General features: G+C 37.0%; 1 protein-coding gene across 1 annotated transcript; it reads right to left on the bottom strand.

Annotated features, from left to right (window-relative positions):
• Positions 1-12235: 12235 nt before the first annotated feature.
• On the bottom strand, positions 12236-68152 carry ROCK2 (Rho associated coiled-coil containing protein kinase 2). Its single transcript, XM_054383688.1, has 33 exons — positions 68099-68152; positions 57635-57735; positions 51147-51284; positions 48390-48650; positions 42428-42572; positions 39809-39947; positions 38064-38155; positions 37141-37300; positions 36476-36539; positions 35470-35549; positions 34959-35007; positions 34081-34216; positions 33873-33964; positions 33382-33628; positions 32706-32812; positions 31956-32115; positions 30756-30916; positions 30152-30336; positions 28951-29020; positions 27532-27635; positions 27206-27392; positions 26762-26855; positions 26565-26659; positions 25755-25934; positions 25367-25535; positions 24394-24570; positions 21557-21627; positions 20536-20624; positions 19757-19835; positions 19283-19544; positions 18119-18332; positions 13502-13611; positions 12236-12258 (listed from the first exon to the last, which is right to left on the bottom strand). Exons 2-32 carry the CDS (start codon positions 57698-57700, stop codon positions 13515-13517), a joined length of 4170 nt encoding a protein of 1389 aa, XP_054239663.1. The 5' UTR covers positions 57701-57735; positions 68099-68152; the 3' UTR covers positions 12236-12258; positions 13502-13514.
• Positions 68153-72089: the final 3937 nt, after the last annotated feature.

Here is a 72089-nt window from a genome sequence, read left to right as displayed (position 1 = left end):
CCTCAAAGGAGTTACCTGTTCTCGGAAGAACAAACCATGAACCTGGTAGCACAGTGAGGGAAGGAGTTACTGCTAAAAAAAAATAGCACAGGGTTACAAATCACTCAAATACCTGAAGAAAACAAACCCACATCTGCTTATGCTTATCACATGGTGACAAAAGGTCCAAAATATGTTTGTTTGTTTTTTTCAGAAGGCAAAAGCACTAGAAAAATATTTATGACAATAGCAGAATAAAGCATTTAAAACCTTTAAATACATAAATAAATACATTTAGTAAAATAGATCTTCAAAATTCTGGAATAATCAAGTAATAGATTTTCACTATTGTGCTTCCTTCTGTAATAATAGAGTGATAGATTTTCACTGTTGTGTTTCCTCATATTATTGTGGAGTTTGTGCATTAAAAAAATTATTCTAGAAAACTAAAGTTCAGCTTATTGTATGAGTAGTTTTTAATCAAAGCATTCAGAAAGTTTATGGCAGGCTGGAAATTAAATGGTAGGCTGGTAAGAAACTCACAAAAACCTGGCTTCAAATATATAATTTCAAGCTGATTTCCTTATAAAGCTATTTAACACCTTCTTACCATCCTGACAAAACTGAAGGAAATAAGGAATTTAGTAGATTATAAATAGTTCAACATCAAGACAGTAAACACAGTAACAAAATCACATTGTACTATATTTGGTGGTTCCTTGTTTTAGTTCAAAACTGGTATTTCATCAGAAACATCAGATGAATTGATTTTATTTCCTTTAAGGAGTCCTCTGCAGCACAGTTAAGGCTTTGGTTTTACAGCAGTTCAAATCATTCTTACAAGAAAAGGAAGTCCCCTTTTCAGGCACTTTTCATGCTTGCTGCTTTTTCTTTGCCAGAGTAAGAATTAACTGGATCACCTAAAGAACTGGCATAATGCACACATGGATCTCGTCCAGGTCAGTTCACCCACAGCTACACATTTATGCTGAGAAGAAAGAAAGGCATATTGAGAGGGGGGAAAAAAGGAAAAAAGCCACTATGAAAGTCAAAACCTGGCTGTGATTAAAGCTGCTCTTTAAAATACAGCACAGTACAGTTCAGAACATGAAAGAGGTAGCAGCAAATATTGATACTGTGCTGCTTTAATGGAAAATGTTCACAATTAACTTCTAGCACTGAAACTTTGGTGTGTTCATCTTGGTTTCATGCACATGCATGAAACTGTCCAATGCCACGTTTCTGAAACAAGTTGTCTGTATGTTTCTGTGAATGTTCTGTGAATATTCCAGTTATCAACTGGCATATTAGATACATACATGCTTCAAATTGTGGTCTCACAGGTAGAGATACTATACTTATTTTGGATTCTAAGCTATCTGAAAGTTAATCAAGATGCTAAAAAACTGGTTTTGTTGGGGGTTTTTTCTCAGTTGTCCGATTTCCCCTCGTTAAAATCTGACAGATACAAGCATTTCCTGTCTCCCTGAAGTCTAAACTTAACAGATGGCAGCAGAGAATAATCCTTTTATTATAAACATCACATGCAACTATAAAGGACATGCAAGCTGTGGCTCCAGAGTTTAATTTTAGGTGTAAATATGAATTTATGTGAAGCTACTGGTTTTGTCACACAGGAATTAAAGTGCAGTGCATTATTTTCCAAACATCATTTGCAGCAGCTAAATGCTCTTTCCTGCTATACTTAGCTTGAGAATTTCTGGGTTGTTGAGCATAGTAATTTAAACTAATTCATAGAATCAGTCAGGGTTGGAAGGGACCACAAGGATCATCTAGTTCCAACCCCCCTGCCATGGGCAGGGACACCTCACACTACATCAGGCTGGCCAGAGCCTCATCCAGCCTGGCCTAATTGACTGAAAAGAGTTGCAAAATGGGAACCAGGCTGTTTGTACACTACTGAAGGTTTACAAAACAATGTGTCTTCTGAAAATGACAGCAGTTGATTCTTTTGGATTTATGCTTAAAGTCTTTTTCCCCCCTTTCAGTTCTCTTCCTCTTCGTAACCGTGCTCATTCTCACTATTTGGGTCACAGCCACAACCCTGCACTACAGGAAAACAAACCAGGACTGATTAGAAGACACTCAACAGCACATAACATAGATGCCATCAAAAAAACTCCTGATGCAGTTCAACTTAACGGAACAAAGATTGAGGAAGCTCTCTCCCCCTCTCTCACAAAAGTAATATTTATTAGTACAGTCATGCTTAATTTCTCTTAGAAATAATTCTGATAAGATAATTAATGTAAGCAGCATATTTTTATTGGTCATTTAAAGACATGTTTCACTGATATCACATTTTCTCTGGACTTTTTAAACTAAATGAACAAGGTATTTAGTATTTAGATGTTCATATATTGTTGTATCACTTCAGTACTTTCTGGTTACATAGAGGTGATTTTCTTGAGTTACACAAGAGCAGTTTTGCACCAGCAGATCAACTTAACTTTCTGTACCTGCTGCAAGTCTAAAAAAAAAAAAACAAACAACAAGAGATGTTTGTCTTCTCGCAGGCAACTTAATTAGTTAGACATTAACTCTGTATTTTAAGATGAAGAAAATCTGTGTCAAGGCCCAATCCAAAATAAGGTTCTAAATGTGTTTTACTAAGTCACGAATCCAGTTGGGATTGTAGCCCTTACATGCAACACTTAAATAGTACAATTTATACAGCTGATACAGGATACCCTTGGTCACTTTCTTCAATATACCCAGTTTTTATTAGTTGAGACTAAAAACCTCAACTATGGATTCTTCTTTTTCAACCTGAGCTCTCATTCACTGAATATACTGTTTTGGAAACAGCAGAGACTGCAAAGTATAGGTGAAGATTTCATTAATTCCAACAGTTAAAAATTATGTTAGAATTTTGAATCAATACCCAGAATCTCCAAACGCAATCTGTGTGACAGTGACCTGTTTACATGTACAGCTTGAGGCATGTCAGCAGACCAATCTCCAGTAGTTTTAATATTTTGATGATACTGCCTTGTTAGCTTTTAGCCTGTCTGTGCTAAGTGTGCTTCAGAACATAAAGAGTTCACTTAGATTTTCTTTTGAGTCTTTAATGAATTTGCAGTAATATATTAAGAAAAGGAAAAGGATATTCTTGAGAAATACGGATGGGGAGTTTTGCTTTTGGAAGTATTGCCTGTCCAACCAGAAGTTCCAGAAGCAATCCTACAGCTTGCCTTCAATTCTCATTGCGTTCTCCAAAATGAAAAAGATAGGCCTTTTCAAAAGACTTCTGAGTCTTACTGTTAAATCCAAGGCACCCTTGGTCCTCACACCATTGAAAACTATGGGAAGACTGCACTGACTACATTTGAGGCAGGTTTTCCTTGCAACATGCTAAACCATTGGACTCACTGGAAGGGCAGGATCTGCAAAAACAGATGTTGCCACCATTGTACACTTGGCAGTAAGACTGAGACTTTCACCATCAGAAAATATAGCTGCTTTGTAAACTCGACTTTTAGAGTGGAAACGGGTGGGAATAGATGTGTCTGTGGATGCACAATTTAATGTTATCTCACACTACTGAGAGTGAGTTCAAAGATCAGGTTTTTTACTGCTCCAATAAAATGTTAAATATTCCTATGTAGGTGCAGAGATTAAGCGTCCTGTTACTAGCTTTGCTAAAGCTGTGGTGGTCTAAATGGTGGCAGGTGGCATGCGATACATTTTCCAGGTCTCATTAATAAATGCTATTTTTCATGACTGATTAATATCATTCTTACAGTTAACTTTCATTACATTCATGTTTTTATTCTATTTCCACATATGGAAAGAAAATGAAATATTCATTTCAGGTCATTAATGGGCAGCATTCACCTTAATATTTCAAGTGTGAGTCTATGTATTAACCTGTAAAATGCTAAAGAGCTCCACCACCTTAAAAGGAAAAACCCCACAATTCTCATTTTTTAAAATGAAAATGTTTTCTTGACAGAGAAAGATTTTGTATAGAGTCAGATCCCTTTCTCTTATTGACATCTTTCATGGTCCTGAGTGATGATGTATCAGAACGAAAACATGCCATGTGTGAGGACCACGACTTCAGGCTGGGTTTTTTTCATCATAAAATGCTGAAAATGCATTTGAGAAAAGTTCTTTATGGGTTACTTAACATATTTTTAATAAATCATCTTAGAAACCTGTTAAAAAGAAGATACTGAGAAGAAGAAACAAAACTGGGTAATTCCCAAGCTTAAGGTAATTTTATGGGCTTGTACAGCTGGACCGTAAATTCTCATTCAAACTGCAAGAGATACGAAACAAATCAGAGTGTAAATAGTTGTCTCACACTTTCTTTCCACCACCCCACTTTTCTGCCAGAGAGTAACTTCTTCCACTTTCATAGGGTAGACATATACTCAAGTCCTGGGCAAGGCCCACAGAAGTGTGCAGGTTTAACCTGTGGTTTTCCAGTACATAAACCATAATCTTCTCAGTAGCAGGATTAAAGGCAATAGCTTTAGGTAAGATACACAAGGAGGACCAATCTTGTTAAACTTATCATTCAACAGTATCTGGGTGGACACAAGTAAGTTGTTTGCTGCAGCATTGGACAGGCAGGGAAAGCATCTTGGATTTATTGCAGTGTGTGTAAGCCAGCAGCTTCTATCCACAGGGCTGTAAAGCAATAGGTCTCCATTCACAGAAGCTGTAGAAGTGCTGAATTACACACTTGGTGTCCAATTGCACCAGTTCACAACATGCTCACAAGGTTACATGACCCTTCCTGTCCTGGCTGGTAATGTGTTGCTCCTGTCAGGATTTACAAAAAGAAAATTTTTACCTGCAAAACGACAGGATCTGAACTCTAGTACAGTCCACAACTCCAGCTATCTCCAGCTACCTATACACTTAGCCACAAAGCTCAGTTTGGTAGTATGGAAGAGAAAACGTTTATCATGAGATTTACTATCCATAGGAAAAACAAGGACACAACTGCAGAGAGAGCAGGTTGCAGGTCTGAAAGGGAGGATGCAGACAGTGTAAAGACTGTACAGTTCACTTTTCTCAAAAGCCTATTTCTGAACAATCCTGTGAACAGGAATGTTGTCCACAAATGAGAACTCATCATTTGCCCCACTCTACAGGCCTCCATAATGCTCAGCATTCCATGCAGAGTTAAAATACACAGACACAGATGTGTTCCTTTGTGTTACTCTAATCCAGCAAATGATGGACTGCTCAGAAGTCTCTGCCTCTGTCTGACCTCTGTGCCTTTCCTTCTGGCTTACATTGTGCACATAGCTGCTCCCTAATCTTGTTCTGCCCATCTGATTATTGCAACAGGAGAGAGAAGTGGGGTGGAGAGGTGGACACACATCTCACTCATTGGAATTTAGAAGCAGGATTTCAGAGCAGTTTGATTCTTTAGGGAAAGTCATTCACAATTACTCAAAAAGTGCCAAAGAGCTTACAACTTGTATAAAGCCTTAATTCACTCTGTTAAATGAGGTAAAATTACTCTTCCGCCACCAAACAATCATTAAGAACATATGTAATAGGGAAAAAAAATAAAAGGAAGCAACAACTCAGAGCCCACAGGAAGAGCTATTATAACTGAAAAGCTACACAGATGTGGAGATCAGCTCAAATGAGGTAGTTTCCTAGCCATGTATTTTCTGTGATGATAAATAATTGCTTCCCTGCTGATTCTGTGCAGGCTTGTTTCTTCCATTCCCTTTCAGATTCTTCAGTACTTGAGATTTGTATTTATGTATAAAGCAGAACATGGAATGTTACTCTCATCACTAATAATGGTCTAAAGATCTCCCAGTTTAGAATATGAGCCAGCTGGAAAAAAAAGCTTAAAATAGGATGCTAATAAATTTGATTTGTTTGATTTTTGAGTTAGAATTCTCCAACACAATGAACAATTCTTGGAGAAGATGGCTGTTGGTGTCAAATAGGTGTCTGTGAGCCACAATAAACACCACATTAAGAACCTGACCGCTCATGACTTGTGCTGGATCCAATTGCAAGACCTTGGCAGTCTCACAGACCTAAATCCTGATAGACTTCAGGTGTTTCCTGCCTGATAGCAAGATTGGGTCAATGATGTTGACTATTTCATGCTACCTTGGAAGTAGCTTGGGGAAAAGACCAGTCTTTGGACCAGGGAGAAGAATAAGGCAGTTTTTCTGCTATGTGATATTCTTGAGGAAATTTAATCTGGGATATCTAAAGGAGATTTTAAACAATTGTAATAATTTTCTTCATGCTCTGTTTCATCTCCTAAGTCTTAAATTGTCAGCAGCCTAAACAAGTACTGTGTGTTATGTGGCATCACTGACTTGCAGGAACAGAGGCTTACAAGTGCAGTCATCTTGTTTACCTGTCAGGTATTCTGGAAACTACAGGACAGAACTTGAAGTAGTCTAAAATGTGACAATAGTGCTAATAATGATTATGATTCAAATTGAATAGTAACATGGTTCCATGTGGAAAGTAAATTCTACTTACCACCTGATTGCAATTGGGAGTCACCTGTGCCTGTTAGGGGATGTGCAAGATTGCTGCTTTTGAATGGGGAGGCTTTGGCCAGTACCTCCAAGAGGCTGACCTGTCTCAGACTGTAAGAAAAGTGTAAGTGGAAGAACATACCTCTGTGCCTCAGTGGCCCCTCTTCATGTAAATCAGGACTCTAATGAAGCATAGATTGAACTCGTGTAAAACATTTTAAGTTACCAACAAGTTACTGTAAAGGAATTCTTTCACCTCTGAGCAATTTACATACAGATCACACTGAGCTGACTTCCAAGACAGTGCCTTGAGAGATTTTAAATTGTTTTCCCTGAAATTCACCATCAGCTTGACTTACAGTCCTCATGGTCTCTCTGAGCTCATGGATATTTTCTTTAGTGTTGATGTTTGTCTTAAGCTTGCACCTATGCCCACCTTCCCAGTAATAAAACATGTAGGAGAGCTTCCTTACTATATCCAGCCCTTCCACCACTCCAGAATGCACAAGTGGCTACGCAGTTCCTACTGAATTTCAGCTGGCCCCCAGTACGTGGGGGTCATAATATGCTGGACACCACCACACAGACGTGTGAGACCATGGGATGCAGCAAGTAGATGTAAGTCCCGAAGCTGCAGCTAGATCTTCACCTCGCTACAAGACCAGCTACGAGAGCCTATCTGGCTGGCATGCTTGCCAACCAGTGTAACAGTATCCTGGGCAAAAAAAGTATCCTGAAGAACTAGCAAGGGTGATGACGAGAACTGGATGATCTAAGAGGCATGCTGGGTCATGACAACATAAGGCTACACCTACAAGGAGGCTCCTATCTCTGAAAAGATGTTGAAGGCCTAAGACCTCAAAATGGATGATACAACTGAAGCACCACAAAGTTGCCTTGGCTGTGAAAGCATTTCTATATAGCTCATCTAGGCAACCTAGAAAGGGCTGCTGGGACATGTAATTGCTGCACTCTGCTTTTTCAGATTTCTCTGAGGTGGGTAGGACTGTATACACTTAAAACTTTGTACTTTTGCTACCTTTCACTGTGAATTTAATTTTGAAAGATCCTTTTAATCCTGGAGCAAAAGCAGCTGTTGTCAAATCCAGCTTCACACTTGCTATAGCAATTTTCAAGTAGTAACTTGACTTTCTTACCCTTTTTGCTTCCTGCCTACAAAGGGGGGCAAAGATTCAAAACTCATATCTTCATAACAAGGCCTGGTAACTAGCATCCTTGTATTAATAAATTACAGCCCCTCTGAGTTCCCACTTCTTAGAGCTATGGCTTCACCATCAGCTTTCCCACTCATTGTAGTAATTTCTGGGGAGAACTAGATTCAATGTGTTTAGACCCTGTGTTCTTTTCTGCCATCTACATCTCAGTAGGCTCATCTCATTTTTCAGATAAGCACATCTGAGTACATCACTGTCCACGTTCAACAAAGAACATGAATTAGATTCAGAACCACTCCAGCAACACCTTTTACAGTGACCCAAAACTCCCTCCCACTCTCATGAAGGATACATCAAAGCAGCAGGCAAAAGCCCATTATTTCTGTGTGCTTTATAGGATTGTATTAAGAAGTAACAAATGATGTTTTCATTTTAAAGGTTAGGATGTGCAGAGATGATAGTCCATAAAATATTCTGAAGATCATCTGTAATGCACTAAAAAGGTACCAAGCCTGTCAGAGCTCAAGAAGCAGCCGAATGATGCTCTTAGTCACATGCTTTAGTTATAGGCAGTCCTGTGAGTTGGATTCAGTGATCCTATGAAAAGTAAATGAATCACTATTTTAATACAGATGCTGAGGCAAAGTATCCAGGAATGTGAAGAAGACTGAAATACTTCAGCTTCCTGAACTAGACCATGGACTGTTACATTCTCCTGCATTAGAATAAGGAGGTGGTAAAGGTTTGTCAGAGTGACGCAGATTAAGTTTATTTTCATACAAATTCCCCCTTTTCAAAGCAGCAGCTGAAATACAACCTCACAAGCACAGGCTGGGTGAAGGCACTTGAGATCCAAATATATAAATCCTCTTCCAAGGATGACTCTCATAAAGTTAGACAGGAAACTAATACATTGTAAGATTATAAACACAAATGGCCAAATTTCTAATGATCATCTGGCACTGTCTGAGAAACTAAAGAGAAAGCATCTAATTTCTATCAGCAGCTTTCCTGGCCTTGGGTGACTTCAGAGAGCCTGTCAAAAATGTAGGAGGTTCAGTGTCTTCAACAGAGGTAGAGACTTAAATGCTTGGAGTGAAACTTCAGCAATGTTTTAAATTTGGTCACTGTCACTGACTGCTAAGATGCTTGATCCTCTTGCGTGTTTTGACGTTCCTACATGGTACTATGGTCTACATCATGTTTTGGTTAGGGCATCTACCATGCTAAGAAGCACAAACCCCACAAAATTTCCTTCAGTATGAAGACTTGGTACTGGATTGCTGGCAGTGTGGTGAGGGGCTGAACCCTGGCAGGGACCACTACAAGTAGGAAATTGCAGTACGCAACTGGAACAGAAGTGGAAACCTCCTTGAAGAACGCTCTTTGTGATAACTGCCACGTTAACTCCGATGAGGTCTTCCTGTCCAGCTTCTCTGCTGGTGGGCTCTTGGATGGGTACCAAAGAGCAACTTCCCTACAAGTGTCTTGAACTTCCGTCTCCAAGTTTGACCCCTGACTTTTCCAGAAGGTTAATTTGCAGCTTGGCTATGCTATTTGATTACTCTTGTGAAACAAAAGATAAATAAGATAAAGGCATGCAGGCCATAAAAATGTCCTGTTTGCTGGGGCAGACCTGGTACAAAAGGGAAGTGTTTAAACATCAGTGACACTAAGACAAATGCACCTTAGTTTGGGAATATGCTCTTCTCTCACAAATTTTAAAAGGTTACCAGTAGACAATAAGGAAACAAGCCAATCTCCAGGAACTAATGTTTAAGAGTTTTTTGAATTCCATAGATCAGCAGATGGAAATTCTGTCTCAAGCAGAAGAAGTAGTGAGAACAGAAGAGTAGCTTTGCCTTCTGTGTCCTGGGTACAAAACAAGGTTCATGCACATCATACCATTGGCCAAATAATCCCCACATTACAGCTCAACATAGCCCATGCTATTCCTTTGTTTTGGGACAAACTGAGTGAAGGAGAACTGAGGAGTGCTATGATACTTTCATCCCTAGAGGCACTGAAAACTCAAAAGCTTGGAAGAACCTATATTAAGTTAGCCCTGCTTTGAGGACCTCCAGTGCTTCCTATCAGTCCATATGGTACCACAATACCATCTCAGTACAGCCTGCTCTGTATATTGCTCCTAACTATTTGTATGAGTGTAGAATATAGAAGCTGTGGCTAGCAAATACAATCACACAGTACATTTCCTAAAATGTCAGGCTTAACAGGGCCCCAGGACAAGCCAGGGAGAGAATTCTAGTGCAACAGATCCAGCCCCAGCACCTGATGGCCTACTAAAACATCTCCCCTGGAACTTCCTCCACACAGAGCCTTTCCTTGGCTTACTTTTGAGCAACTCTTGCCTTTCCTGTGTCTGCTGTGGTAGTTGCCTCTATATTTAAATATTTCAATATTTCAATTAATTACCAGCTTCTCAAGGTCAGGAACTATTTTACCTTACTCAAATAGTTTATTTAAAAATATATATATATATATATACTATTCTCCAATCCAGAAAAGGATAGAACTTCCCACAGTGTAACATTTTTTTTATATATATATATAAAATATTTATGCATTCAGTGAATGGAAACAGTTTTACTGTATACATTTTTAATGTTGTACTCTATGCAAATCTGCATTACCTAAAAATATACCGTACTTTTGTAAATCAAAACAAGCAGGGAAAAAATACTGTAGCTGTGTGCTGGGTTATAATAGCTAACAGAAATGATATGAAAGTTTTAGTTTTGAATTTAAGAACTCACAAATGATATTTTACTTTGCGAGTACATAAATAGAAGACTGAGTACATTCTGGCTCTGTTAAGCTGAACTGTAGTAAAGGTTACAAAATGTAAATATATTTATTAATTTTCAGTATTTCAGTGTTTCCAAGTTCACCTTTCATGACAGTTTTAAATAAATCATGGTCCTATCCTTCCAAACGTTTTAACACTCTTAAAAAAAAACAAAAACAAACAAAATTTTAAAGTGAAATGTCCTCCTTCATTGAAGTGTTAGATATTTTAAATTACTGCACTCCCACACAATATTATATATATATATTTTTTAAATATATATATATTTATATATATAAAGAGACCAAATAGGAGACTACACTTTTTACTTTCGTTATGTTTAACATCGCATACTGTAGTTGCATAAGACATGCATTTTCTGGGATAGTTATGAACACATCATGAATGAGCCCACAGAAATTATATTTTTTGTACAACTCCTAAGTTTAAAAAAAAAAAAAAGAAAAAAGAAATCAGATTAAGTGCCTCTGAGGCCCTTTATTCCCAGCTGTCAGTTCTCAAAACACACTACTAAAATATTTATCTATGCCTACAGCTATGTGCTAGAGAACCAGATTTAAAAATTTAAAATACATCTACAGTATGTTTTATTTTTCCTAAAGTTTCTGACGGTCCTTGGATATTGTGTTGTGAAATGTAAAAATAGTCACAGATTCTTTTTTTTTCCTCTTTTTTTTTCTTTTTTCCCCAGAAATAAAAAACACATCTAGGAGAGTATGTAAAAACAAGGCAAAATGAAGTTTCATAGCACTTAATGAGGGTTAATATACGTCAATAACTAATATTGAGGTTTGTAAAAAGGGCTGGATGAGCAGTTACATGGATAAGCAAATGGTCTAGTAATTCCAATGATATCAGACATTTTTTCTGTAACCAACACTTCTCCACCCTTAAAACCAGTTAATATACATTCAAAATAGGCTGACATTGATATACTTACTAGGTGTAAAAATAGTGCACTATTTTTTTCTGCCACAAAGCAAAATTGCATCCTAAGAGCTGGTAAACCTTCTTTTTCCTTAAATAGAAAACGGGCAAAAAACTTGAAAGAAAAATTAAATTAAGGCAATTAGACAGGTAAAACAGGACTGCCCATGATGATGTAGCTGAAACTATACTTCAAAAATGATACAAGCTGCTGAACACTGACATGCAGCTTTTGATAGACGTATATGAATGATATAAACTTCAACGTTATGGCTTTATACAAGTGCATAGTTGCAACTGCAATAAGTAACGGTATCTGATTAATAAGCATAAAAAAATAAAGTGGAAAGATTTTTAAAACCCTCTTGCAGTATTACAGTACAATATATATACACAGTATAATGGTCACTTCTTACAGATGCAGTCTATATCACTATGGTGGAGCTTCTTCCTGTTCTTCATGCAGACATGCTGGTGGCATCTTTATGAAAGCTGAAAAGTCAGTTTCTTCCATCTTAATATTCATTCCTCTTGATCCTTTTATGAAACGTAGTGTATGTATCTTGCCAAGAAAGCTTTTGTGGAACAGAGTTTAAAAGGTTACCTAACACATCCTTTTATTATCTACCAACCATTCCTCATTTGATCAGTCACTCAGGAAAATACGGGAAAACCCTCAGAGATTAGTAATTTATATTGCAGCAAAAATGTAAACCTCTGATATATATAGCACAATCTCTCAGGAAAATATATATTTTTAATATATTTTGGGATATGTTTCAGTCTTGCTGTAATGGGAAGAAAATCATCACCTTGAATTGTGTCTGCATTCACGGAAAGCAGTTAGCTGAAAAAGAAGCAGGAAGTTTGGTCAGTAAATGCAATGAATGTTAATGTGACAAAAATACACTTCCTCAAAGTCTTCATTTAAGATGGGCTCATCAGCATACTTGGGAGAAATATAATTTCTCTGCATTCAGCAGCATTGTTACTTAGGCACAGTACATCCTTCCTCGTTACGATCCCAAACCAATTAAACCCCCTTGTAATATATGAGGGTAATGTGCACAATGTAAAAGACTAGTGATTTGTGAGCTTTTAATACATAAAGATGCAGTATATTTAATTGCAATGATGCTTGTTACTGTAAACACTAAGCTAGTTAAATTCTACAAGAGCTGGTGTCACAGCTGAGGTACAGCCCTGATGCTGCTGTCATTGCCCGTCCTGATAAGACTGAGATACACTTTGCTATTTAAAACAATTCTTAGGAATTGGACATTTGGGTTTGTTTTTGTTTGTTTGGGTTTTTTTTCTGTGTAAACAGATCACTGCATCAGCTTGTAAAATGATTAAACACTGAGAACTATAACATAGTTACCACGAGTTCCAGTACATTCACATTGCATAATTAAATAAGCCATGGGACAAATTAGGTCCATAAAACAGCTGGATCCTTTAGAAAACTAAAGCAGTCAAGGAAACCGCATCACAGAAGCTGCAAAGCCCATTTCTTTACGTAGTTTTAAAATGCATGGTTAGGTACCCAGAAAGCACAGCACTGCAAAGGAAAGCCAAGTCAAATTCACTTCATAACACATGTAAAAAAGCAAAATGCAGAACTCCAGTGATTTCATGTCTGCTAGCCAAGACTAGTCAGTTTATGTTAAAAGCTTAACAATGAAAAGGATTTGTAAATGCCAATTCTATTTCAGCTAAACATCTAGCTGCCATGATCTCTCTTTTAGCCTTCAAAAATTATCTACAGAAGTTAGCAGTGATGGCACTACAGATGACAACTACTCTGACAACAGCATATTTTTTTTTAACTTTTTTTTTTTGGCAGGCAGACATGAATTTTCAAAAAAAATTCTAAAATTAGAAAAATAGAATGACTGATAGAGACTACAACTTCATTTTAATGAAAATGACTCCTCTAAATTTTCATTGACATCACCAATAGAATCTCATTTTTACTGTTTAAAATATCAAAATGAGATCTTGTGTTTTCTCTGCTTTGAGAAACAAAATCCAACATAGCATGCTGAAATCAAAGGCAAACAAATCCATTCCTCTCTACATAGATTTACCCCTTATACTTCTTCAGAAATCAAAAACATCGTCATCATCATCATCACCATCAATATCATCAACATCATCAAATGACCAATCCCAGTCCTTAAATGCCAGATCAAGTAATCTGCAACGGGAGGGTTTGATGTTTAATGTGTGTCATGCTTTTATAAGAGACTTCAAAATTCCATTTTTTATCACTAAAACTTTTTAAGTACATACTGGGTTAAAATAGGTGGGTTACTTCCTTCACCTATCATAGAATATGTAGATTCAGTTGTAAGCCAGGAATATTGTATTCATTGGAAATTTATCTCACAAATCATTCTGTAACACTTGCCATACTGATGTTTTCCCAAACCCCCACATTTCAGTAGAAAAAACCAACATATACGTTTCATAAAATTAGCTGCTTTCTGTTTTGCTGGTGTACTTGTTGACTGAAATGCAGTTTTATGCTCTCCTACTCTCCTTTTCCCAGACAATAACACAAGGCTAACAAATTTTCCAATAAAATCAAATAATATTGAATGCTGAACAGAACATGAAATAAAATAGCACCACCTGAATTTACAAACAAATACAGTAGGATTGTACTATATTCCAAATACCATGGGATGATACCACACGGTCATCCTGTAGCTCATTGTTTAAAGCTAAACAATGCCAAAAAAGAGGATATTGCAACTTGTTCCCTAGGCATAACTGCCTGTGTTCCTTCTATGGTCACTACAGAACAAAGAAAGCAAGTGAGGGAAACAATGTCAGCAAATGAGTCATTTTACCAATTTTAGTCACTTATTTTGGGATGGGATGAATCATTGTCTCGAAGCATTAATCTCTTTCTGTTGTTATTGAAGGATCTCAGCCAAGTATCTTAAGTACAAACTTCTCAACTGCTATAGCTACAAGAAACGAAATGCAGTCTCATCTCTCCAGTGAGCTCAATGGATCTTAAATCAGGATTATATGTCAACCATAGGAGGCAGGGATAGAAACCTTACCCAAGCAGAACATTAATTGTTTTTTAACTAAAACATGCTACAGTGTTTAATATCATTAATCACATGCTTTAAACAAAATGGGCTTCCAGGATTTTTTTAGGGTTTCAGGTTTTTAAGTTTTTACACTTTAAAATGTGATAAATCCCTGAAAATGCTCAGTATTAGTTTATTACATGAATTACAGCTATTTTAATTCCTAAAACACTTAAAGAACGTATGAGGCATTAAAATACGTATTTTCAATTGGGAATCATCCTTTTACCATAATCAGCTGAATGGATAAGCATACATTTGATGGTCTGTATAAAAAAAATGGTTTGCCCTTTTTAAAATCATCATGAAGAGCGAGCAAGAGACATGAAAACTTTGGAGAAAAAAAAACAAATCACTGGGCAAAATTCCTAGCAGGGAAGTGTAGAGGACCATGCAGGTTGGAAAGAACCTCAGGAGGTCTCTAGCTCAACCTGCTCAAAATGGGGCTAGCTCTAAGGCCAGCTCAGGCTACTCAAGGCTTTGTCCTGTCAGATCTTGGCAGCCTCCAGGAATGGATTCTCTCCATCTATCTTACCAGCCTACCTCCCCACCCAGAGCCTATGTTGGCTTTTCCTTCTATTCAGCTGGAATGTCTCTAAGGTTCAGTGGAGTCCGTTATCTCTCATTCACCCACCATGCAGCACTGAAGAGCCTGGCTCTGTCTCCTGTATACCCTCACTACAGGCAGGGATAAGTTGCTGTGATAGTGCTCTGAGGACTTCATCCTGGTTGAACAAGCCCAGCTCCCTCAAGTCTCTGCTCTGATCACCCAGGTGGCCTCCACTGGACTTTCACCAGTTTACCAATATCTGGCTTGAATTTGGGGGCACAGATGTGGAGGCAGTATCTCACTGCAGACTAAGGAGTAAACAGAAGAACACAGTCTCTTCCCTCAATCATTTGGCTGTACTCCTCTTGGTGCAGTTTCAAGCAATCCAGCCTTGCTGTCAGGGCCCAGGGCTGGCTCATGTCCAGCTTATCCCCAGCCACTCAGGCTTCAGATTTAAGTGGCAACTACATCTTCATTCTTAATAAAGTTTGGAACAGAGAAATCATTATTCCATATGGTAAACCCCTGCACAAAAGCCTCAAAGAAGAACCAATCAGATATAAATTTGTCATAGCAATTACACTAACTTACAAGAATGTGGTTTCTAATTAGAATTATTTTAAAACCATACAAATTTCCACTAGGTTGAGAGACCTGTGTTAGTAAGGTGATAGGTGACATGACCTCACAGAACTGTGCTTTTCCATCTGTTAGGTACATTTGTAAAGCTAACTTGGAAATTTTAACTGCAAAAATGAAATGGTTTACAGAAAAATATTCATCCTCATTATTCTCCCACAACTACAAAATATATAGAGAGAAAAGTGCACAGAGAGAAAAAAAAACACATTCAAGATTGATTCACAGTGGAGAAGGACTACAACTAAGAAGAATCATTGAATTGTTTTGGTTGGAAAGGATCTCCAAGATCAGTGAGTCCAACTGTTGACCACCATGGCCATTAAACCATGTCCTGAAATGTCACGTCTACACATTTTTAGAATACCTCCAGTGATGGTGACTCCACCACCTCCCTGGGAAGCTTGCTGCAATGCCTGATCACTCTTTCAGTAAAGAGTTTTTTCCCAATACCCCATCTAAATCTCCTCTGGCACAATTTGAGGTCATTTCTTCTCATTATATCACTTGATAATAGGGAGAAGAGACTTAAACCCACCACAATACAACCTGCTTTCAGGTAGTGGTAGAGAGTAATAAGGTCTCCCCTCAGCCTCCTCTTCTCCAGACTAATTAACACCAGTTTCCTCAGCTGCTCCTTATAAGACTTGTTCTCTAGTCCCTTCATCTGCTTTGTTGCCTGTGTTCCAGCAACTTGATGTCCTTGTAGTGTACTGACCGCAGTATTCAAGGTGTGGTATCCTCAGTGCTCAGTACAGGGGCATGATCATTCTTACTCCTCCTGATTACAGTATTGCTCATCCAAGCCAGGATGCTGCTAGCCTTCCTGGCCACCTGAGCACACTGCTGGCTCCTGTTCAGCTGGCTGTCAACCAGCCTTATTAAACATAAAACTGACCTGGGCTCATCAATCCAACAGATCAGCACTCCTGCCAGTATTTTTTAAGATCTACCTCTTGTAGCACAAGGCTGTTTTGTGATAACAACAGCATCACAGTAAAAGCACACTTACACAGCATTCCCCCCTCTAACCCTGGCAACTCGCCCAACTAACCCAATCCAGTTTTCAATCAGCTGCCTTAGATACTGGTGGCAGTATGGTCACTGAAACCAGGAGAGCAATACTGTCTAGCCACTGCCAAATTATCTCTAGGGTAAAATGTTAAGCCTTTGCTGAACTCTCCATTACTGCTAGAATACTGCAACAAACAATACAAGACAGACAAAAACTTTTCACAGGCTGTCAACAACTGGGGAGCGATATAGCCTGGCATTAGCTTGTACTCTGGGTTGTGAAAAAAGCAAATTGAAGACCCTCAGGAATTCTGTACTGTGCAGATACATAAGCACTATCAGCAGAATGTTATCTCTTTCTAATGTAGGATATGATTTTGCTCCTTTAAATTAATCCAGTAATAGATTGTGGTTGTATGGGCTTTTTTCTCAAATCAGAAGAACTTGATAAGACTATTCTTTTAGGAATCCTAAGACATGAGGATGTGTCCTTCCGGGCTGAGTAAGGAATCGATACCAATTCTCCCATCCTTTGGCAAGTGCTCCAATTACTTGACTACATGTTGACACCTCATCTCTCATCTTCCTGGTTCTCTTTCAAAAAGCACAAGTGATGCTCAGACAGGTGCCTACCACTTCTGCAATGGGCTCTGCTCTGTGTAACTTGCGGAGACGCAAGTGAGATTCACGTAAATTAGCTTTTCACAGTAGATGTCCAAGAATGTGCTTGTGTGCTCCTTTTCTACAGTAGGAGTAGTAGACATGAGTCCTGAAAACTACTCTTTCTAAACATCAACTGTAAATGGAGTCAGAGAGAGAGATATTTGGTTAGATGAAACACACTTTAACATACAAACTCACAATCATATGACTAACCTTAGAGCAGGCCAAGAAATTCAGACACATGCCTCAAAAAACAAGCAAAAAGAAACAAAAACAGGTAGTCTTTTGCTACTCTTAAGGCCTTCTAGACAACCTTCTGAATGCACTTAATTCTCTCCAAGGTCCATTAGCACCTAATTTTATTGCTCTGCTTCAAATCGGGTACAGTAGCAGCCCTATTGAAAACTGTTACATGTTTTTTGTTTTCTATTTTTAATTCTTCACACTCCTCTCACTGACTCCTTGGCTGGTTAAACACCATTTTCCCTACCAGCTGCCAGTTCACAAGAGTTATTAGGCTACAGATGATACAAGTCCTGCCTATTACACACAAGGGTCATAGGATACACTATCAGTATGGTAGGGTTAACCAACAAGTAATGTAAGACAATTTAAAGAAGAAAACAAACATAGTGTCTCTTCTTTGTGATCACTTATCCTTAACAACACATACCACATTAGCTGCAGTAAAATGTTTAAAGGAATAAATTATATAGCAGCTCTTGTGTCACCTTGGTTTGTTTGGAGGAAGCTGTCGACTTGGTCGTCTCATGGACTGGTTTGGCTGTACCTTCATGGAAGTTCTGGGAGAAGATCGAGCAAAGGGGTCTGGTGCTGGAGGCTTCTTGGGTATTTTTTTCACCAGTCGGCTCACCCATTTTTGCTGTTCTTCTGTAGAATTGGCTAACAGTAGTAGATTCTTTGCCGTTGAAATATCATAGTACACTGCAATAAGAATTTTTAAAGTAAAAGTTAGTAAGTTAAAGAGAAATCAGTAGAGAAATCAAAAGAAGAGCAAACCAGATTTTGCCAAACTTTAAGTCTCTTGGCTGCTGACAGAGCCTCCTTCTTACATTTAGAGGGTAACAAATGAATACTATGGAAGACACACAATCACACAGAAAAAACCCAAGGGCAACACAAAAACCTGTGCCTGAGCCCAAGAAATTATATGAGTCACAAGTCAGAGGAGGGCAACAAAGCTGGTGAAGGGCCCAGAGAATAAATCTTATGAAGAGTGACTGTGGGAGCTGGGGCTGTTCAGTCTGAAGCAGAGGCGGCTAAGGGCAGACCTCATTGCTCTCCATGAAACTACCTGAAAGAATGCTGAGGATACAGCAGGTTTAGATTGCATATTAGGAAAAAAAAATTCACAGAAGGAGTGGTCAGACATTGGCGTGGGCTGCCGAGGGAGGTGGCTGCGTCACCAACCCTGGATGTGGTTAGATCTGATGTGTTTAGATGTGGTGGTTGGGGATATGGTTTAGGGGTGAACATTATAGAGTGGGGTTAATGGTTGGACTCACTGATCCCGAGGGTCTTTTCCAACCTGAATGATTCTGTTATTCTCTGATATTTCATAGCACTCACTATTGTTTCACATAGCAATGCAGCAGAGCACACAGTGTGAGCAGTCTTACAGCTATCAGGCTTTACTGCACCAAGGCTGACAACACAGCAGGTGTGTAGATGTGTTTGACCACAAGCCATTAACTCACAATGGTGAGCTGATCCTCATGTAGACACCCTCAGACAGGTTCTGCCGGCTGCATACTAATAAAAGAAAACCTACCTGTTATGTTTAGTTGGTGTCACACCATTACTAAGTACTCTGAGCTATTAGAACACTTTGTGACTCCAGTGACTGTACGCATATTCAAATATTTGCAATGTACCTTTGCAAGGTGCTATAATCTCTTCTTTTTTATCCATGTGGTCTTTGTGACATTTGATATGGCAACGGCGACATTCTAGAGCAGGAGGAGGTTTAAACATATGCCACAGAGGCTTCATACAAGCTTCACAATTGGTTGGAAAGTGATAAAGAGTAGGTATAAACTCATGTCCTTTGTGACAAATGTAATTTGACTTTTCTCCCATGGGCTCCACTGGAAATTCCTGTTCCTTTTTGCTCTCTCCTTCATTAGCATACAGAATCTAGAATCAAAGCAAAGTAATCTCAGTACTCCTAGATGGAAAATGTAAATTCAAAGTATTGTCTAAGTAGAAAGACTGAAGAATTACACTGGAATTGATTTTTTCCAAGAATTTTTAGTAAATATTTCATTAGACAAAGTTAGGAAAATATTTTTGACAATGTGCTAGACATCATGTTGTTACCTTAGAAACATTAATTTATTACTGAATACCTGGAATATCCTAGGAATTTCTTTGGAATCTGCTCTGTACACATCCGTCTGAGTGACCGGTCGGACATGGAAGAGTTTGCTGTAGGAAATTATTTCAATAAGAACATAAATTAATGTTACCAAACTGACAAATGTACATTGACAGATTAAGTTAGGATACAACATACCACATTAAGACGTAGACCTACTAAATATTTGTCAGAACAAATTTGTAATCACTTTAATAGTCCTATCTTTCAATCCTGTACATGAACTTCAGAAAAAAAAAAAACCAAAACCAAAACCAAAAAGTCAGCATTGAAAAAACAGTATCATCTGACATTAATGATTGCTGGTAGTTTTCTAACACAATCTTCTCCCCATGCTCCAATCTTTGAGTATCCACATTCTGCATTTACAAGAAATAGTTTAATTAAGTATACAACCCACCTGTAAGGACATATTACTAGTGAAAATGTACAAACACTGAAAATTCCAGCCTCTCTGCTATAGCTTTCTGAATGTTTTTTGCTGCAATGTGTGAAGTAGGCCTAGCTAGTTCAGTTCCATCAGAGCTCAGCTCCCTGTATCGGGCTCAGCAGCACGTTGCTGCTGCACCACACTGCTTACAGCAAACACAATTGGTCACGACAACAGATAACCTAAGGTTCCAGCTCTTTAGTTCCAGTTACAGAAGTATGCCCCATTTGATGTTGCACTCCATGACTGGATCATTAAAGGCCTTTTATCAAAGTCTTTCTAACAAATCAGAAGGAGGAATTTCACATGATAATACTTACTCTATATCTAACACCATATAGGGATTAGATTGTTCTTTATCTTGTTCGCTGTCATAGAACAGGATCTTCTTACTGCTTACAATTACATACTGTTAGGAGACACAAAAGGATAAAATATATGTTTTAATCCAGCTCCTCTTTTATGTCAAGGATGTCACAACAATATTTTTCTATAATTTTATTAAATAGTGGGGACAACAGTAGTACTGTATGCTAAGCCTGTAACTGCCTATAGATTCACTGCACTACAAATAGAACCTGATTACCTGATAACTCAATTTATAGTATCAGATTAATTGATATTTGAACAGATTTAAACAGATTTAAGTGGTTTTGAATGAAAGTAAGACAAAAGCTTTTAACTGCTGTTGCATTGAGCACTTTCCAATTAGGCTGGTAGTGAAAGTAATTGTCATCTTATGATGTCTATTTTACATGTGCAGTTCAAAACTAATAGGGATCACAGTCACAAAAATCACTGTTATACTTGCCAGCATTGCTAGCACTTTTCATAACAAAGTAAGTTACCTAGGTTAAGTTACCTAGACCTCTTCTATTTCCAGAATGAACAGTTTGAGCAGTAAGTGAATTGGTATGAAAACGTGCATGTTATTCTTTGGGGAAAGACCCAAAGATGTTACTGAAAAGCAATGAGTGAATGAAGACTGCACAAGGCAGATGAGTAGTTGTCGTTTTTATCTCCTGATAAAAAAATTTGTCAAGGGCATCTGCTTCCAGATTCTGCTGAAGTCCAGTTAAATAATACTGCTGGGAATGCTTATGGCTGAGTGTACAAATGTTTGAAGATCATTTACGGTTGTTCTAACTTCTGGCTGGACAAAAGTGTCTTAACCAATCACAATTGTCTTACCCAGCTCCTCTCAGACACAGTTATACTTGCTATGATATTTTACACATTTAAGTACTGAGAGAACATGTACAAAATTAAAATGGAAGAGTTGAAAACTTGCAGCAAGTTTAAAATCCAGACTGTATACTCAACAAGATCAGGTTTTCTTACCTTTTTAACCCATCCAAATTTTTTAGTGTTGTTTCTAACAGGCAGTGATAGCCAGCCTTCCAATCTTGATTCTGAAAGAAATATATAAAGAACATAAGTATTCACAAAACATTATTTTTGAGGTTATGGTACATTTTAAAATAGTTATCAAAGATCAATAATAAAGCAACAAAGCAAACATAAGAACATGAACTATTTAAAACCACAAGGTCTTGCAAAGTTTATCACAGTAATTGTTCAGGAATAAATTAAATCATATATTCCTGAATACAGCCACTGACCAACAATGCAATCACAAAAAGGTAGTGAAGCATGATAAAGAAGGGGAAGGGCAAACTTGCAATTATAGCACACACATTCACTTTAGTAATTTTTTTCAAGACTTGAAATGCTTACATCTATCAAGCTTGACCTTTTAAAACAATGTCTGAAGATGTTAGTACACAGCATCCAATTCAAGTCAAAAAAGGCAAGCTACCACCACAAATAACCTATGTCCTCTATATACTATCAGAAGTTTACTATTACAATTTACATTTTCTGCTCTATATTTTTTTTTTTAATTCTGCCTATATCTCCCAGGCAGAATTGTATCTCCAAAATAAGTAATTTTTGGCTAATCCTTAGGCCTCACCTAATTCAACTGCCCTTTCACACACTTGCGATATTTTTTATTGCACTGACACATTAGTCAGATTGGATTTATCAACAGTATTAACAGCTCAGCTGTTGTTTGACATTTCAGTAGTAACAAAAAGCTCACCAGGATCACACTTTCCTAGTGCTTGGCAATACATAGCATTGCATAGCCTTTAACCTTATTTTTATAGCTGCACTTAGAACAAGCATTTCTTTCTCTGAAGTTTTATTAAGAAGAACTGCTCAACTGCAATAATATTTTTCCAATGAGTTTCCCACTCTAGCAGAAAACCTCTACTGCTGCTGAGGAACCTCCAAGTCAAAAATACTGATGCCTTAGGAAACACAAAACCATGAAAGGAGTGCAAATGTGCTCCAGAATTGCAAAAGCTGCTATTTTCTTTTTCATCAGAGAGCATCTGCATGCTCCTGCCCATGTTTAACAGAGTGCAACAAATATATATACCTGAAGGAGGCCTACAAGAAGGCTGGAGAGGGACTGTTTACAAAGGCCTGTGATGATGAGGGACAATGGTTTTAAATTAGAGAAGAGTAGATTTAGATTGGCTATTAGGAACAAGTTCTTAACCATGAGGGTGGTGGAACACTGGAACTGGTTGCCCAGAGAGGCAGTTGAGGCCCCATTCCTGGAGATATTCAAGGTCAGGCATGATAAAGCTCTGAGCAGCCTGATCTAGTGGAGGATGCCCCTGCTCACTGCAGAGGGGTTGGACTAATGACCTTTGGAGCTCCCTTCCAACCCAAACTTTTCTATGATTTTAAAATTCACAGAATTCTCATGTTGCCTAAAGAGACATGGAGCAAGGTTTTTTACTCAGATCCACAGTCTTCGAAGTTTGTTTCTCCATAAGTATTGCTGTTGATGACACATTTTAATGTGCATCCCAACTACATGGAGGAGTTCTATAATGCATATCTTGCCTCATACCTGCAACTTTAAATTGTCCATTTCAGCTACATATGTATTATACAAGCATATTACTGATGCAAAAAAGTCCTTCCCCATATCCATGAAGCAAGTGTAGTTTGTTAACAGTATGAAAAAAAAAAGGCATTAATATTTTTCCTACTTTACTCTGTAATCTCTAATGCTATCACACGAAATTGGACACTTCATTTCTGGTGTTAATTGTATACTAAAAGATCAGAGAAAGTGCAGAATTTTCACACTACATGCTAGGAGGGAAAAAAAATCAACAAAATACAACTATCATATCTCAAATCTATTGTATTTATGTCAGCAAGAAGGCCTAGCTTAGATATTATTTTTACTCTAGAAAAAAAACTAAACCATAGAGATACTACAACAGTAGATAACAAGTAAAATATTATCTATCTACTTAATTTTTTTAATAGAAGCCTCATAGCAAAAACCAAAGAATCAGAAAAACAGTAAATGCATTACTTTTTACTATCCTCTAGCCTGATGCAGTAATGCTAGTATCCCCAAACAATTTTTGTTTTCAGTGAAAAGGTGTTCACACTTTAAAGGAATCGCCAGTGAAATAAAAAAAATAATTAAAAAATAATTTAGTTACAAAAACCACATCTGACATTAGCACTAAACAGAAGTTTTGTTCAACACAGTGTATGTGTAGTCATATAAAATGAATACAGAATCAGTGGAACAAAGTTCTGTTTAACCATAGTTATATTATTTCATTATATGGTTTATGTATCTGGAAAATGGAATAAATTTTGCTTGTCTTACCATAGAAGAATCAAATATAAGAGTCAAATGAAGGCAAAACAATGTAATACTCAGAAGACTGAATTTCTATGCACATACAAATTTAGGTAGTGAGAAGTTACGTGTCATCACACTTAAACAAAAAGATTTGACTTTCTGGTATCCAGCATCTTGGCATCAGACAGATAACTGCAGGTTACAGAGGCTACCGTGAAAACAAGGCCACAAGGCTCATTTATTCAATGCCTTAATAAAAATGGTGGTTTTATAAGTGGCAGCAAGCATTTGTAAACATTTTGAGAAAACAAGCAAGTTTTTGTTCATGCAACCTCTTCACATCTTTGATGGCAATGTTTACAGCCACTGCAGCACGTTTAATGCACGATTTGGTTTGGGGTTTTCTTAAGTAATATATTAACAGTGTTAGTTTTGAAATCAAGAAAAGGACACAGTAAGAACAAAACCAAACAGTCCTCAGGGATGTCACCTGTGCTATCAACTTCTGTAGGGCTGTGGGAACAAGACAAAGGTTCTTCCTCTGAGTCAGAATCAGAATCAAGAAGCATGCGAGAACGGGAAGGCTTAGTGGCAATACTGACAGAGGTAGAAGAGTGCTGGTAGGTAAAGGACATGGACTCCATAGTGTGGGATTGAGTGATATGGACTAAATATAAAGCATAAAGGAGGAAAAAGGTAGAAAAGAAGTCAAAACAGAATCTCTGTGAAGAGAGTATTAGTTTTACATTTCACAGAATCACAGAATCAATAAGGTTGGAAAAGACCTCAAGGATCATCGAGTCCAACCTGTCACCCAAGACCTCATGACTACTAAACCATGTCACCAAGTGCCACATCCAATCTCCTCTTGAACGGCTCCAGGGATGGTGACTCCACCACCTCCCTGGGCAGCACATTCCAACATCTAACAACTCTCTCTGTGAAGAACTTTCTCCTCACCTTGAGCCTAAACTTCCCCTGGCACAGCTTGAGACTGTGTCCTCTTGTTCTGGTGCCGATTGCCTGGGAGAAGAGACCAACCCCCTCCTGGCTACAACCTCCCTTCAGGTACTTGTAGACAGCATTGAGGTCTCCCCTAAGCCTCCTCCTCTCCAGGCTAAACAATCCCAGCTCCTTCAGCCTCTCCTTGTAGGGCTTGTGTTCATTTCATTACATTACACATTAATTGCAAAGTAATTACCACAACAAAGTGGACAAAAATATTTAGTTTTAATGAGGTACAATAGGATTTTAAAAAGAAACCTCTTTAAACACACATAAGATGAAATATGGTTCAAACAGATTTAGTTAGTAAGTGGACAGTGATCACTATTAAAGCACTGATAAGTTTGGAGAAACACATGAAGAAGAAAAGCCACAGAATCATCACAGTGCTTCAGCTTCTATGTTTAAACACTGATATGAACCCAAATAGGGGAGAAATATTAATAGAATTAACATACCAGGGAATCCATCATCCGCCTCAGCATCTCCAGGTCCACTGCCTATGCTACTGTTGTCTAGGCCAATGTGCAACGACTGCAGCTGTGAACGAAGCTGTTCAATGTCACTGTCTTTGCTGTCCAGAGTCATCTGAAGTTCAATCCGTATCTGACTCTCTTCTGCTATTTGCTGTAAATTACAACATTTTCTATTATCAGCATATTCAGTTACTCAGAGAAAATATAAGTAGTAAATTGGGTGGACTTTGCAGCCAGTCTCAACTGGCTGTGTATTTTGGTCATAGGAAATGCAACACAGAGCTTTTATACACCACCTTAATGCCCGTTATCAATTCAGGGAGAATTACAGAAAATGTTATCAATGTTTATAGTTGCAAAATGATCTTACTGCTTGCATTTCGTTGATCTCCTTCTGATATTTGATCATCATTTGGGTTAACTTTTCTCGTTCAGACTTCAGTTCCATATGCAGTTTCCTATTTTCCTTTTCTTTCCGTCGTACATCAGTGTCAGCTCCACGTTTGACTGGACCCTTCCGATTCATGATCTCAGCCAGTTTATTCACAGCCTTTCCATGGGAAAGAAAGAAATTACAAAAGCCACACTGATAAATAAATAGTTACATTATGAGGCAATAATGACTTTTCTCCTATACATGACCAGACACTTCCAATCTAACTGGAAACTAAGATCTCTGCAATCCTGTACTATAAAGTTGCTTTAATTCAATATGTTACTCAAAATTGAAAAAGACAGTAATGATGCCATTTACACTTAAAGCAAGCATTAGCTTCCTTACACTCTTAAGTATCACCTGCTGTTGTCATTTCAGCTCCAAAATACATCTTTGGATTAAAATGCCAGTTGTTCTAAATACCAATCCAGAGCAAAATCATAAATATACTTTTTTATGGAGCTAATATAGGAATATAAATAAAGATGGAAAACAGTAAAATATTAATTCATTGAACTGAAATGAAGATTTTTTTGCTGGTAGATTAGGATTTCTCTATGATAAATTAAGAGGATGTAGTTTTAATACAATGAAAGTCTACTTAGTAGGAAAAAAAAAAAAAAGATCAATTATATTTTGTTCTGGAAACCAGAGTAAAGCCCTAGCAGCTTACCATGGAATTCTTTCTATTAAAAACTACCTGATTCATGAAGACTGTTTATTCATTTAGATACGTTTGCTTACCTGGGTTTTCAAAGTTCTTTCATTCAACAACTGTTTCTCAAATTGTGCTTTAATATTTCCTACATTTGCCTCTTCTTCTTTCAGCTTTGTAATTTCTGTAGCAGAGTGATTAAAAAAATTATATGAAAGCTCATTACAAAAGAAACTAGTACTATTAAAGAATAAAATAAATTACATTTGGTTCAGAGAATACATACGTTCTTGTACTTCCTTCAGTTTATTGTTTAATTCTTCCTTCTCATTAGCAAGATTAGCCACATCACTAGTTAGTGTCCTATTTGCTTCCTCCAACTACAAAACAAGAAATACACGTGACCATGTAACAAAACTCATTTGGCATACAAAAACATTGCAGGATAGAAGGAAATACTTCAGAGTGAAGCTGCGATAAGGGTAAGAGGACTAGCTGTAAGAGGGGTAGGGACACAGAACAAAGAATGATCAGAGAGATGTATAGAAGAAACATAGTAACAGATGGGTTTTTTAAATTTAATTTATAAAAAAGAAGTATTTTTTAAATGTCAGATAGAGTTGTGTATCACTTACCCCTAAGTATGCCCAATGACAATGGGTAACTCGTAGTGCAAATAAAACTCAAGCTCATGTAAGCTTCTACCAAAATTACAATTCATATTACTCACAGAAGCTATGGTGGCATCTTTCTCAGTAAGTTCCTGTTTATGCCTAGCCATCATCTCTTTAATCTCCAGCTCTTTCATAATCTTCTCTTTTTCCAAATCAGAGTACTGTTCCTCAGCAATGGAACGTGCAAGTTGTTCAGAATCTGCTTTGGTCAAAGTAATCTCTAGCTGAGCAGCCAAGGAATCTCTGCAAATTATTGATATATATTATTACCTTAAAAAATGACAGCTTACTGGGTGGGGGAGAGGGGAGAAAAAATAAGTAGGAAACCATGAAAAGCCATCCTAATCTTTTAAGTATTAGTAGTACAACTACTAAAACCTACCTCTCATCCTGTAACTCTTGTATCTTTTGTTGCATTTCTTTACAAAGTTTGGTCTTTTCCTCACATTCTTCTTTAAGTTCTCGAACTTGTGTCTTATACAGAGTCTAGAGTGTATGGTTAAAAGGAAAAGGATGTGACTTTCTATTCTAGCTTAAAGGTATGCAAAAAATGACACAAGATGACATCGTATGCAGTACTTTAATCACTCAAGGGTATAATTGTGTGATGACTTCTCTAACTAAAAGCCATCATCACTCAAACACGACTCGGTTATCTTTTTTGCCGTTTTAGCTTGCATACTTGTGAATGGACAGATGTATGATATAAATATTAATGTTTGTAAACACATTGCTGAAGAGACTAAATATGGAAGTCTCTTGGATAAAAATGTTAAAGTATCAGCAACAAGGAAAATACTTAAATTACTTCACTATTTTAAATCTTTGCCTGACATTAACCATTAAGACTTTAACCATAAAAATCCATGAAACTAAGATAGTGGTTAAAGAACAAAAAGAAGTATAAGAGGAGGGGAAAAACAGATTAGAAAAGCCTTTGAAAATCAAAATTTTGTGAAATTGATACAAATCTAGAGCTCTAAAGGAAACGAAAGAAAAATATCCTGCTCTGTACACTGAAATGACTGAATACAGATGAGTTGGCAGAAACTGCAAGTAGACTTACGACAGGGATTTCAAGACAGACTCTTTCTGGCCTAGGCAAAGAAGTCAGTTGAACTCCTTTTCTCTAATGTGTGCAACTTGTTAATCTACTAAAGCTTCAGATAGTCTCTCTCCACTCTGACCACAGTAAAATCTTGTGTTTCCTTTTATTTTGAAACAAGCCTTTTGGCCTGTACCTGCAGTGTCACTGACTACGCACTATTAATATAAATTAAACCTCCATATGCTATTGATGATTTTTAAATACAATACCTATTTATTCTGTTGTATTTTATCACAATAAAGCACAGTCTTCCAATGGATTTCTAACAAATTTAACTACAATGCAAAAATTTCCTTCCAAGCTTTAAATGCATATGTTGTGTCACCCCACAATTCTGAGAATACAGCTCTTCAGAAGAATACAGCATGGAAGAGATACTGAATACAAAGGGCTTGAAACATGCAGAAAATTATTCACACTGTGGAAGAATGAGCTGCTTGACTCCTCCCTCTCTCTGAACTGTGTTTGGGACTCCCTTCCAAAGCTGGGACATTTCTTAACATGAGCTCTTTCACATTGCTCAGTGACCAAGACTGAGGAGTGAAGACAACGCTGCAGACAAGACTGAAGACAGACACAAGAAAAAGAATTAGCTTTAGGTTGGAGATGTGAAATGCGTGATGGCTGAGGAGGAAGAAAAGCTAATACTTCATTTAGTAAACAGACTAGCATAAAAATAAGCATAACACATACCGAGAAATACTGTTCAGCTTCAAGTTGGTCTTGAAGCTCTTTCATTTGACCATCTGCATCTTGACGTTCCCTAGAAAGGAATAACGTACTTTAAAGGACAAAAACTACTGTAATCAGAAAAGACAGCATGCACACTCTTCAGATTTTCAGTCATCTCCAGCCAGAAGTACAATAGGCAATTAAACTTCAGGCTTCCTTCTGGGTACCAGCTCTCTTTCTCACTTCTACAGCTGAGAACACTGTACTAAAGAAAAAATCAGTTTAGTACTGTTAACACATCAACTACATCAGTATCATGTAGTTTAACCAGTAACAGACATTGATAAAGCAAACAGCCACTGGCAGAAACCTATTTCCACGTAAAACATAACTGATATGACATTGTTTTCAGTGTCTCATTTGCTAGAGCTCAGCCTATGAAAACATGTCTGTATGCTCTGACACAGGTAATTTTTTGAATTTGTCTCTTATTAAAACAGCTCAGCAAGTCAATTGGTCCCATAACAAAGAACAGTAATGTAGCAGAAGAGATCTCTGCCACTGTTTCACATTAGAGCAATTATCACATGTAGCTGCCTTCTACGTAACTACATCTTGCTAACAGAGGAAATAAAGCACAAGGAAATAAGACATGAGAAGTCACAAAGGACCTAAGAACGAGATTGATACATGTGCTAAACGTCTTTTCATTTATAGAATTTCCTTTTTGTAAAATAAAAAGTATTTATTTATTATCAGGTGTAAATATTAGGTCTTAGACTTTAAAGAGCTCCTATTTCAGGCTGAACAGATGTCTATCAGCATCTGTAGTTTCAGGTATTTCCAATGGCCACTTGTCACAGATCTGTATTAGTAATCATTTCCAACTTTAATAAACTCTCTGGGGCTAACAATGCCAATTCCTCTTCACTGAAGTCTTCTTTCACATTTAAAAAAATGTGCCTAGACTTTCTGTTAAGTAAGTGTTTCTCTAAAGTCCTCATGCTCTTGAGTTGAAGATGGGCTTTTTAAGATTTTTAGGATAACCAACATCTTTTATTACAAATCTATACATTGCTGAATCACTAGGGCAAATCTCAGCTACAGTCAAAACAGTATCTTCTGTGCAGCAAATTTTTGAAATTAATATTGCTCTCAGCTTTCACCCCAAACAGTTACAAATCAGGAACATTAATAAAAAATGAAGAGCAACTCAGCATACTTGCGGAGTTCGTTATTTTGTTTTTCCAGACTTAATTTGATTTCCTGAAGATGGTTATTCTCCTGTTTCAACTGCTTCTCTGACATTTTCAAGGTGTTGACCTGCTGTGTTTGCATCTTGAGGTCATTTTGAGTAAGACAGCGCTTTTGTGTTTCTTGCTCTATTTTTAATGTCAGGTTTTTTACCTGAAAAATAAACAGAAATCTGTGACTTTTACAGACCTACACAGGAAAAGTAACATTTAAACACTGTCTCTTACTGATTTCCTCTACGTTTCTGTGCAACATGTTCACATCTTTTGATACGTCAAAGCTGTTTCCTGAATAAAGGCATTAGCACACAATAAATAAGCTAGCTTTCCCCATGTCAATCTCACATTTTACTTTCCAGAAGAAAATCCTTTTAAGATTAGTAACACTGAGGAGTTTCAGGAAAATGAAACCACACTCTGTAAGGCAGACTTTTTAAAGCATCAAGTACAAAGAAGGAAAACATCGATGCCGTTTTCATTCACAAATGTTCTTAAATAGAGCTATAACAGGGAAAATGTGAGGACGCTGAAAACCAGGTTCCACTCAAGGCCTCTTGTGTCAGTGGTCCTTACATCTTCATTTAGTATATCCTTTTGCCTAAGGAGCTCGTTGATTTTCTGTTGTGATTGCTTGAGATCACAGTCCAACATGGAGCGCTGCTTTTCTGCTTCTAACAACCGATTTTCTACTTTTTGCTTTAATGCTCTCTCTTCCAGAAGTTTCTTCTCCATTTCTGTGAAGTAAGAGATTTAAGACGTCAGTCAGTGTAAACCAGCAGATTTTGGAGGGCGAGTGGAGGAGGACATCAGTCCCATATTAACAACAAGCAACGCCTTTTTAGCACTGAGAAAGATTCCTGAGAAGTGATTCATTAGAACTTTCACATTAAATCCACACTCAGAGGATGCTTTTGGAGGCACTCCTGGCTGATATCTTGAAAGTCAAAAGTAAGAAATAGCTAATGACTTCCAGTTTATCTGCAACACATCTGAGATGGATAAAAAAAGGTGAATTTAAAAAACCAATCCGTCTACACGTACTGAAATGTTGCTCTGATTATGATAATTTGAAATAATTGAAAGAGCTGAAGCTGTTTGGTAACCTGGTATGACAAGTGATTCAACCATTATTACTGAATCATTTTTGCTTCATTTGAACATCTGCATGCTCAACACCTTCGCAAATGTTCTGCAACTGGAAGGACAGGATCTGTGGGTAGATTTTAAGTAGCTGCAATAAACATAATCCATTCAGAGTAAGATCCCTCTTCCGTAATTGTTTGGTAAGTTTCCTTTGCTCCAAGAGACTGATTGCCATGAGATGCACCAGAATATGCATGATGACTAGGGAAGCATAGCAAAGGCTTTGCCATTTCAAACTCTATCCGATCTACAGATTTAAATCTTTAAGTTGCTGAGATATACTTCATTTAGGAAGACATAAAAAAGGTATGAGTAGATGGACTGAGAACACAGATAAACTCTTAACAAAAATATTTCAAGCATTTTAATAATATAAATTTAAGAAAAATGAATCTCAAATACACTACCACAGAAAATGATTTAGTGCTGTGTGCTTTACTGCCAAAACTACACTAGTGTGTCTTTAACTTAGCAAAGCCAGGATAAAGGGACTATAATTCACTTTTATCATACTAATTATATTTAAAAAGAACAGGGGAATCAAGGAAAATGGCCACACTTAGGCTTCCACTAGCATCAAGAGACTACATTATATAATTTACACCTCCATCTGTGAGGTCAAATACATACCTTTCATGGCTTCAGATTTTGCTTCCTCTATAGATTCATAGATCTTATTTTTGTCTGCTAATCGTGCTTTTGTGGCTTTATGCTCAGCCTCTTCTTGTTCAAGGTTCTGCTGCATAACTTTGAATTTATATGTCATATCTATTTCCATATTGCTCTTTTCCTGTTAAAGGAAAAATTACATTGAAATAAAACATTAAATACATCAGGTTAAAGACAAAATTTTAGAAAACAGTACCATACTGCATGGAAGTGTGCTAAGAGTAGAAAACAGAGCTCAGACTAACTGAGAAGTCATTTCTACACGTTTTTCCATGGATGGAAAAGTGCTTCAAAAATGCACAATGACATTCCCAGTTGCAAACAATTACAGAAGTACTGCCAGCATTCTGTAGTAAGAGCAGCTCAAAGATTAAGCTTATTGAATAATTTTTGCAGTGCTTTTGTTTCAATGACAAGTTTGTTGAAAACAATGTATCAGCAAAAGCATTGCACTGTGAAGTATACACACTGGAGTGCATACCCTGGAATGCATTATTATGTACTGTAGAAGTATAATGTATTATGATCATGGGGAAAATGTTGATTTTTTTTTCTCACTTCTGATACTGCAAAAACAAATTCAAAGAACAAATACTGAAAGCAAGACTTAACGTTTTTGCATAGATTTTGTCTCCATGTTTCAAGTAATAAAAGTGCAAATTTAAAAATGCTGTAATAATGCAACAGACATTCACTTAAAAGTGCTGTTACCTTTTCTAAATCTGTAAGTTTTTCCTGCAATTGTCTCTTCTCCATTTCCAATTTGGCTAATGCACTCTTTCCATTTTTCACTTCTTCTTCAAGGCTAGATATTCGACCTAAAAATGACCAAAACATCAATGAGGCTGAGCACTGTGTGAAAAAAAATGTACTTTATTTACTTAAGAGAGAAAATTTTCTGAAATACAACAGCTTCTAATTCTGACTGTTAAGAATATCTCTCTTTGAGGTGTTAGTTTCTGAAATAAGAAGCATAAGACCACAGAATTGCAGAAAGTTAGAGGTTGGAAGGGACCTCCACAGATCGAGTCCAACCCCACTGCAAAAGGAAGATCACCTAGGGAAGGTCATGCAAGAAGGCATTGAGGTAGGTTTTGAAAGTCTCCAGAGGAGACTCCATACCTCTCTGGGCAGCCTGTTCCAGTGCTCCATCACCCTCACTGTAAAGAAGCATTTCTACATGTTGAGGTGGAAGCTCCTGTAATGTAGCTTGTACCCACTGTTCCTTGTCCTATCACTAGGCACCACCAATAAGACACTGTCACCCCCTCTCAGATATTTAGAGACATTGATAAGATCTCCTCTCAGCCTTCTCTTCTCAAAACTAGACAGCCCCAGTTCTCTCAGTCTTCTTCACAGATTTGTTCAAGTCCTGCAATCATCATACCTTGTAAATCACTGATAATCTCTGATCCATGACTTCGATCCCTCCTTTCTGATTCTAGAGCTGACTGAAGATTGAGAAAGTCCTTCTCCAGTTTGAGTTTTGCATTCTCTAGCAGGCAGTTCTTATCTTGTAGTTCTCTATTATTAGCTTCCAGCTGCTGGATTTGTTTTGTGCTTTCTGTCTGGTTCTTCCTTAACCTGGCTGCAGTATCAGACTCTGACCGCAGCAAAGAATTGGCTTCATCCAACTAAAGATTGTTAAAAACATATTTCAGCAACAACTAAAATACAACTACCATTCCTACTACAGAATACTAAATGTTATGGATTAAAGAAATAAAAAAAAGGAGTGTCTTTTAAGATTACTTTTGAACACCAAAACATGACAAGAAACAATAGCTTTTAAACCTCCATTACACATTTCAACTCCCTCTACTACTAACACAATCTGTACTTCAAATAGCTATTATCTAAAAATAGAGGCAGGCATACCTGTCTTTGTAGCTGGTTGATCTTCTCATTGGATATTTGTGAGTTCTGATTCCTCTTTTTTAAATCTTCAAGTTGGTCTTTCAAACTGTTAACTATCATAAAACCAAATCAGTATTGTTAATCACTGTCCATTTCAATTATAAGCAATTTATTTTATATTTTAAAAACCCACATCAAAACAGAACCCATCAAGCACGATTCAACATACCCTCATTTTCCAAATTGCGTTTTTTATCTGCTTCATGTTCTGCTTTTCTCTGGTATTCTGTATTCTTGTGCTGAAGAAGAGCCTTCTCTCTTTCTAACTGTCTGACTGTAGACTCTATATTCTTCCTTGAAGTTACCTGGATATATTAAAAAAAAAAAACAAAACAGAAACCCACTAATATGTAGAGAAGAGTGATATTCTTTAAATGATAAACAGAAAACTCATGCACTCAGTTTAGTTTGTAATAGAAGAAAGACACAGACTGTTTGCTTGCAACACATACAGAGCATCAGAACATGAGGCCAAATCCAGCCCAAATCCACCCAGAGGACTATGGCTATGTAAAAGGTCCTGCTTTTACAATTTAGAAGACTGACTGTATAGATCTGATGAATTTGGTAAAGCTGCCTAGTGGCCCACAGAAACACAGATGAAATGTGAGGTCTTGACGTGCACCTGGATGAGCAATACATGAAGTTGTGCACCGCCACTAAAGATATGAGAAACTAACAGTAGCACTAAAGAGCAAAGCTGGGCAATAGTCCTTTCACAACACAAAAAATGGCCTTCCTCTCCTAGTAAGATTACACTCACATCTTCAATTTTTAGAGTCGTATATGGGATATTTATATCGCGCTGCCCTGCCCTCCAAATTAAAAACACTTTGAAAACTGGGTTCTGGATGTGTAGTTGTAATACAGAAAGTCATAATAAAAATATTTTAGCAGCAACAACAATTTTGTGCCTGTGAATATCAAGAAATCGACTGCTATTACTTGTTATAGCTAGTACACAGCTACAAAAAATAATTTCCTGCTTCCCCAGCTACGCACAAATGTTAAATGCCTAATCCCATTAAGAATTAACTACAGACTTACCTCTTCATCTAGCTCTTTCACTATCTTCTCTAAGCGAGTATTAGTAGACCTGAAGAGATTTGAAAAATATTTTTAAACCTGGCTGAAAATATAGAAATTAGAATGTTTCGATGTGTCTCATTCATTTTGTGTACGATACTCTATTTCCAGCAATCAGATGAAAATTCAAGGACTAGGAAACTGATCAAACAATACAGACGTTCTTATGGAGAGTTAAGTTAAAAACCCACACCAACCAATCAAAAAAACCAAACCAAAGAAACACAAAACAAAACAAAAAAGCAAACAAAACCAAAACAAAAACCACAAAAAAACAACCAACCAACCAACCAAAAACAACAAACAAAAAAACCCCACACCAGTAGTAAAAGGAGTAGTAAGAAATAAGCCAGTAATCTCCTTGCAGGTTTGAGGATCCTCAAAGTGGATTATAATGCTTTTAACCATTAAAAAACAAAAGCTGTAATAAAACTTCTTTATCAACACACCAAATATGTCAAAACAGTCTCACCTGTACTTCTGTTCTAGTTCATCTTTGGCTTGTAATTCATTACTGAGCTGTTCTTCTAGCTTGCTTAATTTTTTCTGAAACTGTGCAAATTGTCAAAAAAGCATGGTCCAGGTATTAAAATAGTATCACACAGAACAAATGTACTCAATTAAATAACAGAAAAGTGAGGAAAATTAATTACATCTTCCATCATATAATTTAAAAACCACCACTAGAAGGTTACATCTTTACAAGGAATTAATTCTGATGACTTTTAATATACAAGTCCAGGGCAATATTTATGCAATAGATTATAAATACTAAATTTTGGATTTGTCTCACATATTCAGGCTTTAGAATACTTTTGTTTTCCTCCCTTCCCCTTCCTCCTCTACCCTCAAATGCTAATGAAGTAAGTAGGTAAGTACATGAAAATTCCATAGCATTCTCCTGTTATCTGCAAATTTAAACTAAATTATCAGTCTTCAAAAGCTGGATAAAAATGCTCTATAGAAATACTTAGAGTGAGAGTACGATTTAAACATTCCTTTAACATTGCAGATGACAATTTGCTTTTCCAAACTCTGAATAAATCACTAATGAATCAACTCAGGCAAGCATGGAGCCAGAATTCACAAGCTTTCCAAGAGTGATGTTGTTTGTAGCCAACAAAGCCTTGCACATTTGTTTTCCAAACAAATTCAAGATGTCGAAATAATTCAACAAAAATTTGTATTCATTAAACTTGAGCAGAAATGTTTCAAAATACAACTGGTTGATTGTTGACAATCTGGTAAGTAAATATTTAAGATATTTCACATTCACACAAATCATGTAGGGGAATTTTTATTCTTTTCATAATTCAAACTATAAAACATATCTCCTTGCAGTCCTGTAATTAGAAAGCATAATTTTCATTGGTAATTATTAAAAATCAAAAACCTGAAAACTTATTTCAGGCTTTGCCTTTTCTTAAGCAGGCTTGACAGAGTTAGTTAATCATACCGTTAAGAAAAAAGGCACTAACCTCATTTTTGCTAGATTGCACAGATTCATTTTCTCTGCAAGACTGAGAGGAGTCACTTAGCAACCTGTCAAAAACAAAAACAAATCCCTTCAGCTCTTATTCAAGTTTTCAACAACTCTGGCAGCCTTGCCAATCAACTAATTTTAATCAGTTCTCTCAAGTCTTAAATTGTCCTACACCATTCTCCAAACGAAGCTTGGTTTATATCACTGTGAGTGAATCCTCCTGACTTGAATCTTTTCTTAAGTAAAGTATAACATACGTTTTCAAATCTATGGCAGCTTAAATTTTTTTAAGGAATACAATTATTATTTAGCTATTCAAACTGAGTCCTCAAACTATTAGCTTGGGCAATTTTTTTTTTTAAACTACTAATGAAAAGCCATTTTAGAACTTGATTACTAATCTATCAGTATTTTAATCCCAAAAGAATTCTTTTTAAGAGACTATAGGATTTTGTGCATATAAAACCACTGTTTAATCACAGTTATCAAAATGACCAAAATAGTGCCAATTCCACATTCAACATTTTGTATCTTGACAACTGGACATAAAAGACTGTAATACAGTTAATAAGTTATTTATCTGGAGTGGAAAAAGACCTGTAAGCCGAAAGAAAAACCTGCAGGTGTATTTCTAAAAATGCATATTAAAGTATCACGTACAAATTGTCTCTATAGTAGGTAAATCCTATAAAAGGCAGCTGGTTTCCCACGAAGGCTTTGGGGATCGGAAAGGTTTCCACGTCTCCCTTGTCGTCCTCAATGTCATCAAAATTACTGCTATCTATATCACTGCTGAGCTCAGGAACAACAGGAGCAGCAGCTATAAAAAGGGGAGAAAAGATCAGCTTCACTCCAAGATTCAGCCACTTGCTTTATACTGGTATCATATATAATGTTAAAAAGACCATACTGTAAGTTGTCTCTTTAGTTAAATATGTATTAACTATGCAGATCTGTAAATATTGCTGTGAACACCTTTTTGCTCATCTATTTTTTACATTTGTTGCCTAACACATAGACTTACACAGTGCACAAAATGTATTTGCTGAGCTAATCACATTTGAGAATAGAACTCTAAATCAAATAATAAGTTATGATCAAGTTATGACCAGGCTCATTATCTGAACTGGCACACTGGTTTTGTTTTTCCTAAAGCTATCCAATTCACAATGCCTTAAATGAAAAGCAGTAAAACCAACTCCTGTCTTAACTAGAGAAGGTTAAATAACAAAAAATCCCACACTCTCACACACACACACACAAACCCCAACAACCCAATCCTAAAAAAACCCTAAACTAAAACAACGAAAGCCACAAGAATTTAATATGCATTCTTTTGAGTTAAAATTTGGAAACATCCAGTTCTGTTGTTCAAAACAAAAATGTATACATTAAAAGCACGATAAAGGTGAGGATAGTTCCAGCAGGAAAACTTTGTATTTGCTAACCCTTACTGATTTTTTATAATACAAGTGACAAAAATGAAGCTTGAGCAAAATTATTGATAGAAAATGATTTACAAAGTGTGAATGTTTTTGCATTTGTACTACTGCAAATTAGAACTTTTAAGTTGGTTTACTTACTCTCTCGAATGTTGTCCCAGTTCCACTGATCACTCTTGAAGAAAGGGTGATGCTTTATTTCTTCTACCCCATTTCTCCCAAGTCGCACGTCCCTAAACATAGCAATTAAACCAAATTCACATTAGGAAAAATAGCACTTTTTCTTTTTGTTATTTAAATTCTCACTTGCTCATAACCAGCAAAGAAACTTTCAGTAAAGATTGTCTCTGTTAACCACATTAATGGTAAAATTAAAAAAAAAAAAAAAAATCAAATTAAAACCCACCAACCACTGATCCGTAGTCTCTTATATAAAATGTACTCTGTTTCTTAGCATGCACTCTTCCCTGTGATTGCTAAAATGTCCAGAATTTGGAGTCTGCCACGTGGGGAGTAAAGCAAGAAAGAGAGCATTGAGGCAAAAACTAAGAACACAAACAAAAAACCCAACACCCTGAGGGGAAAAAAAAAACTGCAGAAGTTCCGTGTGTGCCAAACCACATGACAAACCTTAAGATGCAAGCAAAGGAAGGTCTAACTTACTGCACAGAACAGCTATTCAAAACTGGACTGGAATAAATATTTTCAGAATTCCATCTTCTGCCCCATAACTAACCCTGACATGCATTTTGCTGTATTTGCAGTGAAGTAAATCTGAAGTGCCACAAGAAAATTCTGGTTTGACCAGAAAAGTCTCTCTTAAAATCATCTACAAAAATAAGATATAAAAACAATGTGTCCAAAAGAACTAATAAATCATAAGGCTGATTCTTGCTGTAAGTGCTCCAGCAGTGATCACATGCATGGAAAAAAGGCATCTGTTTCAAATAAATCACTCGAGCTCTGTATTAAATAAAAACAGGAAGACGGACACACGTAGTGGAAGTACACCACACCGCATTTACATTATTAAATTCTACTCTTATTTTCTCTCTACCCTTTAGCTACTAAGGTTGAAAAAAGCTGGTAAAGTACATCCTTCCTGAGTAACCATAGTCTGAATGCAAAAATCATTATAAGGCAATTTTTCTTTTCCTAATCTCTCATTCTATAAGGCTAGGAGCTCTGTTGTAGCCAAGTTCAGGTGCATAACAAGGCATCATCAATTCAGAACCAACTATAGACTAAGGGCATTCTTTTAAATCAGAGAAACTGAAGATGTTATCTGCTTTCTGGAGATAAAGAAAATGTTAAGTGTTTAGGTCAGGAACAAGCTTACACAGCTTAATATCAATTAATGGCTCAGTTCATCATAGGGAGACCTCTAGGATCTATTTACAGTCAAAACAGCATCCTTGCTGGTTTGTTAGCTATATTTGTCAATTAAAACAAGGCAAATAAATGAAAACAACCTCAAACTCTCTAAGAAAGCTTAAACAAACCCAGTAAATACATATTTTTATAAAAGTATTTTTTTTCATTTTTTCAAGTAACACCTGCTTAGACACCGAGCACAACAATTTGGTCCCTGCCTTAGAGCTTATAAATTACTTTCAGCCTTACAGGTTGTTAACTATATTATATACTGCAATTGGAAGCATCTGTCTGGCACAAATTGGGTTGTTAACAAGACCTGCAGAATTGCTCATAGCAATAAAGTACAATAGCTGGAAAAAATACCCCAGCATAAAAGCAGGGACAGAAGTTTTGGCAGAAGAGATTTTAACAGAGATTAGGAGAAGTAATATAAGAAATTAATTTTTACACTGTACATGTGATAATATCATCCAAAATAAAAACAGTACCAGAATAATACACATCCTTACCTATCAGTTAAAAAGGCACAAATAAGGTTCTTTGCATGCTTAGAGATTTCCACATCATCTGGGAAATGTAATGAGTTCTTATGATCCATAATTTTACTGTATGTTCCTACTAGCGAGTCCGCATAAAATGGAGTATCACCTGAAAATAAAATGATAAATTGACTGTGATTTTGAGTCATATTCAAGTCATGTAATTTGAAAAAGACAGAAGATATGAAGCCTACAAGCAGTTTTATCTAAAATAGTATTTTATTTTAAAAAACAGTAAAACTGGAATGCAGGTTATAAAATAATCTATACTATTGAAAAAGATTCCTTCTCTAAAATGCCTGTGTTACAAACTAAACCATTTTCTATCATGCCCAGTGAATTACATTTTTTGTTCTACCTGAAGACTCTCATTGTTTTTTCCTAATTCACATGATAGCTGACACCCACCTAAGTCCCTATCTTTAACATTTTCCATGAGTGTAATAGACTGAAACGCTCTGAAGATTTCCTAATGCACATTTATTGGAAAGAATCCACCAAAGCTCTCCAAAGATCAAGGTCTACCCCTGGAGCTGCCTAAGGCAAGTCATCTCTGAGCAGGACTCTTCACAGTGTATGACTGCACTGATTAATAAATCTTGTTGACTGATAAATTGTATTAGCTTGAGTGCCCATATCAACATGGGCCTTTAAAACCACAGACCTTTCACACCCAAAAGTTTGCAGCACAGGCTTTAGTTAAGGCTATTTTTTTGCAAATATCCTAAGAAAGGTAAAATTGTGGTAGCAGAGAAGAATTGGTATTGATAACGGTAATTATTGGTATTGATATTGGTATTGATATCGATATTGGTATTGATAACGGTAATTAACATTCAAGCTAACTGACAACATTTTGTGTATATGAACTGCTTGGGTCAGTAATCAAGAGGCTGCAATGTTTACATAAATCCTTTCTCATAATTAATCCCTTGGTCTAATAGAAAAAGTGAACAATCATGGGAGCTAAGCTTTTTTTCCATCCTGGTGTGCTTCATGCAGGTGGGGATCACCTGGCAGGGCAGTCAACATGCTTCCAACAAGGTCCTGAATATTTCAAAAGTAAGTACATGAGAAAAACTACAAACAGACCAATGGATGAAAACCATTCTGATTTCAAAAAGAATATAAATGTAATAATCCTACCTTTAGCCCCTTTCTGTCATTGTATGTCACAATAAGAAATGAGTACACACCACTTTGAATTTAACATCTACACTTTTAGAAACTTCATTAGGTTGCCATGCCAGTACATTGGAAATCACTGATTTGTGCTGCTGCCTCACTCTTCCCAAAACTTCTCCTTCTCCTCCTCCTCAATCATCTTTTAGTCTCAGAAGCAACTCTGTTCTAGGATGCACCTAAAAACCACATCACTGATTGGATGTTAAGAATCATCCTGTGACCAACATTTGATCTTTTAGTTAAGGGCATAATAAAAAGCAGTACAGTTTCCATTTGCACTGCCTCTTTACTAAAGCCAGAACCAACAGAATGCTTCTTGTGTTTCTTTAAAGTGTAAACTTTTAGAAGATCACAGGCAGAATCAGTTACATAAACACAAACAAAAATAGATACTTTCTCCATATCCCACACACTGGCATAAACTAAGTGAGATTTAACTTAAAAAAAAATTTTACATTAGAAGGATAAAAAGGGGAGAATTCTTCCTCTCAGATACAAGGCAAAAAACATTCTGGACAGCTATGTCCAATATTTCAGTAATTGAAGAATTTTATTTATTGCTAAAATTGTTTATGAGAGACTATTAATTACAAAATACTTTTTCTATGTCAAAGTGCTTTAATTTTGAAAGATGCATAGACTGTAATAGCAACATATATCCAAATGGCTCAGCATACCAGAAACATCAAATCTGCAGTATTCCTAGAACATGCTGATTTGGACTTTTAATAATTATATGCTCAATTCCATCCTTCTATAATCAATGTTTTGCTACCAGACTGTAATACTGATCTCCACTGTATTTTAAGATGCAGATGAGTCATCTCCTTAACAGACTATATTCTATGTTCGTTGTTATAGCAGTACCATTTATTTTACTGGAAAATCCTAACTTAAGCATAAAAGAAAGAATCAAGACATACTTCCACAGTCATTTTGACCAACAGAAGCTATTGCTAGTCCTGTGGAGGGTGGAGAGGTGGGAGGGAATTGGTGGAGGGGGCACAAAAGGGAAAAACAGATGGAAAAGAAGAAGATGAGAAAAAGAAAAGGGCAAGCCTGCCCTTCCCACTCCTTGCCCATCTCTGCATGCCTGAAAACTCTGTACTGCTCCTGAAGTGGCACAAACGTTCATGGGATCATAGCTGATCTCAGTTTAAACTATTCTAAGAATTAGTTTTAAGCTGAACCGAGTCAGGGAACTAATCACTGAGCAAGCACGCAAACAGCTGTCACGGTGTAAGAGCGACAGAGTGACGAGAACAGGAATGAGGCAACAGCATCTGCCAAAAGTCAGAAGTCATTAGATAGTGAGGTACAACCAACCCCCCTGCAGCAAAGTACAGCTAAAGGCACAGTACAGACTCAACAATAACCTCATCAGGAGAAGAAATCACTACTTACCAACGAGCATCTCAAAAAGGAAAACTCCTACTGACCACCAGTCACATTCCCGTCCATAATAACCATCCCCCCCCTGCGATTTCAGCACTTCGGGCGATATGTAGTCAGGGGTTCCCACAGCGGTATCGCAGCGCACCATGCCTGTCTGTGCAACAGTAAGAAGTCACACAACTCAGTTAGAAATACTTCTGAGTCCTTAGACAATTAGCCTATTAATAGACAAGGAAAAACAAAACAAAACAAAGCAAACAAACAAACAACCCCCCCCCCCAAAACCCATAAAAAATACAGCCCAAAATATTTGGTTTGAGTAACGTGTTTGAAATACTCTACTTTTTAACTCCAGAAGCAGTATGGACTGAAATTACAGTTCCTGGTAATAAGCTCTCCACTGCCTACTCCATAACATTTTTTCTTGATTACAATCTTTCAAAAATTGACCAATTTTATTATTTTTATCATTGGTTTCTCTACAATGCTACACACTGTATTAGATTGTTCCTTATCTCACTAAATTCAGCTATGAGTGATTTTTATTGACATATTAAGGCTGATGTGTTTCATTAATGGAATCATTCTTCATCCTTTTTGCTTTACACCGAGACTGAAAATGCAGGAGCTAAATGATGCAGAAGCATCGTCCGATCTGCCAGCATGCTGGTTCAGACTTCTGTGTCTTGTTTCCTTTAATCAAATTCACTGCATTCATTCCAGAGAGACCAGATGGATGAATGAAATTAAATCCTGTATAGAATTAGAGAGGTACCAAAACTATACTAACTTTTTATTCTGTCTCTCAACCTGAAACCTTTGCTAAGTCATCTTACAAAGTTCGTTGCGTGTTTTGCCATCAACATAAATGGCAAAACATATTAATTCTGAATATTAATACAAAATATTAGTAGCAATAACTAGTGTTGAAATACATATTTAAAGAAAGAAAAAAAACATTTTGCTTTGGGAATTGTATTGACATATAAAAATTGCACACCAAATATTTCTTTTCACACACAGTATGAACTGCCAAAAGCTTTTATTTATGCATTAAATCAGAATCCTGGAAAGTCATGAACTGGCAAGCAAAAACTAACGTGATGACTAAATACTGCAGAGACCTAAGGAGCACTTCAAATGCCCTGCTTGCAAATGCCTATCATCTTCTACAACACCATTCTGTAACTGAAAACTAAAGGAAGTTTTAACTTATCAGTTCTAGAATGAAGAACAAGTTAACTTCTGCTTTTTATACCATGAAACAGCACATAGCTTCATCATCCTGGAATAAGAAAATGAAGTCAACTCTTCTCAGAAGACCTAATACATTCTTTGGAGACAGGAAAATACAGATACACTAATTCCAATACCGGGAAATAAACTAAAGCCCAAAGGCTTCAGAAATCTAAAGCTGAGAACATTAAAAAATGGATCTGGCACATGCCAGGAACCATTATTTAAAAATCCTGCTTGCAATAGCAGTGTGCACAAACCTACAGATCTTCTCTAATAAGTCCCTTTTTGCTTTGAGTACTGGAGGAACTGCTCTACGCTCACACGATTCTGCTGATCTAGTAGAAATGCAGCATTTTCATGAGGCCTGTGACAAGGGTGCATCTCTCTCTCTCCCTTATCCAAACGTAAAATTACAAGAGAAAGTCTGAATCTTCACTCAATGAAGACTGGATGAAGCCATTTGAATCCCTTCCTGGGTGAGAATCTTTTTTGAAAGCAAAATCACTAAAACATTTCTGAAATATTTCTCTGAAGACTGCAGCTTCAGTCTCAGCCTCACTGTGCCTCACCTAAGTACACCCCATTTCCCTCTCCTCTAATTAACACACCAAAACAAGTGCACTCGTTAGTATGTTACATATATTGATATTTATGATACCTTATGCAAAAAAAGTGAAGGTTGTGCCAAAAACCCCACAGCTGACCCTACCCAAGTTTGGTGGTTGGTATGCAGCAACAAGGACAGTTCTTTCCAATGACATGACAGACGCTAATGAAGCCCAAGTAACAACGCCTTAAGTTTTCAGAAAAGATGCCAAAGTATTACAAGAAAAATTAAAAAGTACTTCTTCACTTAAAAGGGTCCTGCCTTCTAACATCAGTTTTCATGGGCTGAATCTCTCTGAAGCACACAGAGTTGGTCATACTTACTCCCCATAGAACTCCACCTTCTGTCTCAGGAACAAATCCAAAAATACATTCACAGAATCACACAACAGCCTGGGTTGGAAGGGACCTTGAAAGACAATCTGGCCAAGCCCATCATGGAAAAGGAAGCCTAGATGAGATTACCTAGCATCCTGTCCAATGGCATCGTAAAAAACCTCAGTGATGGGGATTCTACCAGGTTCCTGTGGAGGTTGGTCAATTATCACTTGAAAACAATATTCTCAGATTTCTATTGCTCTCATTTACACACCTGTTCTTTCAAAGAACTTGGGTGTTGCTCTGTATGTATTTTTAAGTGCTGGATCCTCTTAATACTACAGCCAGACTGGCTTCTATGATCTCTGGCATCAAAGTCAAGGAAACAGGGAAATCCTCTCTGTGCATGGCATCTTGATGGTCTGTACAGAGTCATCTGCATGATGACTTCTGCCTTCCATACATCAGCATCTGAAGAGATCTAAAAGGTGCTATTTTCTTTGGATGGTGTGTTAGTCCTGTATTTCAAATACTAAGCCTCTATTTTATGCCCAAGTACCATACTTACTATAGCAGCTCTCACACAAGGCTTCCTTTCAGGAGGCTCAGGTCAGTGCTTTAGCTGAGACCTTTCTCATCACCACAAAAGATAAAGGTGGATCTTGGAAGCATCTTTTGCAGCTACGTGAGAGATGAGCAGAATTTTCAAAAAGGCTGTTGAGGAGACACAGCATGTTCTCACAGCTTATGACAACTTGGTGGTGAGGCTGTAGTATTTCCTAGCATCATTCAGAACTACCATATTGTTGAAGACAAAGCAGTTTAGTTTTCATCCTCAGGAGGATCTCCATCAGACGTGAATGACTCGCAATCTTGAACTAAGGCTGAGATCTAGGCTTTCAAACTCTCATTTAGTTCTTTTCAGTAAACAAGAGCTGGAGAGCGCTTGTGTGGAAAAATATTAGGACAGCAGAGATCAGGTGCAGCTGGGTTTGTGCAGTGTGCTGCAGACAGCAAACAGAAGCAAGAAGGATCCAGCAGAGTCCTGGACGAATTTCAATGAGAAAACTCTAGTTCTAAAACAAGAAACATATCCCTTCTTCCAGCTAAACTTCCTGAGCTGAGGTGATAACCTGCAATGGTGACCATCCCTTCTTTTGGTCACGTATTTTTTTGACAGGCACCCTTAAACTTGTGGTCTTCTAAAAGTTCAGTTTGTGCAATACAGCATTACATACTGAGCCTGGCAACACTAGGAATTCCTGGCTGTATGATACCTGTTGAAGTTAACCACTGCTTGTTTTTTTTATAGGAAATCTGAAGATTAGAGTCTAGTGAAACCTCCCCTGTGCTACTTTATTCCTAAATATCAAAAGAGAATCACAATTCTGACTAAACCTTTGAGGCTCACTCCAATCTTTATTTAATTACAGAAAACTTCATCTTGTTATAAGTTTTTTAAAAGGAAAAAAAAAAATCTGAAGAACTCACAAACTCCAAAACCACAGCAACTGAGTTACATAAACAGGTCAGTTCCTTTTACGCTGGAAAAGATCACTAAAAAACCATAGCAATTCCTTTCACATACTGGTAAGGAGGAATTCTGCTGCAACTGTCTGGGCTGGCCTGGAAGACTCAAGAGAACACAGCAAGGGTCAAAAAAGTCTCTCAAATTGCAGGAGAGCTTTCCTAGGATCACAATAGCATAAGGAAGATGGTAATGTGCACAACCACTAAAAGAACTCCAAATCAGAAAAAATAAATAAGTATTGGGTAAGCATATATCTTCTAGAAATCATCCTGCCAGCGCCAATATCATATTTACACAGCTGGGATGTGTTCGTGTTTTGTAAGAAGTAGCATGAGATTTGGAGACAGTCCAGAACCTCTCAACTTCTAAAGCTTCCTGTATAAAAAATTTTTGCCATTCCACTGAGTCTGAGAAACATGAAGAACTTAAAATGTGTGTTAAAACCCCCCCCACTTCTTTAGGAGATCACTAGATCATTGATGATGCCCAGTCTAAACTGGAGCTCACTATAGCACTTTAAGAGAAATGTGCAAGGCCTTCTCACATTTATCAACCACATTTTAGTATTTCATTTTTTTTTAACAACAGTGAAAAAGAGAAGACCAAAGCACTTAGGTTCACTACTTCTGGGATTTACACTACGAACTTTTTGAATTTTTTCTTTGCCTCTGATGAACATCAGATTCCCTTAAGACCTACAGGCTCAAAACAAAGAGCACATGACCTACAATGAGCTTCTGAGGGAGCTGGGGTTGCTCAGTCTAAAGGAAAGGAGGCCAAGGGAGATCTTGTCACTCTCTACAACTACTGGAAGGGGAGCTGGAGCAAGGAGGAGACCAGCCTCTTCTTGACAAGTGGCAGGACTAGAAGAAATGGTTATGAGCTGCACTAGGGCAGGTTTAGGCTGAATGTTAGGAAATATTTCTTCACTGATAGGGTTCTCAAACACTGGAATAGTCTGCCCAGTCGCTCTCCCTGGGGGTGTTCAAGCAGCATTTGAACTCGGAGCTTAGGGACATGGTTTAGTGCCAACCCTTCAGTACTGGGTCAAAGACTGGTTTGGATGGTTGTCGATATCTCTTCCAACCAGATATATGCTGTGATTCCGTATTTTTTTTAAGCACTAAAATAAGATCATGTACTACTTTTGACCTTTCCAATTAAATCTAGACAAGTAAATCATCAAGGTGGAGGTAAACTATCTACCCACCTTTTGAATAACAACCACAATTCAGCAAAACTAAACAGCCTACTGAATTTCAATAAACAATTGTAGTTGTTCAATGAAGTTAAAATATTATTGCAGAAAACAAACAAACAAAAAATCCCTTAATCAGAGGTAGTATTTCTAGACAGCTGAAGAGACATTACCTTAATAATGCAAGTGCAAATTAAGTAGATTGCAGAAATTATACCAAGCACTAACTACATAATACAGAAAAAAAAATTACAGCAAATAAGCTTAAAAGGATCATTCTTGCCAACATCCCTGCCCTTCCCTTTCAAAAATCAGGCAAATCACAACACACATTCAAACACAGTTCTTTTAGAATGTGTTGTTTTTTACAGGAAGAATACATTGTGCAAATTACAGCATACTGTTTGTCTGGAAAGATTTTAAAAGTGCAAACTACAAAAGGCAGCTTTGTTTTTAAATACATTTTAATAACATAAAGTATTGCATCCCATTAAAAATAAACTATTCTTATACAGTCTCATTAGAAAATGGTGGGTTTGGATGTAAATGTTAAAACCTGGACAAAAATGCATGACGTATTGACAAATAGTTAAGAAATTTTAATCAATTTGCTGCCTCACTGTGACCTCATTTTAATGGCCACTAGAGGATGCTATGAGAACAATTACACACGGTGGGAAAAAAAAGGGACTGTATCTTGCCTATAAAGTAATTTAATTTACAGAAAAACGTCATTTTATGAACTGTTCCAAGGCTACTAATGTTGAAACTACAAGTTGTCTCATAAGCTTTTCAGACATTTGGCAAAACATCCCATGAACCTCAGAATTTTATAAACACACGTGCTTTCAAAAATAACAAAAAGTAAGTTTACGTCCTCCTTCCATGTGCCAGAACAGTTTATTATAAATAAGGTTACACTATTTAAAACACCCTTGCATTTAAAACTAGGAGATAAGGAACAGCCTTCCAACCAAGTGGAGTATTTGATGTATATTCCATTGGGAATTGTAATTCATAAAAAAATAACCTTAAAATTGCAGTTTTATAGAAAACAAATTATTCAGTTGCATACTTACTTCATCCATTTTCATGCAAGTGCCAAAATCTGCCAGCTTCAGATGCCCATATTTATCTAAAAGCATATTGTCAGGCTTCACATCTCTGTGTATCAAGCCCATGGAGTGAATTGCATCAAGAGCAAGAACAACTTCAGCTGTATAGAACTTGGCCCATTTCTCAGGCACATCGTAATTGCTCATAAGGTTTACAAGATCTCCACCTGGCATGTATTCCATTACCATGTACAAGTATTTGTCATCTTGAAAGGCACAAAATAGCTGCAATATTAAGAGGAAAGGAAAAGAAAGAAGCACTATTACTTTTCAGAGACAGCGAAGAAAAAGAACAAAGCATTTTACCCTGAAGTTTCATCAAATCTGAGCATGTTTTCAAGACTGATGTAAAGTAACTTTCATTTTTAAAGTCAGATAATCGACATTTTCTACTGACAGCACCTTGACATTCACTGAACTTCAAAACCCCGTCATTTTCATTTGTAAGAAAGAAAGACTTCCTATTTTAGCATGAGTTTCTATATATCCATGTTTCTTGCCATTGAAAGTATCACTGAGTCAAAATGAAAAGTACTGAATCTGAGAAAACATTTGAAACAGTTCAGTAGAATCTTAGATGGTTTCTAAATTTCATATATTATAAATCTCATTTTCTGTGTACAAATTTACAAAAACACTTACCTCTACCAATTTTGTCCTAAATCAACACATATATTAAAACAAGAAAGAAAAAAAAAGCCCAAAATGTTCCCAAAGATAAGTATAACACAATACAAAGAAATTATCCTTAACAATAAAATAATGGCCTGGTATAGGTTGCAGCTACTCTGTTTCCTACTGGCATGATAGTGAAAGTATTTCAGACCTAAGAGTGTTGAATTTCAGAGCTAAGAGTGTTGAATTTCTAGAGATTTCACCCAGTGATGACCACACCTGAAAACAGCTCAAACCAGCAAAAACCACTACTATCAAATGTTCAATGACTGATGTTAAAGTCTCCAAACACCTCTTACCTTATTTCTCAGAGATGGCTCCTTTACATTAAAAACTAAAATCATTCACAACTTTAAGTCACCCCCACAAAATTCAAAGGCAATTGAAAAAGAGGATGTGTGCAAAGGAGGAAATCAAGAACAGGGAGTTTGTGAAGTATGAGGAACTATTAAAGGCAGGAACATTTTAAAGGAAATTCTAGATAAAAATTTATTGTATTTTAGTAACTGAAGACCTATACTATAAATATGTATTTTAATACACATCTACTGCACTGTACTAGTTTTCACAAATGGATAGTATATGCAATATATAACATCATGCACTTGTTCATTAAAATCTAAATTAAAATCCAAAATAGTCTGTATTTTCACATGTAAAGATATATTAATATAACATTATAATGAATAACAACACTACAGTATGCCTTTATACACTGCTTTCATTGTTGTCCTCAAGGGATCGCATTAAAAAAAATTTGAAATAATCAAAATTATCTAGGGGTTTGATTTAATTTGTTTTTCCACACACACAAAAAAAAAAAAGGCACAGAGATGTGGTGTGATCTGTCCCAGTTTCTAGCTCAGAACAGGACCTACATTTTTTTAAAACCAATTCAATGTCCTCTCCCTCCGGACCACATTACCTAAATACATCAAAACTAATACACTTCATCATAGAAGGCACATTTGCAACTACACTTTGTATCACTTGCTATTTACAAACACACGCATTCATATCAGGCTTACTACACTTTTACTTTGATAACTGAGTCATACATTTCTTATTACTTTCAACTATATGTAAAAAATGAAAATTCCAGACAACTACTGTCATTAGAACAAAAAGAACTAAAGAAAAATTCATCTGGTTAAGTATTTCTGATGAACATAGGCAAGAACATGGAGAAGAGCAAAACATCTAAATAAAAAAACCTTGTAAAACATTTCTGGCATACATGAGGTAAAGTGTTATGAAAAATATATGGAAAGTGTAAGGTCAGTCTTATTAAATATATGGAAGTATGGCAATATATGCGAAAGCATTTAAATGCATTAATTATTTAACAAAATTAAGTACTAACAATTTCTCTAAGCATATGCTTTCATTGCTTGTTTTATTAATTGGCATGATTACAACAAACTGCAATATTTAGTACTAATTCTTCCCAAAGGCATAATTCACATTACAGACATAATGACGGCCCATGTCAGGAGACAGTTGCAAGCAACGGTGTTCAAGAGTATCTGAAGAAGTCAACTCTCCATTAACTGGAGCTGATATGCAGTAATTGACCACAAGCAAGCCACTACCATAACCTCCTGTTTTGCAGGAGACCAGGAGTGTAAACTCATCCATCAAGTCACAGCTGAAAAGACAGAAACTACTTAAATGACTCTTAATACTAATTGCCTGTGATCAACTGGATGTATCATGAGGAAAGACTGGATATAATGTTGACATTTTTTTCTGTATTTCCATACAGAATTTTTCTTAGTTGGAAAAGTAACCTCCCTATAATTGAAAATAATTATGTGGATATTTAAAAAAAAATGTTTAATTCTGTTCTATGATGCATTTGTAGTGAATAAAACGTAAATTACTTTCTAACAGTCAAATACACAAAACTCAGTGAAACTGATGTAAATCTTTTAAAAGTATAGCCTGAACCTAAACCATTATTTGAGTGCAGATGTAAACTCAAAACCAGCTGAAGACTGGGGAAGATTTATGGCTTTATTATTTTACTTTTCAGTTCTTTCTTACCTGGACCACCCACGGACTGTTGGCAAAGGCCATGATATCTCTTTCTTCCCAGAAAAAGGCTGAATCTGATCTCTTGATCATTTCAAATTTACTAAGTAGCTTCATTGCATAAACCTTCTGTGTCATTTTATGGCGAACCTGTTGGTTGAGAAAGAAGAGAAACAGCTTTTTAAAATGCATTGTAAAAAAAATAGTGCCAACATAGTATATTTCTCCTGTGTGCAAACTGCTTTCTGAGATGTGATGCAGCCAGATCTTCATATATCCCATTTTCTACACAGTAAGAATTTGAGAACTTCCAAATCTGGAAAGAAAAAGCTAACAGCTACTCTAAAAAAAAAAAAAATAGCAAGGGTGGAATAAGAAGGATGTAAAATAAAGGAAGATATGTCAGAGCCCAGCCAACTGCTGCAGCTGTCTCTAGAACCCAAGAAGATGAGCTGCACGGCCATGAGAAGGACATGCCCCAGGGCTGCAGGAGCTCATCTGTTTTATTGAAGATTCACTCATACAAGCACATCTTCTTCCTCACTACGGCTATGAGCATATAAAAGGGAGTTGACTGCAGCATTCTACTTACTCAAATCAAAACTCCTAAAATACCCAACCAAAACTAAAAAACCCAGATCAGCTTTCTCTAATGAACTGGACTGCTCTTCACATTTTCTCAGTGAACATCCTCCTTCAAATCACCTAGTACACTTTAAAAAAAAAAAAGAAAGAATTCTCCCTTCAAAAGTTCCATCGTGTTATGAGAAATAAAATGCAACTCTGCTTATAGTCTCTTATTCTGAATATCATGTACCCATTGCAGAAATTCTGTAAGCAGTCCATTTTGGCCTCTTACAATTATTATTTTTCATCCAAAAAAAGGATTGTTCACGTTTCTTAAGTAGTTTTTAAATTCACTTCTAAATAGTGTAAAATTAATAATGTAAATCTTGTAGAAAAATGGAAATTAGAACGGACATGAAAGAAAATCCTTTAAATACAAACTGGAAAGTCATTACTCTGTTAATGAAACAACTACTAAAGGACCTTGCAGAAATACAGGTGAGAAACAGTCAGCTATAGGATGGCTGAGTCAGCACAAAAAAAAGAAATTAACTCCATTTTATGTTTATTTCTGCACATTAAAATTAAAAAAAAAAGAAAAATCAGTGGACTAATTTGTGAAATCAGAACCAAATGGTTCCAGTGCATTTGAAGTCCACATACTTAGTAAAATAAACCAGATTCCCCAACCTCTTAATTTTACAAAATGTCTGAGTTTAATTATGTTACTTGGAAGTATGTTTATCAAGCTTTTTTCCTGAACAGCTGTACATGTTTTAGGTCCATTACATCTGCAGTGCAAAGCTTCAGAAATGCACCTATTCGGTCTACAAATCTGGGAGCATCAGCCTCCTGCTTCTGAGGAGCTGTAAACATCAATGTTGCTCAAACCTACAGGAATGATCTTTAGAAACAGGAGAAGCATCAAGGTGGTAATGGTGGGGTAATCTTGGAAAGAGTGAAAACATGGGGAGCAACAAGATTATTTTTGAACTTAGTGCTCTTGAAACTGGGCTTTTTGTTCTCAAGATACAGGGAAAAAGTTTTAGGATTAATATCTTGCACAGGTTATCACTAACCAACCATTTTCTGTATAGCTATACCAAAAACTCTCCAACAAAACAGAAACATATCATTTACGTGCACTAACAACTCTATAAGCATGTATGTTTTAAAGCATTAACAATAAACCAGCTAGTGAATATGTTTTAAAAAAAGGATTTTGCAAACTATCTCCTCCCCATTAGTAGCCCCACATAGGAATATTTACAAAGACTTGGTGGTACGACACAAACTGTACTCTCTGTAATAGAACTTTTATAATCCTACTTAAAACTAAAAGAAACACAAAGAACAGCAACCTCAGAAAGATATGAATTGAAGATGCATTTCTGTGGAAGTTCAGTAAAGCTCTGCAATATACTCAGCAGTTTACAGTTCCTAAAACCATTGTGTACTCTTGCCCGAGTGTCAGTATAGCTGCCTCCATTTACAAGAAAATTGTCTCCAAGTACTTGGAAAAGGTAATTCTCAAGAAGTTAGCACAGCCTAAGGCAAACACATGCACAGGAGAAGCAAAGTAAACAGAAAACACAGTGTCTGCACCTCTCCAAGGTAGTGCCAATCTGTTACTGGTTGGCTCAATTATTTCTTGATAAAATTTCAAAGTAGGTTCATTCTGTGTACAAAAATCAAGGAACAAAAGCAACAACTAGCATATTAGGCATGCCCGGCAACACAGCGTGTCTTGGCATGCCTACAGGCAAGAAGACCTACCAGTGATAATCTCTTTTTATCCTCAACTACCATGGGCCCTGGAGATAGCCACCGTACAGAGCTATATTTGTACATATATATATATATAGGCTCATGTAGCAGATTATTCATGTATTAAACTGTCATGATGTTTCAATTTCTTCCAACTGTTTAAATGAACTGGCAGATTTAAACTGCGGCCCACCACAGTAACTCTTAAAATAGGTAGGAAAATCCCTTCATGCCATCAGCACTGACATGGCCTTGTTTAACTTATGAAACTGCATTCAGAATAAAGAATTTCCCTCTGCTCAGCTTCATCAGTCTAAGGCTTTCAAGAAATAACACAAAATGCACCCATAATTTCCACAGCTTTCACATCAGAAGACAATCTACAAGCAAAGAAAATATCACATCCACTTGAAGTTATTGGATTGAGTGCATAGTATTGATAACGACATCATCACTTTCAGGAGAAAAAGAAAACGAAGATCCCAGAGCAGAGTTGTTCAGTGAACTCTATCGCTTGAAATAATCACAAATATCCTAAAAGAGCATATGAAATTACTACAGATAGGGTACCAAAGTTGATACCCTGTGATGTGCTCTAGGTGATCCTGCTCTGGCTGGACTAGATCATCTTTTGAAGTCCCTTTCACCCCTAACATTCTACGATTCTGTAATAGACTGGGACTGCTTTATTTGCATTATACCTTTTTTTTTTGCATTACATCACTTGCATATGGATATACAAAGTACTACAGAAGTGTTTATCAGCAGCGTCTGAAGAATTAAACATAATAAACAAAACATTTGTTGTGAAAAAATAAACCAGTGCCTGTTTGCATAGGCCATGACAAGAGGTTTGTAAAGCTAAGAAAGCACATCTTATGGCCCAACACTCAGACCATCCTTTACCACCCAAGTACAAGGAAAACTTAGCCTGGCTTTAGTTTTCTATTCCAGGTACATGATTGAGTCAGTCTGCTGAATCACTGCAATGTTACAGTACTTTGTGACTAGACCCGGGAGAAGAAACTGAGGATATGTTTCAATTTCAAATCAAGAGGATTTTTCCTCAAGTGAAAACAAACAAGAGGTACTTGGGGAGTGCTGTCAGAAATTACTGTTTCTGCATAAATCACAAGTAACATATTAAGTACCATAATTCAGTTTTTCTGTCTGTCCTGGACACCAGCCATTTTCATTCAGGGCACTGTGTAAGAGAAGCAGTGATATGGCAGCTGGCAATTATTTTCTTAGCTTTCCCCATCACTACAAACTCAGCAAAGCCAGAGACCAGAGCTTAAGAGTAGAATTTAATGCTTCTGAAGTTATAAAGAAATTGTTTTTCCACCTCAGTCAGATGCTTGGGCCAGAGTCATCTGATCTCTCTTTACAGGACTGAATTTTTTAATTTTTGGGGGGTAGGAAGGAAAGAAGAAGAGAAGCTTTTAAGAAGAAATCTAGCTGTAAAATACAACGGCAGAGAATGTGTTTCCCTTTCTTGCTAGAATCTGGGAAGCTGCTCTCCACACCCCTTTTTTTTTTTTTTTTTTTTTTGCAAGAAAATGTTATACTGGAGCAGACAACTTTGGGGAAACAAAATTACATTAAGGATGTCATAGCTGACTATTTCATATTGCATATTAACATAGTCATTTTCTGCTTGCTATACTTAGCAATTACAAACATTTAGCAAATGCTTGTGCTACAAATATTTATGCACAATAGCACACACTGATAGTATGACATTCATGAATTTACCCCATGTACTCAATCATGTTTTATTTATGGTTCTTTCTGCATTTAGTACCCACTGAAGCAAATTTCTATTTTGATCACAAAATGTGTTGCAAAATATTTTGATTACTGCAGACCCATCATCTGCAACTGTGGTGTTAACATTCTGAATGGAGTAGAAATAGATATAGCTTAGCTCAGTAGTTTAAACTTGTATCATACCTTGTGAGGCGAGAAATCTAGGTATGTATGCCCTCATCACCAGCTAATATTAGTTCAGGTCTACAGCTGTATCTATTAATCCACTGCTTTTCAGCTGTAACACTGAACAACATTATGTTTTCTACTTGTATTTTTATGTCCTAGAAAAAGAGTCTTCTTTTAAATTGACAAGAAGTATGGAAGAGCTCTGTATGAGTACCATTCCATTTTCATTTTGAAGCCTGAAGGGCTTATTTAACAAATAAAAAACCCCAACATAACAATAACATAACAAAAAAACCCAAACCTCATCATTATATCATCAAGTTACTATGCATTTTGCTATTACATTATAATGATGAGGCAAACGAGTATTTTGTCTTCACACCTCTCAAACTACATAACTACAGTAAGTACACTGTGCAAAATCATCTCTACTTTACAATTTAAGCTGTGCATGACACAGTGAATTAAAAGGTTTCCATTCAAAGCCAGAATAAATTAATAAATTGTATTTTAAATAAGATGTTGTAAAGAAAATGAAAATTATTTTGAAAAGTCTTCATTGACTTCTCATGCAAGTGCATGAAAAAGGAGTATCTCTACTGGCTACTGCAAGCAGACATACACAGTGAAAAAAATGTCTGATACAAGACCTTAAAACAAGCTATTTGATATGACTGTCAGTGGAAAGAGAGTACACCTCTTTCTTACAAAGCTCCTTGCAACAGCCCCATCTCAAGTAAGAATGGTTCTGTTGAAGGTTTTGTGTTTGTTTTAACCTCTTGCCAGCAAGGATCAGATCATCCTTGGGGTCCCTCTCAACCTGGCATTGTGTGCCTCTGTGATATCTTAATTCTTTAAAGTCTTATTAAAAAGTGGAGATCTTTAAAAATGCTCCTCTTCATATTTCATAAATTCTTATGGAAAAAAAAATGAAGTGCAAATGACCTAAAAAGAAATAAGAAAGAGGAAGCTATGTTCTCAAGTTGTGACACTTGAACGAAGTTGCCTTAAAAAACAACATAAACGGATAAAAATTGCTGATTAAATGTTGTTAACTGCCACATGAATTACATCTAAATTTACAAATCACCTGAGTCATGCAAGACAGTGTCAGGCTAGTCACTGGGGTTTTCCACCCCAGCTCCAACCAATTTCACCAATACTAATACAGAAAATATAAATAACTTTATAAATTATTAATAAACTGATTGCCATTATGGACCATGTACTTTCTATAAGTCCTTAAGTGATAACGTCACCAAAATTCCAAAACATCTTTGTATTTTCCAAAATTGCTTTACATTACCAGACAATATGATTTTCCCAGCTTCCTAGTGCAAAACTGTAACAGAACAATGAAATGTCAGTTCTATGTCAAAAGGCATAAGCAAAAGGGTAATTTTTGTTACCTTGTGGTAACAAGGTAATAAGCCTCAATTGCTGTAAATTAGTTGTTCAACTTTCCATTGACTTGCTTCACATCTCTCTTAAAAAATGCTTACACACAAAATCCTGGATCAGCTGGTGCACAGTTGCCTGTTAGCTCATAGTGTCTGCATTCTCAGATTCTATTTGGTATTTACATCCACAGCTTACTTCAAAATTGATCTGAAACAATCACACTTTTGTGCTATTTATCACACAGTATGACTTGGAAAAAACCGAAATGAAAAGCAGACTATGCATGATATACTAAGTTAGTTTTTGTATTTTGATTGTTTCAGGATTTTTAAAATAGAATTTCTCTGCAATATAAATTTAAAAAGCAACCTCATTCTTAAATGAGATATTATATATATATAACACAATATTAAGTTGGACAATGTTAAGCAAATTTTACATGAATTGTATCAACTAAATACAATGCAAACAGCACAATTTTAAGAGCAAAACATTTTTCTTGGTTACACTATTAGATGCTCTTTCATAGGAAGGTTTCAGACTTTTTTACACAGTGATATTCATAGCCAAAAAAAAATTAAAATTGCCATGAACTGCCTTGTCCATTTTGATTGAAGGATAGCAAACTGTTTCCCAAGACATCCCCTTCCGATCCATCATGTTTTAAACTTGGAAATATTGTTTACTATGCACAGAAATAATCTCATCATACAATGAAAGCAACGTTTTTTTAAGAATGCATTTTTAGATACAAGGGATGCCAGACCTGGAGGAGGTTTTGGCTAGAGCCGTAACTATGTCTAATCATTAAACCATTACATTCTTACCAGCTGCACTTCTCCAAAAGCCCCTCTTCCAATCACCTTAACAACATCATAGTCTTCAGCTTTCATTTGTAAAGCTCGGATTTTTTCCACAATCTTCTCATCTAAAGCAAATAAAACATAAGTTGTGATCATGCACGTGTTAACAGATTACAAACACTTCTAATGTTTTTCATTTTGAGTCAAAATAAGGTATTTTTATTTAAATATTTAGATACTTCTTGGTAATTCTTGAAATTTGCAGCCACTGTTAACATCCCCTTTCGTTACAGTTTGGAAATCATTAACCACCTACCTCTAGCTGTAACAACTGAAATGTTTGGATTCTGCTGACTCTCATTTCACACCTCTAATAATCATTCACAAGGTTACAGGAATACTCTGGTAAGAATAACCAGGGATGCCTATCTTGAATTTTCAGACAATTATTCGTTTCTGTCCCTTGTGCTGCCAGGATCCAGCAATGCAGGAGTGTGAAGTACCTGGTACACATAAAAGCACTGCAAGTGGAACCTGCTCCTACATACCTGGAAGGTTCAGCAGCAAATGGTGAGGAATACAAGCAGTAACCTTCATGTACAATTTTAGACCATGCAAGAATATGACTTCAAATTGACTTGTTCATTCCACAGAAAATGTTAAGTTGAGTTTATATGTGTATGTAACTGCTGGCCACCTGTTGGCCACCTTGAAGTGTTTCTTAGTGCTCACTGGATGTGTAGTTCTACACTTTATAAAATTAGGTCTACAATGCTCTGTTCAAGTATCCTCTGGTACAAAATTCTGCAGATAAGGTCTTTCAGTATTTTTCTTGTTGGGAGTTTTCTTGTGGAAATCTGCAAGTGAAACCAGTGAAATTCTGGCCTCTGATGAATTCTAAAAATATATAAGGTAATTCTTTTGTACATGTAGCATGCTAGTGAAAGTAATCCTGACTGAATGACCTTTAAAAAATCTATTCTTATAACAAGGACAAAAGATAATGGGAGCAATGAATGGAATCCATAATACTGGAGGTCATCTTTCTTATGTGTGACAAGCTTAGACACTGCTCACACACATGCTTACAGAGGAACAAGCAAAACAGGTTGGCTGGAGCAAGACTTCTACCAGGGAAGAACATGAAATTGTATGAAAAGCTGTAGACTCTTATTATCAGAGAGGAGAAGAGGTATACAATGTGAGATTCACATTTAGGGTGAAAGACCATGGAATTTGGTCCCAAGAAAGGCATTAAAGGACATCTCAGATCTGAACATGGGGGGAGGGGGGGCGAAATCAGAGATACAGTTAATTCAGTATCCCATTAAAGATGACATTATCAGTGGGGAGTTAATGATAATGAACATCTAGTAAATATCTTAACCATTCCTGTGTACTCACGAAGAGCAACCTGGCAGGCTATAAGCAACCCAGGAGATGTCTGGCTATCAAGAACGTTTCTCTTGACCCATGTGAGTAACAAGCCCATTCAGGGAGGCACTCTGATCTGTTATTCATGAACAAGAAAAAAAATGGCAAGGGATGACAAAGTCTGTTGTAGTCCCAGATGAAGCAACTGTGAGATGGTGGAATTAAAGACCCTTAGAGAACTGAGGAAAGAAAACAGCAGACCTTGGACCTCAGGAGAACAGACTGTGCTTGTTCAGGGAACTCACTGGTAAGATCCTGTGGGAAGCTGCTCTGGAGGGTAGGGAAGAGTGGGTTGACTTTTGAAGACATGTTCATAGAGCAAGAACAATCTGCTCTAGTTAGCTAGAAATCAAGCAGGCATGGCAGACAGCCAGTTTGGCTGACTTGGCAACCTCTGCCTCAAGCACAAAAAGCAAAGGTTTGGAGCATGGAATCAGGGACAGCCTACCCATCAGGAATCTCTCAAGAATGCAAGGATGAAATTGGGAAAGCCAAGCTTAGCTGGATTAAAAGTAGACAAGTTTATATAGAGAATCAAGAGCCTTTATAAATACACTGGCAAAAAGAAAGCACAAGGCAAATGTAGGCCCACTGCTCTCAGTGGCACAGGGGATTCAGTGCCGAAACACATGGAGCAGTCACTGGCTTTTATGCCTCAGACTTCACTGACAAGCTCTGCTCACAGGCCTCCTAGCTTCCCAAAGGTCATAAAAGCATATGGGGCAGCAAAGTACTGCAGTAGAGGAAGTCAAGAGTTAAGAACAAATAAAGCAAATGACATACATCACACCATAAGACAACACAGGATGCATCTCAAGTGTGCTGAAGGAGCCAGTCAACACCACTACCAGGCTGTTTTCTATCACCTTTTAAAGGTCATAGCAACTTGGGGAGGCTCCTGATGACTTCTAGTAGAAGGCAAATGTCACATTGTCCTTGTTCTAGAACAGCAGCAATGAGGACTCAGAAAGCTACAGGCTGGAGCTGCAGCTTAACCACAGTGCCCAACAATGATCATGGAGTAAATCCTTCTGGAAGCTACTTCCAAGCACTTGATGGACAAGCAAGGATGGGAATAGACTGGATCTAAAAAGGACAAACTATATTTAATCTTGCTGCCTTCTATGCCGAGATATCTGTCAAGAATCCTTGACTATAACATGACTTTCAACACAGCATCTCAAAGTATCTTTGTAGGTCGACCTGGCACAGAGAGATTACAAGGTGGATGGAAAACTTGCTGGAGTAATGGTGAGTGGTTCAAAGTTGATACACTTGAGAGCAGGGCTGCTCCTAAGAGGGACCAAGACAGGATGGGTAAGTGAACTGACAGGAACTTCACAAAGCTCAGCAAAGACAAATGCAGAGTCCTGTAGCTGGGCTGCAATGACATCACAGAACAGCACAGGCACAGCCACAAGGCACCTTGAGAAAGAGGACCTAATAGCCCTGCTGAACAAGATAAATAGGAATGAGGAGCAAGTCTTTGTACTGACTGCATACAAGGCCTCTTTGCTAAATGAATAGTGAGTAGGTTGAAGGCAGTAATTTTTCCCCTCACTTGTCACTTGAGACCACATAGAGAATCCTATGTCTAGTGTTGAGCTCTTCAATGGAAGGGTAATATGTAAACATTCCCTAGGTTAATGGAAAGCTATCAAGATCTTTAGAGTGGGACTACATGATGCTCAAAGAGAAGCTGAGAGAACTGAAATTTTCAGCTTAGGGAAGTCTAAGTGGTTGGCCTTAAGAGGTGCAAGGTGAAAGGACAAGAGGCAGCATACACAAGTTGGAAGGTCAAAAATCCTACTTTGTAGGGAAAGAATCCTGAGAATTGGGGAATTAAGTAGATGGTCCGGTGGATCTGCAAAACCTCCATCTTTGGCAATTTTCAAACTTCAGCTGCCAAGGACCTGAATAACTTGATCTAATATTAAAACTGGTTTGGCTTTGAGCAGAGAGTTGGACCTGTTGACTGCCAGAGGTCTTTCCTAATCTGTGAAAAATGCACACAAAAACGCAACTAAAAATTCTTCTTCTGAGGAAAAGATTAAATGGGAAGGGGGAGAGATTTAAAGAAAAAGGTTAATAATGATGGAAGAGAGTCTAGTAGTAAAGTTTTATGAACAGAGTAAACTAAAAACTCAAGCAGATAAATGTGCTAAATTCAGTGTACCAGTAAGTGTGAAGTAACCCAGAGCATGGTCAGGAAAAGGAGCCAAGAGAATTCTGAGGCTGTGTTCTATAGTGAATCATGAAAGCTTAGAGAAGAAACATGTGACAGCAATGGTGCCTCACCCACTCCAAAGTTTATTATTTCACACATGACAACTGATTTTGCAGTTTGAGAAGGGAAGACTGTGCTTGGAAATTCGTTTAATTGCAGATTGCAAGCTTTGGCACAAGACAGGGAGAACAAATGCAAATTCACTGGAAGCAGCACTAGAGAGAGGGATTATCAGCAAATTTCAAGTCAGAGAGGATGTACAATTACATATTTGAACACAATGTTACATCTCACAAGGGAGGGGAATCACATGAATTTATTTTCAAGTGTTTCTGAGAAGTTTCAAATCTTGCCCAGAAACTCAAAGAGGAAACTCATTTCTGTGTTCAAAGTGTAATATAGAAATTATGAACAATGTTAATACAACTCAAGTGAAAGTGTTTAAACATTAAACACTACAGTTAAGAAATGAAAAAACCTAGTAATATATGAAGTAAGCAAATGAGTTGCGAAATAAGGAATTACCAATTTTTATCATCCCTGTGAAATGCTGAGGATGGAGAAATCCTACCCGCTTTATTAAAAGATTAATAGAATAGAATTAGAAAATAATAGAATTAGAATAGAAGTAGGATTATTCCAGGTGTAAGGGACCTTAGACAATCATCTAATCCAACTGCCTGACCATTTCAGGGTTGACCAAAAGCTAGAGTACGTCATTAAAAGCATTGCCCAAATGCTGCTTAAACATCAACAGGCTTGGGACATAACCACCTCTCTAGGAGGCCTGTTTCAGAGTTTGACCTCCCTCTTGTTAAAGAAATGCTTCCTAATGTCCAGTCTAAACCTACCATTTGACACAGATGTGAACCATTTCCACATTTCCTATTACTGGATATCAGGGAGAAGGTATCAGCTGTAAAGGTTTCCCTTCCTAACTCTTTTAACTAAGATACAACAATCTTAGTTTAAAATAACAATCATAATCTAGGGATGAAGGAGTTGTAGAGGTATCCAATGGATTGTCTCTTTTGTCACTGAATTTAACAGATATGGAACAGATAATCAGAGCATGGAACTAATCTGAAACAAAAAAACAGGCCTCAAGAAGGCAAGCTCAGAGAAACCCTTAAGCAATGTCATAATTGCAACATACTGGATCATATGATTTAGTTCATGTATCATGTAACATGATCTAATTAAAACTGCAGGAGATTCTTCTTTATAGGACAGGCCTGAATTTTCAGAAGGTTTCACATAGATGAGTTTGTGCATTTGTAGTATCTGTTATGCCCAGATACCATACATTGCACCTCATGAATCTGCAACAGCATGAAGTCCAGCAGAAGAACAATGTTAGGTTTAAAAGGAGACATTAGATCCCTCATACCCAGAATATAATAGAATCTTTTAAAAATATTCTGACATATGATTAATAAAGTCCTAAAATATGAGAATGTCATCACCTATGACTCAGGTTTCTTCTCTAATATAGGAAGGTTCAGGAATGCTTGATAGCAAGTGTTTAAAGACAGGTTTTGATTTACTACTTCAAAATGGCACTATAACCTTTAAATAAATGAAGCTTTGCTTTCTGAAAGGGCAAAGTGTTTGGATCAGTCACTGACAGCTGGCAGTAAGAATGTCCCTGAAGGTTGCAAGTGAAAGTGAAAAAGGAAACAAATACCTGGTTAGAAGAGTAAACGCGGGGAGGAGACAAAAAAACCCAGCTTTTCTGCTCTTTAAAACAAACAAACAAACAAACCAAAAAATCATATCCAGATTATTTTCTTGAAAGTTAAAAAGAATGTGTATATATGAGGAATAAAAATGCAAGGGAGTGCAATTTTATCCCCACAGACCAGACACAGTCAGTCAATGACTGCTGTTATGGAGTACATTAAACCAAATGTTGCTGCCCTAGGCAAAAGTCTAGCCAGAAGTTAAACTGAAGTATAGCCAGGAAGTGCTGCAATTGCACACCCACCCAAAACCAAACAAAAAACACATAATATCTGGTCAAAGGTGTGTGAGGAACAAGAAGGTGCTGGAGATCTTGCAGAAGCAGCAGAAACTAGAAGGCACAGCTTCGTATTGGCTAACGTTTCAGAGTTAAAACAGGAAGATCCAAGAAGTATTTTTGTCTTGGATAGACGAAAGGTGCAGATTTAGAGCAAAAGCAGCAGTCATCTGACTAGCAGAGAACACATCCCTGACTTAAGGAAAAGGAAGCCTGATGGGAGAAGTGAACTGCTTTATATCTACCAAGTACCCAAATGGAAAAGTGGTTAGTAACACTGACATATAACTTGTTTATACATCTTAGACATTCTGTCTTAAACAATGTGGCTCTAATTCATGCTCTGCTTGGGAATAGTTGCTCATTTGATACTTCTCCTATTGCTACTCTTACAACAACAATATCATTAAGAATGGAACCAGATCCCACCCTGCCAAGGCCACTGCAAAGACCTGGCAAGGAATAATCTTAAAGAAGTGAAGAGAAAAACAGAGAGACAATTAGCTCCTTAACTCAATTTAAGTTCCACGATGCACTAAATTTTTAAGATTTTTCTTGGCATCTGACATTTCACCTGGGTTGCTAACAGGAAGTATGGAGCACAGAAATAACAGTCATGACAGGCATTAACACCATACCAGATAACACTTTTCTGCTTGGAGAGGAAAACAGCAAAAGCAGCTTTCCAGGAAGTTTATTCAGGCAGTTAGCAAGCTGCTGCACCTGTATTAAAAAGTCCTTCTACTGTAAATACATCCATTGCCATTACAACCCAGATGTTTGCCAATCTCCAACACATCAGTAAATCATCTTAACAGAGCTCTCCAATTTTTGAGTGATGCTGGATAATGTATAGGAAGTTCCTAATCCCTTTCAGGAGTCAAAGCTTCTGGATTGTACCAGGTCTGTTGATAGAACCACACCCTGTGATGCTGCCTGGACTTCCTCAAAATCCATTCTTCATGCCCTTCTACTCTAGTTGTAAGATTCTAAAAATTAAATATTTTCAACTGTTGCTCTAAACTGTTGCTTAATTATTTATCTTTCTACTCCCAGAATTTAAAGCAGCAAATAGTACATGCAGGGGACACCACCAAAAAAGGCACAAGCCACTAAGACATGATTCAACACTTGGCTAATCTCAGATGGCTGTAAAAGTGACATGGAAGAATTTACTCAACCTGTTGTCATAGCCTAGATGACAGAAGAGGAAAAGAAAAGAACATGAAAGATTTGTTATACCAAGCCCATGCAGGAAAGTTCAAGCTTCTTTTCTAAAATAAGTATGCTAGTTTTTAGCTCTCAGAGGACTATGAGAGTCCTCTCATTGTTTTAGGAATTAAATATTACCCTATGCTTTCCTGTCCCACGAATAGTCAAAAAAAACAGCAATTTAACTAAGAATCCTAACAGTTGATTAAAGCAACACCGAAGACTGAAAAACAATAGTTGTATTTTATGGGATACTTATATGCCTCATGTAATAAAAACATGCTCTGCTTTGGCTTAATGCCTTAGAATAGTAAGGGAAGGTAGGCAAAAAAAAAATTATCTGTTGCATATTAAACACACTAAGAGGCTGCTTCTGCAAAATGGTCACATATAACAAGTTTCTACAGTACAGGCAGTTAATTGTAGCTTTGTGAAATGAGTTAAGACACTTGAATTTCATCTTGAAACTATGAGTCAAGCTGAATATCAAATATTGTCTCAGCTGAGACACAAACGATTTCATTTTTAAATTAAAATAGGCTATTAATAAAACATTAACCTGGTTAGTAATAACTGGCAGTAGATCTGAAGTAGGGTGTATTCAAACCCCTGGGATTATGGGAGAAAAAAATAATTTTCCTTCTCAAAGTGTTACTGTGGAAGAACTAAATGATTAAATAGACTGAAAGTGTGATGACTATTGCAGCCGTCTCCTCAATTTTTTATTTTTTTTAAGTGGATTAAATCAATTGTAAGCAGCAACTCCACCTCAGCTGCTTCACTATGCATTATAGAGTGCTAACTCACAAGATGGCCCTGCCACCTCTCTGCAGTCGCCTCAGGAAGCTTTGAGGAGGGATGCAGGCTCCAGGCCCCTGGCACAGAGCACTCATCAGAACGTGTCAGAACCTTTTGACAATAATTCTCATCCAGTCATTTAGCTATAGCTCTTCAGATGCTGAGAAAAATCAGAACAGACAAGAACTCACTGTTCCTTTACTTAAGTGACTAACAATTTACTGTTTCATAAATTCTTTATGTATTTCCCAACTCTTCTTCCAAGTCCAAGGTAGTGAGAGGCTTTGCCAAGCAAGTGATACCTGCTATCCCCAGAAAAGTTTCCAAAAAGACCTACAGGGTTCAGTGACTTCAATTCACATTAAATGGCAATGTCAGTAAGAATCCAACTGTCCTCTCATTTTTCTGGCATCTGAGCAGCTCTCTGTGTGAAGGCACAAGTGTCAGTGAAGTGAAAACAAAATCAGAAACTGATTTTTTCTAATTTTGCCTGACTAATTGTAACAGAAAGAAACCAACTAACCAACCACCCACCCTACTCTCTGCATGAATTCTCCTCAGTTCCCCAGTCTGGGTCATAACAAACCACACAAACACCTGTGTCAGAACGGACTTTGAAACAAATCACTGCAGCAGAACTGATTCTTTCAGTTGCAATGCTAAAATACTATCAGTGTCAAATGTTTACAAAACTCTAACTTCAGAAATATTTTTTTAATACCTTATGCTATGCAGAAGCTATGAAACACTAATTTTCATAGCCACAGAATCATAGAATCACTAAGGCTAGAAAAGACCATCAAGATCATCGAGTCCAAACGTTAACACAATTACCATGACCACTAAATCATGTCCTGATGTGCCACACCTACACGCTTCTTGAATACCGCCAGGGATGGCAACTCCACCACCTCCCTTGGACAGCCTGTTCCAATGTCTCAGCAGTCTCTCAGTAAAGAAGTTTTTCCTAACCTCCCCTGGCACAACTTAAACTCACCACCTTTCATCCTATTGCTAGTTACTTGGGAGAAGAGACCAACACCAGTCTCGCTATAGCCTCCTTTCAGGTAGTTGTAAAGTGCAATACAAGCCAGGATGCCATTGGCCTTCTTGGCCACCTGGGCACACTGCTGGCTCATGTTCAGATGGCCATCCACTAACAGCCCCAGATCCACCACGCTGCTTTCCAGCCACTCTTACCCAAGCCTGCAGTGTTGCTTGGGGATGTATCTGCCAGATACTATGGAAACACGAAAGAAGTCACATTAGTGACTCTTAAAAGACATGCATGGCTTCACAATGTGCGAACCAAAACAGTCAGCTGTTACATGGCTTTTAAGTTCAATAGGTAAGGACAAAGTCTACACCTGAAAACTCTTAACTACTGTGGGGTTTTTTTGTTTGTTTGTTTGTTTTTTTTGTAATACACCTCTTGAACTAGTACCTGGTTATTTCAACTATAAACTCCCATCTGATTTTTTAAAAAAGGGTAGCAATATAATTGGAATTAAAGTATATTTCGTTTTTTTTGCTACTGCTGGTACACTACAGGCTATATCATATGCTTAATAATGTTCACTATGATAATGGGAGAGAACTTAAAGAGTACGAGAGGATGCAACAGCCTTCAGAAAATGAAAGATGGCAAGAATGTTCAGGGTTCAGGGTCTGCAGAAACAAAGAAAACCAAACAACCTCTTCCAAACTTTGGATTTATTTTCCCATAGTTGCTGTTTTTAATAGCCAGAAGATAGTGGTCTTCTGATTACAAAAAGGTTTCTATTTCTGTTCTACTGCAGAAACCATATTGTAATGTAAAGGTGCATCTGACTAGCTCATAAAAGTTATTGATGCTGTCACTGGTGTAATTTTTGTGTTTGTTGTAGATAGGGCTTTTCCCTCACATACACACAACGCACAGTTGCATTGCAAAATTCAAACATAAGAATTCACCACAACTGACTACACCACTCACCATTTAACTGAGGACCACAAATGGATATTCAAAAAAGTCTCAAAGCAACAGAGGGCAGACACAAATAGCTCTTACTAGTAAATAATCAAAAGAGAACATTGCATCTGCAGTAATCTCAACATATGCAATAGAAAATGTTTTTTAAAGAAACTAATCTCTAAATAATCTCAGTACAAAGCATAGTTACTCCAAGAAGGTTTACTCATTGCAACTTACATTTTAAAGAAAATAACCCACTATTTTGACAACAAAAAAATTATTTAGATACATGGAAAGAAAAACCTTTAACAGCTGCTCTGATATAACAATCTTCCATTTTCATATGCTCAATCAACTCCAAGAGGTGTCTACAATTAATTTGGGGAGAATCACAAATGTTCACACAAAGGTTCAAAAATGCACCAACTGATTTTAAGGCACAGTAATTTAGTTTTCCAAATCTACAGAAGTATTCTCTGTTAGATTAAATAAGACTGCATTCACAATATTGCCATTTTGAGTAGTTAATTTCTAAAGAATAACTAGGATATACTTTGCAAATTATGTTCCTGCTCATATTTAAGATAAAAAAAAAAAAAAGAGAAAAGGATTTTTCCATCTATAGTTGAGAAAATTACAATCTACACATGGTACTTTCCAACGTATTTTCAGCAATACAATGACTTCCGAAAATGAAACTGCTCTGTAATAAATGTTCCTCCAAGGCCTTCTGAATATAGAACTTTGGAGTTATTAAAATTGGTAAAATCAGTAATGCATTTCTGATAACTCAGCTTCCTGAGACTGAGATCACAACAATGTCATTGTTTACAGGGCACTTACATCTATTTAAGAAATTATCGATGTTCTTGTTTTTCCTCAGTGCTGGATAATCCAGATCAAGGACCAAAGAATTCAAGCCATCCTGGAGAAAAATAAAAGGAAGAAGAAAAAGTTAATTAAGTACTAAAATCTTAATCAACAACTTTCTTAATCAGTCTCAGTGTAGTAGTTTTACGTATCATTCCAGCTCTGGAGTCTCCAGCATAAGACAGACATGTTTCTTTCGGTTTTAGAGCTTTGACAGGGCAACACAGAGACTTAAGTCAGAGACCACATCATGTTTATTAAGAGGTAGTCAGTAGAAATAGACAATTTATCAGTCTTCTCAGTAACTGAGGCTATAGCTAAAAAAATGATTTTAATTTTTTCTTAATATATCAGGGGAGGACTAAATTCTTGCAAACATCATTACAATTATTATATTCATTCTAATAATATATCTGCCTGCATAGAGCTAAAGGCAAGGTCCAAGATTATTAAACACGTTTTGAATGCCAGACTGAGCTAAATACACACATACCCAAGTAAGACTTTGGAGATGTACAGAGGTTGCTTTTCACCACAAAACACATTAATGATTAAGCACATTTTCAAAATTCAGAGATTTGATTGCAATTTATTTATTGCTTTTTGCCTTCTAACAAATTAAAGTGTCTTGGGAAGTGTCACAGACAAGCTGACAAATTATGGGATAAACAAATGAAATGGATTTAAAAACTAGCTGAAAGACCAGGCCCAGGAGATTGTGATCACTAAGAAGTCCAGTTGGATGTCAGTCATCAGTAGTGTACTCCAGAACTCAACACAGGCCGGTACTGTTTAACATCTTCATTGTCTTCATTACACCTGCTAGACCCTGCAGTCAATACAAAAGTGGGGGAGTGGTTGACATAGCAGAGGTTTGTGCTGTCTTGCAAAGGAACCTTGACAAGCTGGTGAACTGTATAGAAAGGAATATCACAAATTTTGACAAGGAGAAATGCCAAGTCCTTTATCTGGGGAAAAATAACACCAAGCACAGGTACAGGCAAGCCATGACAAATTGGAAAGTAGCTCTGCTAAGAATAACCTGAGAGTTCTGGTGGACAAGAAGTGTCCAACCTCAACCATTGATATAACACCCAAACTACTTCCACTGACGCACAAGGAAATGGTGGAATTTTGCTCTTCTGCCTATGTAATCTGACTGTGTTGTGAAGGTGTTACCCATCACAGAAACATGAAACAGTGTCAATAAGCAAGGCCAATGAAGATGACACGGTATCAGTCCTGGGTACTTTAGGAACTACATTTATAGGCAATACTTCAGCCTTTGTCCATAACTGTTCCTACATGCAGGCTGAAGTGATGAATTAGGACAACATACTCATCTTTAAGAGGGAGAGAAGATGTACTATCTATTCTTGATTATATTTTAATTAAATATTACTGTAAAATCAAGCTAAAGTAATCAAATTGATACTTATGGCTTAGACCCTGCATGAGTTGCACAGGAACTGCCCAATAATCTGGACAAATCTAAAGGAAAGTACTGACTTGAGGTGATTTCCTGCAAAATAACATAACAGGATCTGTAACACCAAATTCTATTTAGCAAATACTGCCTGCAAAAAGGATATCACATTCTGTAGCACTCTATGTCAGCAGAAATACAGATCTTCATTTTCCAACACAGAAAAGGACCATATTAAATGCCCTCATGGAGAACAACTGGGCCATCTTTTGTGATTTTACCTAGCACGATGAAGTCTCAATTCCAGTTAGCTGGTAGTCAACAAACAGCAACTAAGTCAAATGTTAAACACAACTTGAAGTTAAACTTTCATTAGTATATTTGCAGTATAACTGCATCAATATATGCCTGTAGTTTATAGTATCACATTACTGAATCAATGTCAGAGTCTTTCTTACTCTTCAGAATCTTTTCATGAAGTTAGTTTCACTGTGTCCTGAACATATTTTTTCTGATGAATAAGAGTTCTTGTTTCTACTGCACAGATGGAAAAAACTAGTTCTCCAGAGCTCTGAGCACCTTCTTACCCTATTTCCCTCTCCATAGTCTAATACCTTATTTTCATTCTTTTTACATTCCCCTTTCACTGCTGTTGAAACAGTACTTTAATGATCACTAACAACTGAGTAGACTGAGATGTAAATGCATTTAGTGCTAGCACAAATCAGTTCAGCATACTATTGTTCTCCGTATTTTTGGGGGAGAGAGATGAGGTCACCTGATATTTTAATGCTTTTCACCCTAAGAGGTATTTTAGAGAGGAAGAAGTATTTTAAATGGAAAAACATTTATAGTGTTTCCTACTTCTATATTATGCACAGTCAAGGAAAAGAGTAACATCCCAAACAGACATTTTAGTACTAAAGTCAAATTTCAAGGACCAAAACAACTCTAACTTCCAAATTAAAATGAGCTGCATATTATTATTTCAGATGTCACTGTTTTTTTCCACTTGTGTCATTCTGATTCCACAGGGTTTTTTTTGGTGGGCTATAAAAACTGAGAACCATATTTGCAGCTAATTGTTTTATTAGCTCTTTCTGCTTCATTTTCATTGTAACAATTTTCCACAAGCAATTATTAATGAATAGAAATTCGAGAACAGCACAACTGCCTATTCTTAACTATTTGGAAGCGTCCTAACTCTCAAGGACAGTCATCTACAGATGGCGGTAAAGAGAGGTTATTAATATCAACATCATAAGGAATAGAAAAAGTGTCAAGTAAGGGATTTCAAGTTCATATCAACATGCAGTTTATGAAAGACCTGCCTTGCACATTAGCATTTTGTCAAAGGTGTTTCCTTAAAGCCTTACATTTTCACTAAAAGACCTACTTTACATTACTTAAAAATTACACTACAAGAAGCTGGGTCAAAAGATTACACAGTAAAATAGTCCGTTCAAGAAGTAGTAGTAATCCAGGAAATGACATCTCCTCTGTCTAGGCCTCACAGATAAGTCACTTCAACCAGGAAATGTGTTATTAAAGTGATTTCACTGTTCACTTCCTCTTTCTGCTATTACAAAAGGCTCAGAAGCTAGCAGGCCAAAAATAGCAGCTTCCAAACAAACGCGCTACTGGCAAAGAATGGCTTTGCCCCCATCAAAAGTCTCTTGCTCATGACAAACATACTAAAATGTTTTCCACAGATTGTTTTCCAAAAGAAAAGTCCAAAACTGGTATTTCTGCAACACCCTCCTATACCAGAAGAGTTCCTGGCTACTCTGGCAGTGATAGTTACAACCTCTAGGGACAACATGGAGCCTGGCTATAACAACAAGCCGTTTGCACTGTTGCAGACCTGAATGAACTGAAGAAAAAATAAACAAAAAAAGTTCAGGAGATACAGGAACCAGATGTTTATGTTCTTCTCTGACAAAAGGAGCAGTAATAGAGAAAAAATAGTGGTAGCTTCTAAATAATGAGCTCAATGTTAATTCCAGACTACCCCACAGTAGCCCTCATCAAATGAAACCATTCTGTACTGATACAAATTCTTACGGAAAAGTAAACTCCACAGGGTGTCACAATAGCTTTAGCTACTTTGATTTATTCCTCACTTCCATGGTAAGAAAAAAAGTAAAACTCAAGACCAAAAAATGAGACAACTGAACAGAAGTGGTATTACAGATTATATCAGCTTGGAAGAGACCCTCAAAGATCACCTTGTCCAACCCCTCTGCAGTGAGCAGGCTGCCAGGGCCAGTCTCATCCTGAATGTCTCCAGGGACAGGGCCTCAAACACATCCCTGGGTTATTCAGTTCCTTCAGGAGACATTTCATAATCCTGCAACAACTGGAAAACTTAAACCTGACCTATTGAATGTCCCTGCCCCTGGCAGAAGGGTTGGACTAAATGATACTTCAAGGTCCCTTCTAACCCAAATTCATATGATTCTATGACTATGTCAGTAAACCGTTACATATAGGAAAATCTAAACACTATTCCTTTCCCTTTCTAAATCCACAAAATTT

The sequence above is a fragment of the Indicator indicator genome, chromosome 9 (assembly GCF_027791375.1).
Source record: "Indicator indicator isolate 239-I01 chromosome 9, UM_Iind_1.1, whole genome shotgun sequence".
NCBI classification, from domain to species: domain Eukaryota; kingdom Metazoa; phylum Chordata; class Aves; order Piciformes; family Indicatoridae; genus Indicator; species Indicator indicator.
This window is presented reverse-complemented; position numbering and strand designations above follow the sequence as displayed.

What these genes read in the sequence shown, in the direction of transcription:
- ROCK2 (XM_054383688.1), bottom strand. Translation starts at nt 57,700, where the DNA reads ATGAAAGCTGAAGACTATGATGTTGTTAAGGTGATTGGAAGAGGGGCT. An exon ending in ACAGTCCGTGGGTGGTCCAG is followed by an intron (nt 48,651 to 51,146) that starts GTAAGAAAGAAC and finishes TTAATATTGCAG; the next exon opens with CTATTTTGTGCCTTTCAAGA. An exon ending in TGTGCCTTTTTAACTGATAG is followed by an intron (nt 38,156 to 39,808) that starts GTAAGGATGTGT and finishes TGCTATGTTTAG; the next exon opens with GGACGTGCGACTTGGGAGAA.